The sequence below is a fragment of the Chelmon rostratus genome, chromosome 15, assembly GCF_017976325.1.
Source record: "Chelmon rostratus isolate fCheRos1 chromosome 15, fCheRos1.pri, whole genome shotgun sequence".
NCBI lineage: Eukaryota > Metazoa > Chordata > Actinopteri > Chaetodontiformes > Chaetodontidae > Chelmon > Chelmon rostratus.
The window spans coordinates 4245860-4306007 of NC_055672.1; the positions used below are offsets into that span (position 1 = coordinate 4245860).

Genomic DNA, 60148 nt, shown 5'->3' on the forward strand with positions numbered 1-60148 from the left:
TGTAGCATCAAATAGAAATACAGTGCAGGGTAGTGATGGAGGAATCAGTCGGTGAGCGGTTGATTGGACACTTAGTCGTATATTTACATTTGTCTCATCTGGAGTTTGTTGCATTTACATTGACGCTAGTTCAAACGGGTCATTAACACAGACTCAGTGGCGGCTGCATGACAGAGCGTTCAGGCTGTCACGTGGAAAGAGGAGACAGTTTTACCGCCACTAACTGATGACGCCACACTCTGGCTAATTAACATCTCAGGCTGCTCCCCAGAAAAATGTCCCAGAACTTCATTCTGCTGCAGCGTGTAATCACGTTTTCTCTGTGGCGCGATCACAGCCATTTATGACCTTCTAACTACCACAAGAGCAAGTTACTGTGACCATTATATCTCAGACTGATTGATCTGACTGCCTGAATCCGCTATCAGTGACATTCCTTGCACTTTGCCATGAATAGTGGAGTATTTTATTTTTTTGGTTTGTGCTTGACCTGTTAACAGGTGGGCACTTTTTGCAATAAATTCAGCTGAGTGGCATTTTTGCTGACATGTGACTTTTTTCTATTTGATTTTGTTATAATTTCTCTTTCTTATTGCAATGTAGTTTGAAGCTTTAGTAGCTTTAGTTAAACTAGATTTCTCCATAGTGTAGTTTTGCTGTAGTCATTGGCTGCAGAGCCGTGCTTTCAAAGCAGAGTGTCCCCTCAGGCTTCTTCCTCAGGACATCATTTTGAAAGGATAAAACACTATTTACCCTGCAAACAGGGACCAAACGTCATGCTTGTAAAGTCAATTACAACATTGCTAACCAGCAGACACAGACCTGCCTGTAACTAGTTCAACCAGACTACTAAAGTGGTCCAACCGACAGAACCAGACAAATGTCACCAGTAGTAAGACCTCAGAATTCCTCCTGCACAGTCGTCACTGTGTAATGCTGAATGTGCAGTCATGTGTTATTCAGAGTCTGATATCTTATCATGGAGGCAAGGCCCATTTCAACACAACAACAGTTGTAAGCTCTGGGGTGAACTGCATCAGTTTCCCAAGTTTAGCATCAAACTTTTCTGACATCCTGGGCAAAAAGTTGTCACATTTGCCCCGAGGTAATATTCATTTTCTCAATGTAGCGCTAACCTGTGCAACCCAGCATGAGCTCTGATGTTCACAAAGTAAAAGCACCAATAAACTCTGTGTTTCACACAGTGATCAAAGTTTAGCCCATAAAAGCAGCATCAATTTAGGCCCTCTGGTTTCATGTGGTAATTAAGTGAGTGAGTAATGAGATACTAATCTGTACAACACACTTTAACCACAGATAAAAGCTGTAAAATAAAGACGACCTGAAATAATATCAGAAGCAGTCTCGTCTAAACAAAGACATTTTGAAACACAGCTAAAAACTGTTTGCTTAAAATTTGGTCAGAACCACGCTGCCTGGTGGTCTCCATGCAAAGATAAGCTAAACACCAACTGGCTGTTTAGCTTAGCTTACAGACACGGGAGTGGCATCAATCTTCTCACCAACCTCCCAGCAGGAGGAATATGCTCTGAACTCTTCCTGACGCTAAATTGAAAAAAACTTTATTAAAACAGTGTCCCAGTGTTTTGAAATTCCTCATCACAGGATTTCTGGTTTCCCGCCAGCAGACTTTACAGATAAGAGGATTCTCAAGATAAGCTTTTGCAAACTGAGCCGATGCAGATACGTTGTCACAACATTGTGTTTCTTGCTGGTAGAGTAAAACAAAGGAGGATGTGGGCCGCCACTGCAGCACTGACGGCAGCTAATGTAGTCGAGCATCATCTTTGTCTGTTCTAGAGTCTTCTGATTGATCCTGCTTTGAGGGTCTGAGTTTCAGTCCAGTTTTTGTGGTGGATCTGGGTCAAGTTTGTAGTGCAAACAAACAAACCTTATGGATTTGAAAACATGCACAGATGATGACCAGAAATGATCATCTTCTCACGGATGTCCTGAAGCTGCGTTGTGCTTCTCTACACGTTTAATATGTAACCACACAGACTTTTCCTTCTAAATGTCTCCACACTCCTTTCACAGAGGACTGAAGGTACGTATGCATGGAGACGGTCAGGCAGCCCCCCCACCGCCTCCCTGGTGTTCATTCATACCATTGTTCCATCTAATTGTCTCCGCTAGTGTCAAAGCTGACTCTCCTTTGGTATAGGTCACCCCTCCACCGGTCAACCAACCCCCCGCCACACACACATACACACACACACACACACACACACACACACACCTCCAGGCTCAGGTCGAGGAAGAAGGAGTACACATCTGCTCGTGGAGGAGGCCCGGCAGTCGACAGATGGACAACAACACAGAGGGAGAAGGCTCGAGCCTCTGGCCAGGAATTCTGGAGGGAAAGACAGACAAAAGATGAGGAGGGGACGAAGACGGGAGGCCGTGGAGGATGAATGTGGGGGTTAGAGGAAGGAAGGAGGAGGTTTATAGAGTCCATGGTATATTTTATTGCTTTAGTATATTTTTATTGTCTGAGTATATTTTTATTTCTGATAGATTTTTATTGCATTTCCGCATATTTTTACTGCATGTTAGTTGATTTTATTCTATTATCTCTATTTTATTTTATTATCTTTCTTGTTTTCCCTGTCCCAAGTTGCAATGCAAATTTCGTTGACATGTCAATGCTCAATGACAATAAAGGCAATCTTGAATCTTGAATTTTGCAGTGACGCGTCCTGACAAGGCTTTGAGTACATTTTCATATCATATGGTGATGATTCAGAAGCATCAAGAACTACCATAGCTGGGTGCTCTAACCAACACGTGACACAGCACCAAGTCGGCTAGTGAAACCTGTCAGGTACCAAAAGCCGGCATGACAAAGTGCTTGTGTGCTTGCATTTTGACAACATTTAACATTTGAAAAGTGTCTTCTTCTATTAAATGACGTACTTTTGCAGAAAAAACGTCAATCTCTCAAAGTAAGACATCAAAAAAAGTATCTGTGCTGTAAATCTGCTGAAACTCTTCATACTCAGCCCTAAAAAGACTAAAGAAATGGTTGCTTACACGAGTTGCAATGATCTACTGCCTGTGTCTTATGAAGGAGTAATAGATATAGATCATCACTGGGGTCAAACAAGACAAAACAATTAAACTTTGTTGATTCCAGGAGAGAAATTCTGTGCAACCTGATTTAAACATTAAAAGTCAGTTTTAGTCACAGAGTCCAGGAACAACTATCATATTAATAATTTTTCATGCAAAAATGCAGAATATTTAATGGTTCTAGCTTCTCAAATATGAAGATTTGATGGGTTATTTTGTATTTATTTCAATAATTTTAACAGAAAAGCAGCACAAAGCTGTCACTTTGGGCTCTGTGTAGCTGTGGCAGTATTTCCTGTTGTTTTCTGCAGTTTAACAAACCAAACTTTATGTGAATTCATGGCGGACATAATCAGCAGATTAATCCATAAAGACATTATCAGTAGTTGCAGCATTATATAATATAGTTCAACCGACCACACTCACATTAACGCAGAGTAATAAAATAATAAAAAAGTAATAATAAATAGTAATAAAATAATAAAAATCTAGTAATAAAATCTAGTGATATAATATATAATAGTATAAAACTCACCTTTTGTTCTGCATTGAGTACTTTTATGTTTGATTCTTATGTAGTTTCCTGATTATACTTACATACTCGTCAGTGCAGGACTTGTGCTGATGGGGTATTTTTTCAGTGTGGTATTATTGGGCAACATAAGCATCATCAATTTGACTCGACATTTATTTTCTGAATCCAGAGGATTTCTAGTTTTTGTAGCACTCAGAAAATACTTTTGATCCAGTTTAGAGCAACAATGTCAGCGTGTACGCACATATCACATTATACCGAATAAGACAGTGTGCTTTAAGCTCTGCACATTGCCTCAGGGGTTGAGCTGTTAGCGAGAAGCTGTCACCTTTTCAAAGACGTCGACATCTCATCTCTCTGAATGTGCAGAAGACTCCCTGCTCTGCTCCCTTTGCTGCACATTTATGAACGTGAAACAGGGTTTGGTGTGTTTGTGCTGAGTAGCTTGTTAAGTGTCTGTCTGTTGATTCCTGCTCCAAACTAAAAAAAACACAACCTCTTCATGAGAATTTGTGTGTGAATACACTCGACCGGTTAGAGCCTTTAATGAGCTGATCTTTATCAATGCAGCCTGTGTGCTTAGATCGCCATCATTTACACCTTTGTGACCAGGAGCTCCTCAAACTTCAGCATATTTCTAAAGGTAAATAACTGTGATAGTTACATTTTTACTTTGAAACAATACAACAAACTTCCTCTTCTGGCAACTGTTTAGTTTAACACCATGAATATGGCATATAAACACATTATTATGTAACTGTCAGCCAATACAAGGACATTGTTACGGTGTTCATGGATTTGTCAGCAATTCTAACACTAAGGTTCAAGGTTCAAGGTAACTTTATTGATACCCATAGGTAGATTTGTTTTGCAGTCTGGAGAGGGCATCTCAAACATTATGCACAACATTTAAAAACACAGGACGCATACGGAAGACAGATTAACAGCAGACATTGACTGGTACTCCCAGCAGCTGATCATCACTGATCATGGTTAAAAGACTAAAATAAATAAATAAAATAAATAAAAGTCATTAGATATCACTAAAAATGCCAATATAAGACCTGTTAAGAGCATGCTAAGAAAACATAAGAGCATGATCCAAGGGACAGTAAAACAATAATAAATACATAAGTAAGCAAGTTAAGACCACACTATGAAGCATTTTCAACGGGTGCATGAATAGTTAATAAATGACTGATGCAGATATAATATATATATATATATTTGTAGATATAAGAGCTCATTTGAAAGTAACAAAAACACAACGATTCTCATTTTTAGGTGATTACAAACTAATGAAATCATAACTATGAAATGAAGATCCGCCTGTATACTACACATTGAGAAAAATCAAGAAAATTGAGCCTTTTGCCTGTTTGTTTGAAATATATTTGAACAATAGGGAAATATTTCCTGGTTAGTTTCGTGTTTGCTGTGCAGGGGTGCAGTTTAATGTGTCCTACACTGACTGATTCCTTCTCTCTCTATTAAACCTCCCTGCTTTTCTTATGTAAATGACTTTTGTGTCACCGTCTTGCTGATGAACTAATAGTAAAGATTGACTTCCTGTTCAGGGAAAAAACCCTGTAATGCAGTGAGACTCTCCCTTTGTGCGACTGCTAATAAGAGTGACGGGCACGTGTGTGTGTGTATGTGTGTGTGTGTGTGTGTGTCAGATCCATCTTTAATATTGCATGGAAAGCAGTTGGCAGCAGTTGGGCTGTCCATCTGTCAGACGCAGAGTTGGGGCCTCATTTGAAAAAGGATCAGACAGAGAGTTATTAATCATGGAAGAGGGCACGGATTAAAAGTTGATAAGTTCAACAAGTATCAAAGGTAACGTTATTAAGTGTTCATATACTCGACAATTAGCTGCACTCGACTTTAATGTGCCAACTGACTGAATCTTAATCAAAGCTGGAGTGAATGTGGAGCCTTTCCTCCCTGCAGGGGTTAAACATCCTGTTGAGGTATCATTTTATGTTTCCCAGCTACTTTGTAAAAGAGTCCCACAACAGAGTGTTTGAGATCCTAAGAGGACGTTTCCTGTGGGCATTACGCCTGCTCTCGTTCACTGAGTTAGCTAACATCAAAATACAACCTCATCGTTACGTATTTCACAGTGAGACCACAGTACAGCCATGTAAATACGGCACCACCTCATTGTCCTTTAAGCATCTTTAGAGGAGCTCAACAAAGGTAAAATAAATTCACTCAAAATCAGAATCATCTTCAAACACTTAATACGTCCGAAAGGAACATTTTCTTCACTGAAGGGTCTTTAATAACAGTCATTCTTTCCTTACATTAATTCATAAATTCATTTTGAGGCTTTTCACCAGTAATTCATCCAGATCACAGACTGTATACTATCCACACATGTGATTTATGTGATGGCAGCTTCATTAGAGACTTGATGGTTTATCTATAGCATGGTGCCACCTGCTGCAAGATTGTGGGACTGCGTTTTAGGTCGGACCAGAAATATTACTACAACTACCACAAATTCTGGACTACAAAAATGGTGGCAACAGCTGCCACTTTTTTTTTCTTCTTTTGTTTCTGGAGATAAGAACCCTGAGCTGGAGGGAAGAATCAGATTAGAGAGTAAGCTTATGCAAATGTAATTATTTGTAGTTATTAGACGAATAATGTAGCTCATTAGGAGCAAGCTGACGAAGCATTATAGACATACAGCAAGCGTGGAAATCAAGTACATTTATTCAAGAACTGTATTTAAGCAAACATTTGATGTACTTTTTGTGAGTATTTCTATTTTATCAGGGGCAAATATTGTACTTTTTGTATTTTGATTCTCATCCAGAAAGCCATGTATCTCCAAATGTGGTGAATGTTAGTGATAAACTGAATTCTCCTCCTTCTTAAGCTAAATAAACTCTTTAAAAAGCTGGAAAAAAAGCTGAAAAACAGGCAATTTTTCTGAGCTCGAGAAACTTTTTAGAGATACGTGGTCCTCACAGGACAGCCGCGCTATAAACATATGATGATCTTATAGAATATGATGCATCGCTCTAGATTAAACTAACCAACAGTAAGTAAGTAAAAAGTTGATGAAATGAGCTCAACCTGAAACATCTACAGCAGTAAAATGCAACATGCACATTAATGCAGCAGGAATATTAATCCACAAACATCAAATATAATAGAGAAACACTGACAGGAACATTTTACTGCACAGAGTACTTTTACTTTTCATACTTTAAGCACTTTTTGGTAATAATATTTACACACTTGTATTTAAGGTTTTAAATGCAGAACTTTTACTTGCAGTAGAGTTTTTTCACAGGTTTCTTTTACTCAGGTAAAGAATCCAAATATGTCTTCCACCACTGTGCAGCAATATACACTATTAATAATCTAAGTGTGGGAGTATAAAAATATAAACTATAAATGTAATACAGTCATAATTTAGAGGATTGTACAGACTTGGTTCAGGTAGTCACTGAAGGGCTGAAATGTGACAGGGTGGCACATTTCTTAATGTATAATGACCACATGGGGCAGTGCTGATGCTGTTCACACCTGTGCTGCACCTGGTCACTCACTGACACTCATTATTGTTTTTTGTCATCAAGTGTGCTTCAGTTCTCTGTTCTGCATATCTAACATACTGCTGTGCATGGTTATTCAATGGAGCTTTTTCCATACAGATCAGCAACAGAATAAATAGATTAATGACTTGACAAGTCCAACAGGTAGAATCCACATTAAACTCTGTGGCTAAAAAGTGATCACCTCAGGACAACCTTTATTTTAGGTTCAGAAAGAGGCATTTTTGTAGTTGTAGGTGTGGTAAATGAGTGTGCAGCTAAGTGCTTTATTTGACTATTTGGCAACTATTTCATTCATCATTGTTAATAATAATATAATAATAACAATATAATAGATTATAGTACAACAAATCTTTCTGAGTACTTTTCTTTTGATTAAGTGAGTACATTTTCCTGAATGTACTTTTTCACAAGTCCTGTGTTTTTTACTTTACATACTTTTACTTTAAAAAGGATCTGAGTACTTCCATCACTGCACTGAGTCAAAATGACCATAAGTTAGTTTGAGTAAATAACCCAGTCCATTGGTTTAAGTTAACCCAGTTTAAGAACGGTAAGAATTCAGAAACAATAAAACAATAGAAAATAATATGAATCAAAACAAATATGGCATCTTGTAACTGTATGTTATGGCATTTTTATAGTCGCTTGTGAAAAATCAGAGTGCAGGTAAAATTCTATTTCAGTGATTAAGAACAATCAATTTAAATCATGTGAGGAGCCTTCTGATACTGTCTGCCCCCTGAGCTGCTAGGCATTAAACCCCCTTCTTTAGTGTCATCTACTGGTCATATCAAGGACGACACTGTAGCAGACAGCCATGCACTCTGACCTGACAGCAGCAACATGCAACATGAAAGCAACAGATTAAAGCAGCACAATTTTGAAAGATGTCATAATAAAAATATAAACACAAAAAATCTACATGAGTCAGTCAGTCTGTACCCTGTGAAGGAAAAGTACTCGGATCATTTACTGAAGTAAAAGCAGGAATACTGTAGACTAAAAGAAATATTCAATTACAACTAAAAGTCCTGCATTCAGAGTGTTACTTAAGTACTCAATATGCTGAATGGCTCCTTTCACAGTGTTGTATTGTTATAAAATATTATATTTTTCTGTTTTTATCACCAACAAACACATGTAAGATAATGTTAATGTTGTGGTTCATCGATGTGGAGCCAATTAGGAAATACTGCACAGATTAGTGCTATAGTACTGCGTCATATCATATAAGCATACCATGTTTTTTATGTTAAAAGTAACCAGTAACTACAAGTGTCAAATAAATGCAGTGGAGTAAAAGCAAAAATCTTCCCTCTGACTTGTGGTAGAGTAAATGTAGAAAGTAACATAAAATGAAAGAACTCAGTTAAAGTACAAGTATCAAAATTATACTGAAGTACAGTACTGGAGTAAATGTACTTAGTTGCATTCCACCTCTGTCAGTACAAATATTGAGGAATTTTATGAAAATAATCCGATCTAGAACTGAACGTTTCTCATTGGTTTATGCTGAATGAAACATGAGCGCTACATTTTGAGCTCACACACAGAAAGACACAACACTGTCCTGTACTGAATACACGAGAAAGACGTGTTGATATTTAGGAGCTGACTGATGTGTTTGTTGACGAGTGTTGAGCATCCTTCCTAACCTGGATCTTTACAGGCTGCACGCATCAGGGAACTGATTGTCTATCCTTCCTAAATGAATCCAACCTTTTTCACAGCAGACGTCCTGACGTGTCTGGACGAGCACAGCAGTAACTGCCGACATTAATGATGGCTCCATTCCAGCTGTTAACAGCGCCTGACAGCTCAGAAAGTCTGCAGGTAAAAAGGTCTATTCAGGTTTTCACTTTCACTCCACAAACACCTGCTGATATCTTGTTCTTTAACACAAAATCTAGCAAAATATTGGTGTGTTAGCTAATATGTGCCAGTGTATATTCATATTTGTCAATATTTATGTGTACACACACTATATTAGTTTTCCGTATTCATATTTTGTTCAGTTGAATATTCTTGTTGTTTTCTAGCATTTTGTCTTTGTTTCTTGTAAAGCACTTTGTAAACATTAATTTCGTAAGTGCTATTAAGAAACTTTATTATTGTTATTGTTTTTGTCATTTATTAACACCATTTTGAGGTGTTTGTACTTTACTTGTGTATTTCCATTTTATGCCACTGTATACTTCTACTCCCTGACCAAAGCCATTATTGAACTTTTTATTCCATTTAATTTATTGACAGTGTTAATTACAAAAACTATTTTTTTTGTTTCTTTTTATGGATTAAGCTGTCAGCATTAGGTAAAGTAATCAAAATGAGCTCCACCTTTACCAGTTGCAACATTAATGCTAATTGAAATTCATTAACATCTAGAAAATGATTCTGAAATCCACATTTCTGCACAACAAATTCTCTCACTTCTGGTACTTTAAGTACATCTTTATGCAAATGTACTTTCACTGAAGTAAGATTTGGAATGTGGGACTTGTACTTGTAACAGAGTATTTCTAAAACAGTACTTCCTCAGGAGTGTCAGGAAGTGTCCTTGCTCAGGTTTTTCCTCACTTGAACCTCTTTTGTCCACCAGAGGGCAGCAGATGTTAAGCAGATCTGGTCTCTACCTGTCAGCCCATGTGTGTGTGGTCCTGTTTGAAGTGTTCAGCCAGCTCTTGTAAAAACACTAAATTAGCTGCAGTGTCCCTCGCTCTTTGCATGAGTTAAAAGACAGGGAAGTGAGGTGTAACGTGCCTTTAGGTGGGCTGTCTGCACTGATTATTGCTCCCAACCCTCAGCCTCCACATCACAGTCCACACAGTTGGAAAATCTGTCTTTGTTTGGTGTTTCTCCAGGGAGACCGCTGCTTTGATCTGCTGCCTTCTTCTGTTCAGCTCAAAGTTACATGGACAGACACAATCGACTGCAACCAAGGTGGGGCGACTGTAAACCTGAAGCGACATCAGTGCACAGAGGAGGCTAAAAACAGGCCTGTCTTTCTGGAGTCAATGCAAAGAAAACTTAGTAGCGATACTGTGCATACAAGACAAAAAATAAGGTAATTAGAAAACCATTAAAATAAAATAACAGCTTATAGACCAAACGCAAATGTAAATAAAAGCATCTTTTGATCAATTTTGAACACAGCAACAATCATATTTTGGTTTTCTGGTTCTTTAAAAGGCTTTCCACATGAATACTTCTGGCTGTTTGCTATATTTATCCTATTGTCAACAAATCAAAAAAACAAAATGAATTGATTTACAATTACTGTCTGTGTATCAAAAGCGTGATAGATCCTCTGTGCCATAAAGCTCCACTGTCGTCCAAAAACACACTGTTGCACTGGGTGACATGGTCCTTCATTACAAGAACACGCCTTTAAATGATAGTCTATGCATACTAGGATATAAATAACTCATCACATTAACACATTATGATTTGTATACTCAGCTGAGAGGCCTGCAGGTGTCTTGAAAGTGAAATCACAGCAGCAGAGCACATCATATGACTCTATATTGTGTTAGATGTAGCGTGTTATATATGTATCAAACAGTAAACTTTAAATGTAAATTTGACTTAGAATAGTATAAAATTTAATTATTAAATATTTTCATTTGTATTCATTTAAGATAAATTCATGCATTTTGAATAACTACATATTATAAACTATTAATATCCTGCATTTGTAAGATAGAGATCTGAAGTAACTGTAGTCATTATTTCTTTTTCAGGGATGTTCCTGTTTATTCCAGTAAGACACAAAAGCCACATTCGGCAGAGTTACAACAGCCTAGCTTCGCATCGAGAGTGTGGATACTAGACTGGCCTGCCTGCAGTCTAGACATCTCTCCCACTGAAAATGTGTGGCGCAGTATGAAGAACAAATTACGACAACAAAGATCACTTTTCTGTAATCAGGGTCATCCATGTTTCCTTTATTTTTGGTGCACTTGCGTCAGAACAATGCTCAGACGAGTCTTCGCTAATAAAAAGTGCATTCTGTTGAGGTGTGGGTTGTGGCTGGACAAAAAGGAGAAGGTTAAACTGGGTGCAGGTCCAACAACAATTAAAGGAAACTTTACAGTAACTTTGTGTTTTTGAGACAGATTTTCGAGACTGATGACGATTCGTCTGGCAAATATTACAAAGAAATAGAGCTGAATCGGTTTTTGATTTTACTTTTTTTTTTTACGGCCGCTGGTCAAGCAAGACAAGATATTTGAAGACATCCTGGGAAATTGTGATGGTAGGTTTCCACAGTTTTGTGACATTTTACAGATTAAATGGTTCATGGATTAATCAAGACAGTAATCACTCGTTGCAGCCGCACAACAAGTACAAGAGTCATAGTCATTTAAAAGAAACGACATTCTCCATTCCTGACTGAAAACAGCCATTAAATCCCCATTACAAGCCAGACTGAGAACAACAGTCAGGTTGAATATGCAGGTTTGTCATCATTTTCCTATAAAAGGCCTGAGGAGGCGTGTGGGGGGTCGAGGAAGTGTGGCAGTAATATAAGCAAACAGAGAATGTGAAGAGAGGAAATGGCCTGCCCTAATAATCACAGCCCAGGAGCAGCAGTGCATTCAGCCCTCAGCGCCGGGGTGCTCGACCGCTCTGTCTCCTTTCAATGCAGCAGAAGCCTGCAAGCAGCGCTTTATGGACAAGCCCTGACACCCACAGGAAGTGTAAACAGAGGTCAAGTGTTAAAGTCCAACCCGCCAATTCTCACCTCCATTAAAGGGGGAGGGGGGGGGGTCTCCACAGAGCCCTCAAAGCACCTGGGAAGGGGCCCCTGTAAAACGCTGCAATGATTGGTTTCATAAAGAAGCTTTACAAATCAGCAAAGACGTGAAATGTCTACAGCACATTTACATTTTATGCATTTATCTAGTAGCTGGTGGCAATGGTACCTGGACTCCAGCGGCAAAAAAGACTAAAAGACGGATTTCAAGATGAGATATTTACAACATGAGGAAGAGGAAACTTTCTACAAAAGGATGAATGAGCTGGCCTTTTACTTTTTCTGACACTAGATTGAAGGTTTTGGGTCTGACAGGCACCAAACTTTAGTTTAAAAACTCATGGTGAGAAGTCTAAGCTTCAGAATGCAGCTATTGATGCTGTGTCCAAAAAATGTTCATGTGTGTCCGAGGCAGAGGAGTGTAAAAAAAGAAGTGTAAAAGAAAAAACAAGCAGCATAAATACACTGGATGACACTGAACCTAAAGGAATGGTGCGAGATTTTGTGAAAAATGTGCTTATTTGCTCTCTTTCTTCAGAACTAAATGATAAGATAGAGACCACTCTCTTATCTGCATGGCAAATATGAAACTACATTCAGCACGTGGCTAGCGTAGCTTGGCAGAAGGGGTTAAACCAAACAGAGCAGTTATTTTCTCAGATTCTGCTGCTGTAATGCAAAGTCTAAAATCAACACAAACGACCAAAGAGAACATCTTCATGAGAGTCTGCTACAGTTCAGAAGAGTTTGTTGGATTCCAATAGAAGGAAACGAGGCGGCTGATACGGCACACCTGCTGTTTAGCTTCACATGGATGCAATGGAGCAAAGTGCAGAAAGGCTGAGTGAAGTGCAATGTAGATCAGAGGGTGTGGTGATTGATCAGTATACTCTCGGCCAGTCACATGGTCTCATCGCTCTGAAGCAGAAGAGTAAAAGTGACACATGATGACGACAGCTCAACAAATACGAACTGAAGAAGATGAAGAATCGGCTTCTGCCGGAAAACGTGTTTGGGTGGTGTAGAGCGGCATGATGTAAGCACGCAGCCACAACCACAAATCTCCAGGCAGAGGCAGGTGGTGTGGGGTTTTTTTAACAGTCAATTAACATGATCATGAATTAGAAAGAAATAATCAAATAATACACTGGTGATGCCATTTATATCATATCATCATAAGCAAAAAAGCATATTTCCCTAAGTGTTGAACTAATCCTTTAACAAGAAACACTTTGACTCTTCCTGCTCTTCATCAAGAACAAGGATCAATGCTCTTTATTTTTCCTTCACCTGACCTAAATCTAAACTTCACTGCACAGCCCTTCAGCATCTAAACTTTAAATAATCCACTCCATCATCTGAGGGACGGCATAGAATCAGGCTGAAATAAGGCAAATCTGCCTCGAACGTGCAGCATGAGTCAACAGCCACAGCTATGCTTACCCCCCAGTCAGGGTAAATCAGGGATGCATTGGAGGATGCGGGCATTGATCCCGCTACCTCTCGCATGCGAAGCGAGCGCTCTACCATTTGAGCTAATCCCCCATGATGCATCTGGATTCAGTGTAGTGCCATACTTTGCTTTGCTAATAAGCACTAAACAATAAATACAGCTGATGATAGTAATGTCATTGGTTTTGCAGGTATTTGGTCTTAAACTAAGAGAAGACAGAATGGATTTTGATGTGATGAAGATGCTCAGCAAAAAGCCAGGAGATCATTTAAGTCATTACAATTCGTCCTTAAGGGAACATGCATGTCTGAACCAAATCTCATGGCAATCCATCAAATTGTTGTTGAGATATTTAAGTTTAAAGTGATGGGCTGTATGACAGACCAATATTGTTACTGTGATTACTTAATAATTGTGGCTAATAAAGTTAAAATACCAAATTCAAATACTGTTATTGCTCAGTGTTGTCTCCCTGTATGCACTATACTGAAGATTTTCTCCACCAAATTCCTAAAATGTCCATTACGAGCCAAATAAAAGCTATTGTGCTGCCAAAAATGATCTTGTTGAATTATTTTCTTCCTGTATAAACCAGGACTTCACTGCAGGTCCTTCTCCTCAGCTCAGTGGTGCAGTGGCCTGTACGGAGTGTCAGACAGGTCGAATACACACTCGCTTCCCAGGACGGGACCATCATGACAGCCAACAGAAACCGTTCAGGGAGAGAGTTAATCCCTCATTAAGTTGGTAATGACATGGACGGTCATTTCTGTGAATAGATGGAGGTTTTTCTGGCCTGAATGGCCACTATTAGCCCAGAGGAGAGCAGCTCGTACAGTAGCGCTTCACAACGCTGGTGTCGATGCTAATGGTTATTAGGACCGAGCGGCAGTGAATGGAGGTCCACCCTTCTGCCACACGTGTAAATGAAAAACACACAGAATCTGCATAGCGACATGCAAAAGAGGCCGAATCAATGCTGGAATTAGGCAGTTCATTTCACATTTAACCATTTAGCTGATTGTGTGTTAATGTTGCCCATTTTATAGAGAGAGAGCAGGGCTGGAAAGCTCTGACAGGACAGAGGACTGGTAGAGGGACACAAAGTCTCCCAGTTTCAAGTTGTGGTCCTGTACAGTAAAATGACTCACATGCAGCCACAGCACATGACATTCCCGTCATATAAACTGCTTAAATCTTCATGTGTGGGCTGCTTTTAACAGAGCTGTAGAGTCAACTTGGATCCCAGTTAAAATGAGGACGTCTGACTGATTAAGGCTGAACTTGAGATTTTAAAGGAAAGATATTCAAGTCCCAGAAGACTTCAATGAAATGAGACAGTGTTTGTCCTGAAAGCTCAACACACTGCACATGCAGATAGATGAAACACAAGCAAACAAAGAGAACATCTTCACCGGTCTGACAACGCACAAATACGAAAAGGCTGCAAGTGAACAAACAACAGAGACAGTTTCCAGGGGGCACTAAAAAGTGATCGACGTGTCTGGACATGGATGGTCTGCAGACAAAGACCTGGCAAAGACTTGCTTTGACAAGACTTGGACTTGGCCCCAAAGACTAAGATTTTTTATTTTCTTTCATTATAATTAATTTAACTTTTTTAAATGACAAACTGTATTTTGTATGTCTGCGATCTAATGTCATAAACTGATCCTTATGAATAAAAATACTTGACATGCATTCATATTGAGCGACACATAAATGTTTAAAATTGGACTGGAAACAGGTGTGCATGTCCAGACATGTTTTTAGATTATTAGATTTAGTTTCCTTTTGTTGTACCATGAAGTGTTATGTAGACATTAGGATCACTTTGAGTTATCAAGGTAAGTCTAAGTTGGTGAGAATAGATGGCTGTGTTATTTCAACAAATGTCATTATTATGCATCTTTTTTTGCCACATATACTTTTACCTGCAGCTAACATCAAATGTACAGTTTTGGCTGTGTGTTTTTTTTTTTCAGCAGCATCAAATCCGGCTCCTCATGCTGCTGGAAAAAGACACAACGACACGTATATCAGCCCACAGCAGAGCCTGATGTGTATTGGAGCCAGACAGGGCATACCTGGCCTTTTACTGGACTCCCATTCATAGTCAAGGTAAGGGCCAAGGCCCAGCAGGTCCCGCTAATGGGCCCTCGGTCCCAGCAGCAAGGTGGCAGAGGCAGGTCATTTTGTAAATGACTTCATAAACTCATTAGCGATGGATGTGCGTGGACAGGAAAGGCCGAGATTACAGTGCCTGTTAAATGTGTCGGGCAGGTGAGAAAATGATCCCCCTTTCACCTCAATAATAATAATGATGACGATGTTTCTTCATGCTTTTGTTCCATTCAATCATGTGTGAACTGAGCTGTAAGGTGAGACAGAACAGGCTCTCTGTCGCTTTTATTTCTGTACATCTCACTTCTCTGTCATATGTCATAAAATGCAGTCTTTATAGAGGAATTAAAGCTTACAACTGTTGCACTGGCTCTAAATAAGAGCAGAAGAATGCTCTTTATATGGAGAAAAAACTGCATAGACGCTTTCTCACAGTAATCTCATACATTTACTGGGAAACTTTTGCTAGAGATGACCACTGCCAAATGAAAAAGTACAATTACTCAACTGCTTTACTTAAGTACACTTTTTAAAAACGTTTTACTTGATCTCCAGTAGACTTCAAAGGGAAATGTACTTTTGATTCCAACACATTTACACATCAGGTACAGTCACTAGCTAAAATATTCTTTCAGATGTTAATATATCCAAACATACATCAGTTTATCCTGTTTCAAAAAACAAACTCAGTGTGTTGCTAACTGAGATCTGAATCTAGAGTACATATGTGACATGTATACGTGTCATGACTGATTGATGTGTTGTCTATGAAAATGTTCAGTCTGAGTGTGAATCCCTTGAACTGAACTGCCTCAAGATACAACTATCTGCATTATCTGCAACATATTTCAGTGTAAACGTCCGTGTATGCTTGAATTAGCTAAAACTCTTCCATCTACAACAATAAAATGCTGAAAAACATCCATCTGATCCAATAATAGAACATTTATACTGTAACACTACAAATACAAGGGCCATCCCACTAAATGAATCTTTTACTCTTCAAACTGTAAGCACATTTTTCTTCAATATTTCTTTATTTCTATTCTAGTAAAAACTTGACATGTGATGAAATTGAGTATTTTTATAGCGTAGTACTGCTACTTTAACTTAAAATAAAATACCTCTTCCTCCACTGACTGTCTCACAGGTAAAATGAGATTATAAATGATGATCTGTTATTGACAGAGTACTTCATAAAAGGGAATACTGCTTGATAGTTGTACTACAGCAGGGCATTAAATGATGATTACTGTGCTGAATAAATGTACAGCTGCCATAAAACTATAAAGTTCAGCTGTTTTATAAACAAATATTGCAGTGTCTTTAACATCTAGCACATACAAAATGCCTACAGTGTGCCATAAACAACACATTTTAGTATGAATGAGAGTATATCACCAAGAGGCAACCATGTGACATAAATAATTTGATCTATTTTGCATGATTTTATAAGTGTAGCTTTGCTTGCACACTGAGTTGCTTCGGGAAAAATCACAGTTGCATATTTTGATCAACAAATCCTAAAGAGTAAAAAAAAAAAAAAAAAAAGAGCGACCTTTGCCTGTAACCAACAACAGATACTGCATAAATGAGTGCTGATGAGGAGTTTCAAGCTTTTGGTGAGAGCCTCATTTGGGGAAGACAGCCCATAGAGCTATTAGAGAGCAGCCCCTCAGCTTCTTTCTCCTCTCAGGCCATGACTATGAAAAGAGGGCCCTCTGGGACAATGGTCCGTGTATTCCTTGTCTGGCTCCAATACACAAGGAGGGTATGTTGCCTTCCCTGCAGTACCACAGCAGCTCCATCATTAGAGGAAGCAGAGGTGCAGTTGTTGGAGGTTTCACTCCTAATATCGTGAAAAAAGTTCTGTGTGGTAAAATAAAGGAGGCACACTTGGCTGAAAATGGCAGTAAGACTTCCCTTTCAGTCTTTACCACTTGTTTGTGGCAAGCAGGGTTTCATTTTCAGATAACCATTTAGCCTATTAAATGTCTAAAACATGTCCATCATGAGTTCCCAGAGTTCATGGTGCCTTCAAGTGTCTTGTTTTCTGCAACCAACAGTTCAAAAAGATATGTATTCAGCTTGATGCAACAGAAAACTAGCAAATATTCATATTTGACAACCTGGCACTGAATTTTATTATTTACTTGAAGGATTAATTGGTCATCAAAATAGTTGGTGATTAATTTTCTGTCGATTAAAAAAAAAAATTAATCGCTTCACACTGCAGCAGGTGTCCACAACAAGATAGTTTTAGTCGAATATTCAGTCTTTTCTTTGAAAATATATTAAAGTTAATTCCACTTATTTTGATAACGTATTGCAACAAACTGTATCTGTAAATTAAACCTATTTTCGAGCTCATTTGACTAAGAAACACCTGGAATTTATCATTCAACTTGCATCTTTCCATGCTTAGTACCGGTTTCGACTCTAAATGTGAATTAAATGATATTCAGACAGAGATTTTCTGCAGTGCACGCCAGTAAACAGTGGTCATGGGGTGGGTGGTCCGGTCGTAGACGAGAAGAAGAAGCGTCCTTATTGTTCAGGCCAGGTCGAGAAAGTCTGTGTTTGCCCTCTTCATTAGACATTCTAGTGTCAGTGAAAGAGAATAAATAAAACGCGACGAGGTCAAAGGGAAAAAGCGGTTCGCTTCAGTGTTTAAATGTGTTTTAACAGTTACTTAAGGCTCTGGAGAAACTCGCTGCCACCTCCAAATGATGGAAATGAGCCTCGAAAGTTTGCAGAGCTGGCAATAATCCAAGTTGAAAGAGAGCATGTCTTTGTCCTCGGGTGGTGTAAGAAAGCAAATCACTTCCTTTAAAGAAGCCGCAGAGCGCTTCATCTTCTAACCTTTAAAGAGGAAACCGATAAAACGAAGCAGTTTAAGGTTATTATTTCCTGTGCAAAAATGTATTTCAGAATAAAGGTCTCTCTTCCAATTGTGCACCGCTTTACGTGAGGCTTCCACTTTATTCGCATAACATTTTGTATTATTACGCAATAAGTGAATCCAGCCTCACATTTAAGGCTTTAGAACAACTTGGATTGTTTCAGGAATCATCCACAGCGGAGGCCTTTCCCAGCCTGAGCAGCGACATTCAAAGGATGGGGTGGATCAACCTGTGGATTAACGCGGTGGCTGAGATTAGTGGAGTTGCAGTTTGGTTAAACCAGCAGCACCACTCTGTCACCACACCCGACCCGCTGATTTTGACGCCTCAATTACGCGGGGCCGTTATTCAATTTTAAGAGCGACACCGCTGCTGTTAAAAGGCACACTTCGAAAAAAGAGCGCATTCATTTTATACAGGAAAAAGATTACGGACTGTTTACCCACAGGAGTGATTCTTGCTTTACAGCTGATTGAGAAAAACATAAATTACAGCCTGGAGTATTCATAAACTGGGAGGCTGAAAATGTGCGTCAAAAAGAATCAAAGAGGTTAAAAATAAGTGTAAATCAAGAAAACAGTGGATTCTGTGACAGCTGGACAGCTTGAAGTCGGCTTCCAATTGTGAAGCGACTTGTTACGCTGCTTAAAGCATCTGTCAGCCAGCCAGGACTTAAAAGGCTCCAAATAAGATGATTTGGCAACATCAAGGCTTTCCCAGCGGTAATGATTACATTTGGACTTAAGATCCATGCAAGAATTTGTAGCCCAGTAAATCTCCTGAGGTCCCTGCCCCCACGACTCTTCAAAAGCCTTGTCATTCAAAGGGTTAGGATGTTTGACAATCCCAGCTTGTACTACTCCACCAATTAATTGGATACGTTGTCGGGATGTTCGTTTCTCTCATCTGGTACTTAGAAAGACAAAGGACCGACGGGGGGCTGTTGACACCTCTGTGTCCGGCCGCACTATAAATGCGGCCTCTCCGCAGAGCACCAGCATTCATCATCCTCCTTCACTTGGAGCAACAACTTGTGTCCGCAAAGATTTTCGAGATCTTATTTTTTCCACTTTTTTAAACCAGCGACAGAATGCAGGTACCGAACAGAGCAGTTGGAGCTTATGGATACTCCGTGCGTAATTACGCACCAGCATCGCTGTACCCACAGTACCCGGGAAGCCAGTGCGCGTCGTCAACGAAGCCTCTCAGTGGAAAATCCTTCACTATTGATGCTTTGCTCGCCAAGCCAGAGGACACAAGCAGCTGCCGGGCGAGTCCTACTCTTTGCGGAGAGAAATATCAACCAGCAGCTCCAGCTCTGCCTCTCCCCGGACACGTTGGCTTACCGATAGCAACAGCGCCTTACGTCTACTCACCGAACATTTTGCACTCAGCTGTCCACACACAGCCTGGATATTCTCTCTACTGCTGCCCGCCTTTCACCTACCAGTCATCGTGTCGTGGAGCATTTTACGCACAAGGTAAATGGCGTGTTTTTCATTACTTAGTGAAACTATCTGAACAAGATGAGTCTAAATGTCAAGAATGAAACCACAATAATGCGACGGTGTGATTAAACGTTTCATCTCTTATTTGCAGCTCCAATGTCCAAAGTCAACGCAGGGCTGCATTCCTTCAAAACCAAAGGGGGCAAGTCGAAACGGATGCGCACCAGCTTCACCAGCGAGCAGCTCTCCCGGCTGGAGAAGGAGTTTGCACGGCAGCAGTACATGGTCGGGTCAGAGAGATTCCTGCTGGCATCGGCTCTACAGCTCACAGAGGCTCAGGTAAGAAAACATACTGAAAACCAGAATCTAGGCATTTCAGATGTGGCCTCAGAAATATATTTACACACTCTGCTTTTTATAGTTTATCTAATGTGCATGTTGCTTTCTGTCTCCAGGTCAAAGTCTGGTTCCAGAACAGACGCATCAAGTGGCGCAAACAAAGTCTGGAGCAGCAGCAGGCAAAGCTGGCCAAACTGGGCCTGGCAGCTCCGCCGAAAAGTCCCGGATCTCAAGGCCACGGAGATGAAGGGGATGAGGATGAGGAGTTCTCCGACTTGGACGTGGATATTGACGTGTCTGATGACTCCACTGACCACTGTTAAGCGAACACCACTGGACTTAAAAAAGACGTTCTGTACATACAGCTGAGAAAGGAGGCCTGTGTCTCCAACTATGAATATTTAATAGATGTATAGTTATATATTTAATTTTCTACATTTTGTTGCTCTTTGATGAGTTCACTTCACATGCTGTTTTTTTGTATATTTGAATCAAATATTCAGAAATATATTTTATGACATTAACGGAAACCTTGTCTTATTCATTCTTTCAATTCAGCCACATGTTAGAAAAGGGTTCAGAAGCTAAAGGTGACATTTTAAAAATCTGCATTCATTATTTGCACACGTGACACAGTTGAAGTGATCAAACCTGACAAAGGCCCTGAAACCCGTTTCAGCTTCTGCTGCGTAATTTTACCAAAGTTTTTTTTCTTGTCAGGGATCTGTGTCTGAGGATTTCTGATTCTCGCTGAAATCACACCCACACAGAAGCAGATCAACCTGTTAAAGTCTTAATAAATTATATGTCAGAATATATATAATGTTGTATTGAAATGTTGAAGAACTGAAAGCGTGTTTTCAGGGCTTTAAAAAAAAAAACAAATAAAGCACAGGTTTACATGAAATATCATTTGTCCAATTAGTAAAGAAAATGTGATGAGATTCTTAACACTGAACAAACAGGTGAGACTTTTCTCAACCCTGATTTTAAATCTAATAACTGACTGTTTGCCTGTTTGATGAGGAACTGATTTAACTTGAGAGAGAAAACCTGTCGCCTGTATCCCATCAAATCATCATCCTACCCTCTGACCTCTTCCCTCTGGGCCCAGTTTGGAGATGATGGAGACATTTCCTCCCTGGTTTGATCTAAGTCCGTTTATGCTTGAAGTCTGGGGTGGACTGGGTTCCCCTCTGATTTAAGCTAAGCAAATAAATAACCAGCTCGGGGATTAGCTGGGATATCTGTAACCCGGGGTGGTAGGGGTCAGTCTGTCTCGGGGCTAGAGAGCTGGGTCTCACTGTTTAATCTCTTTAAACGGTCAATACGCCTGTTCTCACTGCTTCTCAATGGACAGGGCTCCCACATGCCCACCCACTGCCGGCAGGTGTCCTGTCTCTGCTCTATTCAAAATCGTCGTCTTTCCTTCCAGGTGGAAAGGGACTCACGCTGTCCGCTGAAGCCTGCCTGGCAGACATGAGGGATAAAACTGTGGAGAAGACAGCGTGTAGAAAGGATTGGGATGTAGCAAAGTAGCAAGTCCATCAGAGCCGCTAATTGGGGTGGTCAAGCTGAAAGTCCTGTCCCGTGGATAACTCGGCCATATTAAACAAAGAAAGCTGACACAGAGTGGTGGTTTCCACCTCTTTAATCCTTACAGCGTTTTACATGAAATATTTTGTGCTAATAATGATGTCACCTGTTTTTGGCTTGCATCAAACAACTTTACAAAAGCGCAATTTACCAGAAGAGCTGATAAGGAATGAAGATGTGATGTTGCAGTAAGAATACAGACAAGGTCATTATAATATGTACATTTATATCTTAAGTCTATTTTCCTCTCACAATGCATGGACATTAAATTGATTGACAAAAAAACATATAAACTCAATGTCTAATATTCATAACTTTTGGAAAAAGAACATGAACAGGACAAAACTCCAAATGCCTGAAACACCCATAAAACCAGCTGCTAGATCGCATACTGATTCATTTATATCAGTGGCTCCCAACATTTTTTGCTTTTGAACCCTTAAAATGAAGTAATACCGACTAGTGACGCCTAACCACAGGTAATGGCCTTCAGTGTGGACAGGAGTTGTGAGCAGTTCAACCAAAAAAATTATTTGAAGAACAGGGAAAAAGTCAGAAAAACAAACTTCTAACAGAATTTCAAATTTATCCTAAAAAAAGGTTTGACATTTTAACCATATGAACATTATAATGCAAAATGTGTAATTTCCGGCTTTAAAATAATTAAAATTTGCAACAGAATAGAAACAAATCGATGGACTTTGGCAATTAAAATTGGATCAAATCAGGGGATCAGTGCCAATATCGAGCCCAATTAATTATCGCAGGCTTTTTCCTATTTTCACTGTCTCTGTAGTTACTGCTCTCTGCCTGTGCCATACATAACAGAGTTTAGCCTGTTGATTACATAACTATATAATAATGAAGAAATTAGAATTATCGAATTAACTACTGTAGTGGTACACCACCACAGAATGGCTCCATCTACACCCATGTGAGCAATGGTTCTGAAAAAATCCAGAAAATCTGAAAGAAACTGAGCAGAAAGATAAAATGCAGGTGGAGAACACAAAGAATTTTTACATTCTAAACTAGTAATAACAGATCTTAATGCTGGCGTATATTGGGACATTTATAGGCCTGTTCTGTTTTTGCACTCAATATGTAAATACGTGAAAGAGATATGACCTTCTTCCACTGCTGACAAATCTAAGAACCACCAAAACTATCGGCAGCAGAGGTGCCGCAAGAGGGAGAAGAAGGCTGGTGACAGTATCAAAGAGAGAAGTTTAATAAACAGTAACAGAGCTGATCTCTTTCTCTTGTCCGCCACCCCCTGCCTACTCTCTCCTGGCGTCCCCACTCGGTCTGATTAGAGCTGAAGCGCGGCTGAAGGAGCTGAATTTGTGTAAAAACCCCAGAGAGCCGTTTCTGATGTGATCAGCCGGGAGTCAGAGCTCCCCCTCCTCTCCTCTCTCCACAGCCCAACGTAATCCCATTGAGGGAAAGAAAGAAGCAGTCAGAGGCCTGGGAAAACCTGGAAAGTCCTGGGGAGGGGAGGGGCGGGGGTCACCGGGCTCATCGTCCCAATTAGCACAGGGCACCTTAACGGCTGGAAACATGCCAACGCTGGCTGGGTTTCTTAAGACTCTACAGGGTCTGAGCTGAAGCTTGTTATGGAAGGCAACTGTAACGTCTTCATTTGCTCTCATCAGCTCTGATTCCTTTTGACTTTAAACAGTTTGTCTTGGTGGCAGAGACAGCAGGTATTTTTTATTAGTCTACACAGATGAGTTAGACTCAAAAATTTATCTGAAATAATCCTGATAATTCGATTAATCACTTCAGACGTTGAAGTGAAAAGACGTAAAATGCTGGTTTCAGCCTTTAAAATCTGAACATTCCCACCTTTCCCACCCATCTTATATGATTAGAACTGTTGTTAGAGCAAAATTATCCTTTTGAAGACGTCACAAAACAGACATTTTTCACAATTTCATAACATTTTATAGATTAACAGACACTGAAAATAATGTAGAATTTTCAATTAAGTTGTTTCTTTTTTATCTAAATTCTGCTTCAGTTTTGTCAAAGTTTCTCTTCTGATTTCAAGAGACTATTCTGGTAAAGTAAAAGGTCAAAGAGATCAACTAAATAAATGACAAGTCAGCTCAGATGAGTCAGGTTCAAGCAAAATAACCCACACTAACACTGTGGACTAGCAGCTACCTGCTCACACCTGACTCACCACAGGGCAGGCTGTAAGACTTCATATTCAGACCATAAACATCCTAAATCAGATTCACTAAACATGCTGTTCATAGACTCTAATGCTAAGATGCACAAATACAGACGTCATGAAACTGCAGCTAATGATTATTGTCATGATCGATTATCTGTCATGTATTTTATTAATGGAATTGGACCTAATTTCTTTATGTTGGACTATTCAGAATGCTTGTTATGTCTGACCAACAGTGCAAAACCCAAAGATGTTCAGTTTACTATCACGTGACAAAGGAAAACAATAAATTCTCACATATGAATAAAAAAATAGGCGAATCTTTTAAATTCTTCTCTGTTGTGTACTTAATGGTAAAATAAGCAGCTCTTCTAAATGAAGGACGTACTTATTGAACATGAAGTTTCATAAGTGGGTGTTGATAAATCCCTTTAAGGTAAATGTACATGAAATTGTTGTATTATCTAGCCTATAATTATCATTACTGGGTGTGTCTTTGTGTTTACATCACTCAGCTGAATCTTTAAATACCTATAAACATGTGTCTGTGTTTTCTCCTCTCTAAATTTAGATGCCATTGGTCACATGACTCAGCTCAGACGTAACGTAGCTCCAAGAAGGTGTGAAAGTTCTCATGGAGAGCAATAACCTCCACCTCAAATAGGATGAAGAGTGCACTTCATTTGCCCAATGCGCGTTTTAGGGTAGGCGATTGTAAAAAAAAAAATCCTCCTTTGCATTTTATTTGCAGAGGCGAGGGCCCCTCTACTCCATCTAATAGTCATTAGCTTTCATTACCACCGTTTGAAGTAGAAGCTGCCCTTTGTCTCGCCGTGAAAGGGCCGCATTTGAGATGTACAATGACTTCTGACACGGGCACTGACAAGCGGTCCTCCTGATATCTGGAGAACAGAGTCTTTTTCTCCCAGGAAATAGCAGTTCCTGTTCACATCGTGTTCAGCCAGAACACAGAGAGCACCAGGAGGGAAGTTAAAGGCCAACAGAGACTCGCTGATAATGTGTCTAATGAGGAATCCGCTGCTCCCGAAATAACGCGTAATTTATCCAACGTGCGTCTTTTACGCACAACGAATAAAATGAACAAGGAAAAATATTTGATGTGTCTATAACATTAGAACCAGGACTAAAGTCTGTCTATGATACGCAATAGTCCCTTCTCTATATTTCAATGATTTCATCTCCTATAAATGGCTTCAAAACAAATTTACGGTACATTTATTAGCGGTCTTCGAGCACGTTTGCAATTTTTTAAATTATATGTGATCTCTTAAAACATCGCCAATATATTCCTGTAATATGACATAGGAAACTGTATATGTAAGTGTCTACAGCACCTTAAAAAATGACGCTTTTTATAAGGGCTCAGGTTTACATCACTGTTATAAAATGGTTAAAATCGACTTTTAGATACGACAAACATCCCAGATAAAGCTGACTACAGAGAGATAACTTTTCTTCACATGAACACTGATTTTTTTCTCCGGGCCGTGTTAAAAGTGGGATGTTTGTTTATGCTGATGAGGAGCGCAGCCCCGTACAGGTGGCTAAACGACCGCACTTCTCATGCAGGTGGCACAAACGCAGCGACGTGCTACTTTTCCCATCCCGTTATAATGGGGTGAAATTTTCCAAGTATTTAAGTGGAATAGATTAGCTGAACACACAACGCTAATGCGAAACAAAATGGCCAATTAGTTTATTAATGAACGGAGGAGGTGAGAGGGGAGCTTGGAGCTTCAGCTGGTCTCGGCAGTCCGGTTTTAATCTGATGGTTTTAATCGACATCAAGGAGGAAGATCAGAAGACAAAGACCAGAATTAGAGCTATGAGTCAGTTCATGAATAAATAAAAAAAAATATGCCCAATATCTTGCTGATCCCTGTCTATTGGTTTATCACATATTAAGAGAAAGGTCAGATCATATATCAGTATGAAATACAAACTGAGCAGACTATAATAGTATAAAGCAATCCTGATGCAGAATTATTTAATAATGATTACAAAGATACAAAATAAAATGAGATGTGTTTCAATCAATCAAAATTAACCTGGATTATTTGGTTTATTAAGGTCACCCTTTCCTTAACAGCAGCTCCTGATTTGTATTAACTTTTTCATTTCAGATTGACGTGGTGAATATGTTGACCACAGGATCCCACTTCAAGGCAACATAGCAGAGCAGATTTTGTGATTTCAAGGCATGATTGACCACTGAAACTGATATCCATCTGCAGGGAAACATCATTATGAACATATTGTGATGGATTATAACTTTGGCAGTTCTGATTTAGTTTGTTAGGGTGTAACGTGATGTTCATTAACAAGTCTTGTATTAACCTCCCAGTTTTGTACTAACGTCTGATCTGTGTCATATTTTTCATTTTCCACTGAAACAGCTGGGGGGTGGGACCTCTGGGACCAGGAGCTAAACTGAGGTCAAAACATCCAGTTGACCTCGGCAGGAAATTTTAGATCCTATAAACATGTTCTGCCTCCGGTCAACCACTGGATGGCAGCATCGGTCTAAAAACACACCAAACTTCTTTTCATCCTCAAAGAACAGAGAGAACATCACAGCTAAATAATCAGACACAAATATAAGATTTAGGAAATGAAAAATTGTAATACAGTACAGTCAAAACTCAGTCATGCTATAATTGTTCTATTAGAATTGTCTTCATTAATAGGAGCATTTTTCTCAATCATTAATCAGCAGTGAACACGCCAACATTAGAACGGTTTGTTTAGACAGTGACCACTAGAGGGCAGCACTTCTGTTAAACTGGGTCATCTGTCTCCAGAGCGTGCTCTCACTCTTTGCCCCTCGTTTCCTAGGAATACTGTCGGATTTACAAATTGACCATTAACCCTCAGCCTGTGAGTGCTGTTTTTATGTGCCAAAAGTTTGGACAATTATTGGTCAGTGATTTAAGAGTTAAGATGTGTAGAGGAAACTTAAATGATCAGAAAATCACCTTAGCCCCAGTTAATAATATGGTGAAGTCATCTGAGACACTTTTTGCATTTTCCCAAATTGTTAGAAGACAAAAATCAGTAGAAATATCAGATTTTTGATCTCACTGGTGTGTTTTAATTGTCTCGCTGCGTTGGTTTTATACATGTACCCGGGACTTCCTGCAGGTCAGTACTGATACTGACTAGATTATCTTGCTGAAACAGAGTGATTTTTAAAATAAGATATAGTTACACATATTTTATACTATGTGCAAAGGTGCACAAAATATGCACATTTTCATAATTTTTTATCAAAATTGTTTTACATTTCACCATTTGGCAAAAATCAGATGAGTTTTTACACTAAGCAGTAAAGTTGGGTAAAAGCAGTATTTTTCATTCTTTACTACATACACGAGGTGTGGCAGTTCAGTGGTTCTCTGTGGCTTTTTTCCCAGAATGATGCTAAAACACGCAACAGCTTGGGCAAATTACCAAGTCAAATAAACGTTTTTAATGTGTCTGTTAAAGAGATATAAGGGCATCGGCTTGTTATTCTAGCTGTGGAACAGCATGTCAGCTGTGTTCTGTTAAATCCCACAACTCAGACCTGCTCTTTACAGCCTTTTCTGGTAACTTCTCTCTCTTGGTTTACTTAATTGGTCAATGTGTAACTAAGGCTGTTCTCCCCTACTCCTATGATTAATATATAATCTGAAGACATTGTGATATGCAGTGTTAAGCACACAGGACATACAAATCGCAACAATTCAGATGGTATATTAAATGAAAATGAAGGTCAAAACTTTCCACTAATTGCAACGCATGCACCCTAAAATAGTGAATTAATTATTATGTTATGGTGAAAATAGAGGATTTTCACCATAACATATTTTCATTGAAGACTAACGCACTCCGGGGCTTTGAGGGGAGATCGGGAACAGCGCTGGACAGCACTGCTTTGTTTTTGTTAATGCGGAGCGGTTTGGCCATCTATTAACCAGCAGCGATCAGGGTCAGTGCGTAAAGGCCCGCAGGGTTTCAGCGTTTAAGTCAACCGGCTCGGCCAGCCCTCAAGTTCCTGCTGCTGCACTGTGGTGAAAAGTTCAGATACAAAATCTTGCGATGAAGACTGAATCTTGAAAATCGCTCTTTACTTTTACCACAAAGGCGTCATATCGTTATTTACTTGGTGCATGTATGTTTTTTCATAATTTCATATTCTCACATATGGTCACTAGGAAGGGTTTATAATGTGTCCACAAAACAAAACACAATTCTTTCAAACAGAAAATGGAGATTCGTGAAGTAGATTTGTACCCTGAAGCAAAATAACTCCGCAGAGCCCCATTCAGGGGTCATTTATTGGTAATCATTTCAATTCGGCGACCACAGGCCTGTTATATCCAACAGCTCTTACGCGTCACGCAACATATTTCTTGGGAAACTGGATCAAGAGGTTCAAAGCTCACCCAGTAAATAAATGCAGATTTTAATCTGTCCACACAATCCTTACAGCTATTATTGCGTTTAAAAAATAAAATCACAATAATAATAATAATAATACAGTGAGGAAGAAAAATCTGGAGATTTTCGGACACCGACTCATTCACGGGACCTACTGCCGTCTTTAGGAGCCTTTAGCTCTAAACGCCTAATCAACAACTTGTTTTACCTCATAATTTCCATCGGTAATGATTTTCTAATGCAACCTCAACGCAAACGAGCGTATTAAGAGGATAATTATTAACTTGGTTAGTGCACCGTGGAAGCTGAGAGCCGAGGGACGAAGCAGCCGCGTCGCTCCTAAGACAATTACAGTCTGCCTCTTAACTGCTGTTTTCTGCTGCAGGACTACATGCTGACAAACTGTCCTCACAGAGGACAAACACAGCCGAGTCACTGTGGGGGCCTCATTTAGTCTCCTTTCCAAGATGTTCGTGCATGAAATCCATTTAAAACAAGCCAATCTGACCCCATTCGTTTGATTTTAACTGATGCATCAGTGGAGCCTGTGCGTCCTTCACACTACTGCACAAGTACAACCTATATACCAGAACCTGACCTAATGTATTCATCAAGGTAACAAAACGTAAAGAAGTTCTTTTATATCGCACAAACAGGGCTATTTACAAGAGAAACTACAAACAGTGACAGACAAATATTTGTTTTCGTTATTTTCCTCATTCTAGTTTAACTTTACTGCACATCCACGCTAAGGAATTAAACTACAAATTAAGTGCTAAACTATAAATAAAGGCCTCTGAATATGCTATTTGATAGCAGAAATTGTTCGCGTTGGTGAATGAATAAAGACAAAAATGATATTTCCGTTTGCGCGTTTACCTGAACGCAGACTCAGCGGAGAAAAGGGAATTAATAAATATCGATGGTTTGGCAAACGTGTTGTTTTTGGCCATCAATTAAAATCAAATTAGAACTGTGTTAAATACGTTAAATGTCAAATTACAGCAGATGTTTAACAGTGTCTCTCAAAGCTCGTTTCTGAGAGGTCATGTTCAGCACTAATTTGCTCTCCGGTGCATTAAGAGTTTTAACGCAGAACATGAGGGTTAAACGCGTCTGGAGCGACATTAAAACAACATGTGGCACTGCGCTGTGAAAGGAGTGAAATCTCCACTCGTGTCCACGAGACGTCTTCCTGACACACGGGTTTCCATGTGTTAAATATGGTCACTTGTAGAAGTCCTGGATGACTGAAGCTGCACTGAAACAAGTTCCTCACCCCCACTGGCAGATTGTTCCCCTTCAGGTACAGGAACAGGACACACAATGAGCCATTAATTGGAGCACACATGTTTTCTCAGCGTGCCTCTGTAACTAAGCTGCCCGGCCTTGTGTGATCTATGGAGCAGGTACTTGAGGAGACCTATTGGCAGGTGCTCTGGTCCAATCAGCGCTCTCACTGCGCAGCGTCAAGCCACATTGAAGGTTGGAGGCGCTTTTACTTGGTGCGCACTTGTGCACAGAAACCCTCTGAGCGCGCACAGACTCCATGGATCGGGGCAATTTGCAGCACTGTTGAGTTTTGTAGCAGCGTCTCCCCTGGACAAGCTTGTGAAAGCAACCCCCCTCCAACACCCCTTCATCTTTGGTCATGACGCATCTCTGAGAGGGGGGTTTATTTCTTTTCCAGCAAGAGGAAGGAAAGGCTGATCACTTTCTTTTGGTGTTGGTTTCTATTTCTACCAAGAGATGATGTTTTCGTCTGCAGGAAAGCGCTGCTTCACGATAGAGTCTCTGGTCGCAAAAGAGAACCCTCTAACCGCTGAGGATCCCATCCGTCCGACGGCTTTAAGTTACTCCAACCCGACGACAGATGCCTTAATGAACAGTTACCAGGCTCCGCCGACCAGGTCCCTCTATCAGACCCCGGACCTGGTGTTCCCAGAGACGGTGAGCCACCCATCCCTCACCGTGGCTCCTCACCAGCTCGGAGGCTCCCACCTACAGCATCCGCACTTCTTCGGGACGCAACACCGAGACCCGCTCAACTTCTACCCCTGGGTCCTACGGAACAGGTTTTTTGGACACCGATTTCAAGGTAAGCGAAGAGGTGGTGATGCTAAGTAGAGGCATAGGGCGCTGAAATATGATGCTGAAACAGATTTTTATTTCACTTAAACCTCATACTCCTACACTAACTATTTCGACGTGTGCAGTTATTTATGTCTGAATGACCAGACGACACAAAACGCTGTTCTGCACATGGATAAACAAGATTTAGGTGCATGGGTTTACTGCCTGACAAAATTTAGAAGGTGTTTACATAATTCAAAATAAACCTGATTCAGGGAGGCAATAAAAGCGTGCTTTTATGTCTGCTATTGAGAGGTCTCCACACATGACTTTTGGCTCGATATGATGTCAACACTGAGAATATTTCTTCGTTAAACAATAAATTGCAGCCACAGATAGCATAAACGACAAGGCCACCGAGTTTGCAGCAGGCTGCTCTCATATTTCCACTCTCATTCGCCCTGCAGCTATACTCTCACAAAGCCACAGCCAGGAGAAGATAAGCTCTGATGCTGATTTTATTCCATACAAGAAAACCCGCCTTAGGTCAGGCTACAGCGTTTTTCATTTCATTCGGAAAATCTCGCACAACAGTCAGGCTGCAGTGGCAAAATAGATCAAATCCAGGATAATAAATTTAGTATAATGGGAATGGAGAGGCAAATCAGAGGGAAATCCTGCCCAGGTATTAGCAGCAAAGGATTTGAACACAGCCTGCAGTCATTTATTTACCTCAGCGCGATTGTGCACGAACTGTTATCCAATAAATGCGCAACGACCTGTTATGGCACACTTATACTGTGAGATTAATTGAACTTTTATTATTACAGTATATTTTCCAATAAAGACAGAATGATGCCCATCATTTAAAATACAACAACCTATTTTCACACTGGCAGTTTGACGTATCCTATTAGGCTGATTTGTTAATATCCTATAGAGGAGGACAAAAACGAAGGAAAACGTTTGCATAATTATCTTAAAATAAAAATATAGAAAAAACGAACGCTCGAAATAACTTTGTTATATCATAAAATCACAATAGCTTTTTGGGATGTTTTACCACAAAATAAACGTCTCATCTTCTCAGAACATTTTCAGTTTCATTTCTGGCAATAAATTGGGAAGAATATCGGGGTGAAAATAAGATGTCAGTTAATTAATCACAATTAACTGGAAAAAAACTGAATAAGGCTGCTCACACACAATATCTAGAAAATTTATTTTTTTACTGTAAATCAAACTGGTAGAATATAATTGCTTATCCGACTATGTGTATATTATAGGTAATAAGTCAAATAAGTATGATGTCATTTTCCTTTTTATGTTAATATAATTGATTTAGTCTGAGTAAACTGTCAATTTAGACCATAATACTCATAACTACATAATGTTTGTCAGGCTTTTAAACTGCTTATGATGGAGATGTGGGGTTAAAGGCCTAATGTGCGTTAAAGAAGCCTATTAAAATACATGATTTTGCATGTCAGGTATTAAAAATGAGGAATTTGATAAAAAAAAATAGACAAACATTTATTTACCAGCAAATATTTAAATTTTGGTAAATGGTTTTATTACCACATTATTATTATTATTATTATTATTATTATTATAAATAATAATAATTATTATTAATTATCATTATCCTCAAATATCATCATAAGCAGTTTAAAAGCCTTACAAACATTATGTAGACCTAACTGTAACTGGTTATTTTTCTCCAAGTATTTTGGTATATTATTATTAATAATAATATTAGGCTGTTACCAAATACAATTACTAATACTAGGAATGACAATAATTCTAGGAATAATAATAATTTTATAAACAGGCCTAAATTCAAAATTTTGCTTGACCTTTGTTTCTCCTTACCATGACCACAACTCCAGCATCACTTTGCAGTAGAGGGCCCATTAACACTGTTCACACTTTTTCTGATTACGGAGCCATAATACAGGTTCAACACACTGACAGCACTGTCCACTTCAAATGAGGTGTTATGATAACCTTACCTTTGCCAGCCCCAACTGACGGCCCTTGCTGCTTCTTTAAATTGGGTGTCAGGTAATGATGTGTCCCAGGACAGCCTGCTCCTCCACGGTCCTTTTGCCAGAAAACCCAAACGCATCCGGACAGCCTTCTCTCCCTCTCAGCTCCTCCGCCTGGAAAGAGCCTTCGAGAAGAACCACTACGTCGTCGGAGCCGAGAGGAAGCAGCTGGCAAACAGCTTGAGTTTATCTGAAACGCAGGTAAGCTAATGTTATGCTAGCGAATGTTGGTTTGATGTTGACTGGGTTTGGATTCCTCTGTCAAACACGGCTAATTCACGCTTACTAATTGTTCAGGTTCACAGTTGAGCCTTGAATCGCTAAAATTGTCTATTTGTTGATAATTCTTCCTTCTAAATTTATTGTTTTTGATTAATGAGGGTAGCCTTTCTTAGCTAAGGCTATATTTCCGTTACATTATGAATGAACGGTTGGCGTTCTCTGCCTTCAAATATCGCGATAAGTCAAACAAAAAAAAACGTTGTTATTTGTGAAGTAACACCAAAACGGTGGGAATATTTCTACTATGAGAGTTGTAAGATAATTTTTTCTTCCTTTTCTCCAGTTAATGTAAACCACCTGGTTGAACTGAAAATTAGTTGGATGTTTTAAACATTAAATACTGAGTTCAACAAATGTTACAAATATAAATATATCCCAACTGAATCCTGAGCAGCTACATCCCCAAAGCTACCATCTAATCTACATGGAAATATCACTAAAAATGTAATTGTTAACATGAGGTTAAATCATAATGCTGTCATGTCAATAGTAACAATAATAATCATATCACTTCAATTTAAAGCAGCAAAATATTAAACTGGAAACAATTTAAGTCAGTAGTTTTAATATTTCTGGACATTTTGAACTGTTGTTAGTGCTGTTAATATTTGTAGCACCTGTCTTATATTCTTTATTTTGGTGTTACATAGACTACAGTGGTTTGAATTATAGGTTAGTTGTTATTTAGAAATAGGGAATCATCTTAATATGGGCTTTTATGTAGCATAATATGAGTGTACTATAATGTTAATGACAGAGGAAAATATAAATTAACAGTGTGAAATAGTTTGCTTTGGCTATAATGAGCACTTTGCATCATATCATATAACATTTGTTAGGCTCACAGTTTGCAACACAGTACCAAGAATTGCTAATATATACAGTTGTACTAAAGACAGAAATGAAAACTTATATTCGACACACATAAATGAGTGCAGTTCAGTTTTAATAATTCCCATCCCCCAGCCAGACATGGCTGCAGCTCTGCCATTTAAAGTGTGTCTTAAAGGTGTTCAATTCATGCGTGCTAGAGGATAAAGCAGTGTAAATATTATCGATGGTTAAGTTTAATGAGTCCACATTATCTGGGTGTCAATTAGGCCTAATAGGCAATAAAAGGAGAGGTTTCCTGAGTCAGCAGTATGGATAAATGTTGCTTGTAAGCTAAGGTTTTGTGTCAGTCAGTAGGTGTCCTGCAGTTAAGCACCAATTGCATTATGCTAATTATAATGCCAGTGAACTGAATATTAATTAACACACTCAAAGTTTATTTAGTCTTCGGTGAAATGTGTACTGTAAAAACATAAAAACAAAAACAGTGAGGTGCACAGAGCAGAGACAGAGTACCATATTATCCAACTGGATGATAACATTATTGATCTGATACAACTATCTGTTCTCTGCTTTTGGACAAGTAGACTGATCAAGTCACTGAGGTTAGAAAATGGACATTACTACTCAATATCACCCTCAGCAGGCGAATGAATGGTCAAACTGTGAGAAAACAAGTATGGATGCTGAAGTGAAATGCTGCATAAATACTGCTACACCTTTTCTGTGTCTGCTAAATTAGCCCACGACACTTCAGCAAGTTTCTAGTCATCATTTGAATTCAGTTAAAGTCTTCGTATCTGGCCCCACTTTAGACATCTTCCTCCAACTTTGGAAACTATTGTACAGTAAATTGTGACACTTTGAGAGTTTGGAGTTTCAGAGAAACTGTTTTTACTACATAGGATGAGCCTGAAGCCGAGGAAGAGTCAAGAAGACAGACAGGATTAAACTAATATGAGTGTGAGTGTTGCTATTTAAAAAATGTACCCCAGCCACATATAGGTTAGTCAGCCAAGCTCATATTCCAAGGTCATACATAGCAACATGAGTCGGCCAGGAAGCTGTTTAGCTTGTTGAACTTTTGCATGAATTAATGCCATGCTCAGCAATGAAGGCAAACAGTATATAGTTTTAGTTTTAAATCAGAATATTTTTAAGTAAACCTTAAAGCAGATGCTGAGGGGACATATGGTGCAGGGGCAGACAATTCAAAGGTGTAAACCACTGCTGGATCAGTTAGGAGGAGAAAAGCAGTCTTTTTGATTGATGGGTTGAGAGTGTCTGGGGTTTTAATTTGTTGCAGTTTATATGTAACTACACTGGTTTCCAGTTGGTGAATATATTCAAATACTGAGAGCAAATGAGAATTGTATACATTCTTTTTATTTTGGAAACAGATTAGAAACTGTGGTATGGAAGGCGAAAGTCATATTCCATGTTATTGTGATTTTGAGTGTTTTCCTCACCAGCAGAGGACATTTGAACTTCTCATTGGAAAATCACAGGTAGAGCTGAAACAATTAGCTGATTAACTGAGGTCAAATACCAGAAAATTGATAAGTCTTTTGATAATCAATAAATTATTTAAATCATTTTTTCAACAAAACATTTCTAACATTTTAATGTTTCGTCTTCTCAGATGTGAAGATTTGCTGCCTTTTTCTGCTATAATATAATATATTTTTCTGCTCTGAATATCTTTGGGTTTTGGACAGTTGAAGAAAACATTTGAAGACGTCACCATGGACTGAAATTGTGCATTTAAAAAAATATTCTTTCATTTTATAGCCCAAGCGATTCATCGATTATCTGGAAATACTCAGCAGACTAATAGACAATGAAAATAATGGTTTATTATCAAACACATTAATGGTGGCCTCATTACATTTAGTCAGCTAGCATGCACAACACCAGGGCCCTAAAACTAAAACACAATGTTTATGCTATTAGTTACATCTGTGGCCCACAAGTCAGTATTGCGTACTGATAATATTTAAATCAGTGAAACTATTTTGACCTCCTGAGCCTCACACTGCAGTCTGCTTACCAGTGTGCATCCTCATTGTTAAACTTGTGCACCTTTCTATCCAGGTGAAGGTGTGGTTCCAGAACAGGCGGACCAAGTACAAGCGACAGAAGCTGGAGGAGGAGGGACCGGAGAGCCAGCAGAAGAAGAAGGGAAACCACCACATCAACAGATGGCGCATCGCCACCAAGCAGGCCAGCTCCGAGGACATAGACGTGACCTCAGAGGACTAAAACTGCGGTCCAACCTCCGACAATGCTGCCCAAACCCTGCGTCCCCTTCTGACGCAACAGAGGACCAACACTATTTATTATGTAATATTATTAAGTATAATTAGACACATTAGAGGAAGACACAAGGACTAAATATGTGATCATTGCACATCTCTTCATCAAGGTGCTATACTGTCACACTGGAAAAAACTCCATCTTATTTAATGACATCCATCATGAATGTCTCTGGATGAGGAGAGATCCTTCAATCGTTTAATGATCTTTGGTGTGTGATGACCAAAGATGAAGAGGAACAACGTCAGCCTCTATCATAGCATTTTGGGTTTTTTTTAACTGTACATAGGCCACTCATAAAGGTTGTTTTTAAAATAGGCTATTTGTTTCATTAAAGCTGTTTTTACCACCTGCTTAGGTCATTAACACCTCATTGCTCACCCCACCCACTCCGCCACCTGTGAGCCATGTTAATTTAGATTTCTCCTCAGTCACCAGAACATGTTGTCGCACACTTTTAATCCACCCAGTGAGTCAGAGAACAGTGTGGTGACTGGCAAGAGGAACAAAGCAGGAAATGAACCATGTGTTGAAGAAGATCTTCATCTGTCCCTCCCTGCAAGATTTGATTTTCACTGGTGACTTGGGAGCCATTCCAGCGCTCTGTTATGCTTCCTACTGAAGATTCACCACAGAGAGGCGATTCACGACCAGCTGTGCATGACTCTGGGACAGATGAGAAGCTGCAGAGACCTCTGGTGTTAGGGGCGAGTTGTGCCACATAATGAAAGCAGGTTCACAGCTTTGTGTTTCGTCTGCCATGCCACATTTGTCAGTGTGGGGTGACGGATGACGTCTCCATTTGTCGAGCGTCTGCAGATTTCATTAAGCGCTGTGTGTAGTATGAAGCATATATAAGAACATACTTTTCAAGCAGAACATGTAATTACAAAAAGATGTTTTAGAAATAAAAACAGAAGCTATTTCTCTGAAGAGGAATGTAATGTTTTGTGTAATTCAGTTGCTTACTTTGGACACCATGTCACACAGGCTGGAGAGTCTGCAGGCTATCCTTAAAACCAGCCATTACAGCAGCAGATTTCACTCATTAGGTCCTCTTCTGCAGCTTAACATGCATGTGCAAATCAGTGTGAAACATGCTGTGTTTGACTGGAATGGAAACCTGCAGACACTCCATGGCACATGAAGTGGTGAACAGTCCAACCAAAGAAGGATTCTCCATTTTCAGGTTGTTTTAGGCTTCAAGCTAAACATATCCCTTCCCCCAAAAAGTAAAAATTTAAGGAGAGGTGGATGGATTTGAATGGTATTAATATATTTTATGACACCCCAGAAATTATCCAACAATCTCTTTGGAGGATCCTCTTAGGTTGGGAACCACTGATGGAGACTTTAGGTGACAGGAATGTTGCAGGACCGTTGCACAGGTGTCAGGTGTGTTACCTATCGGCTGGTATTTCCTCCAAATTCCAGCAGAAGGCGGACACAGAAATAATTCCCATCCAGAGGGTGCAACCTCTGGAAAAAAAGAGGGAAAGTAGTTACTATTGTGCGGTGGTCCTTTCACCAAACTGCCTCAGTAATCACCTGTCAAAAGAAACGGAAGGAATCTCCTCCTAATGACCCCGAGGCTTTAGAGAAGAGCCCTGACGTCTGACCCTGATGTCTTGTTTTGTAAGCTAAGAAACAGAAAGACAGCCAGGAACAGGGGGGGAGGCAGGAAAGTAAAATACACTGCAGTAGTTTTTACAAAGGTGCACAATACGTCAGACATCTGCAGTTGCAAAAGGGGCCACATGCCTTGTTTTGAGTTTCCAGGTTATCCTATACTCACTGCAGGTGCATATACATGTTTAAAGAAATTTAGCATTCCTTATTGTCCAAATAAACACCATCAAAGGTGTGTTTAAACGTGTACAGTAGCTCACTCTGACACTATAACCCGTCTGTGGTCGAGGCCAATCACATGGTGGTTAGATAAAAGGTCAGCACGAGTAACGAGAGCCGCACCTCTCATTTGTCTGTTAGGAAAACAATTAAGGGGAAAATCACGGCCGTCTCCCTAAACGCAGCGCCTCCTGTCGCCTGAGTCAGCAGAGAGGAGAGTTCAGGATCAGAGCAGGAATCCACCGTGAAAAACAAGAGTCTCTCCAGAGCAGAGCGCTGCCAGGTGGGGGAAGGAGCCACCAGATCCCTGCTGCTGCAAAGGTGCTGGAAACACGACTGCTTCAATCATCACTGGTTGACTACTTGTTGTCTGTGGGAAGACTGGAGCCTTCTATTTTCTCACCTAACACTGCAAATTGCATGTGTTTTATTGTTGGTTATGAAGTTGCGTGTTGAGTGTTAAATCATGCGGTGTAGAAACACATTCACATTGCATCAGTTCAGTTGAGTCGAAGTAAACACTGAATTACAAATCACAACCTAATTATCAATCTAAATAATCTTCCAAATAAGTCCCGAAACACACTCTGCTCACTATGGACTGACTGAAATTACTACGCTATAGATCAGATATTTTTTCCAAGAAATATAAAATTATATATATTTTAAAAAGTGTCTGAATGAGTGATGACAGAAAACACAAACGTATCTGTAAATTTAAGATATCCATAAATTAAAAAATGTAAAAACTGTTATAAAAACTATTAATTAAATTGACTCACTTTGTACTAGTATTTGAAGTTATAAGCTAAGTTGTTGAAATACAGTTCAGTGAGGTAACATCTGTGGAAAACTCAACATTACAGAGTGACATTCAGCCAAACGTGATGCAAATATCTGATTGTGTGAGATACAACAGTAAAAACCAGAGTGACAACAGAAAAAAAAACCAGAAGAACAATATGTTAAATCAGTTTTGTTTTCATTTGTCTCACCCGGGTCGTGCCACATCTTCCACCCAGCATCCTCCACTGATCCTGCATGTGGCTTCTTGTCGAATTACGTCGCATCGCAGCCTACCGTGCTGCGTTCCCTCGGCAACCGTGCAAACATATTAATCACAGATGGTGACACAAGATAATACTTGAAAACAGAAAGTTTATATAAATCAAGTGCAAATACATAGAAAAAGACAGCATCTTAACAACAATGCTTTCAGAAATCATGTACAGAATAAAAATCTTATTGATCGTTGGAATTGTGTTTCTACATTAACTTACACAATACATAGTTCATAAAGAGTAAATGCAAGTTTCAGTTTCTAATCTCTTCAATTGTGCAACAGATAGTAAAGTCATGGTCTGCTAAATTATCTGAGATCTCTATTAAAATATTTTACAAAAAACAATTTCTATTCAGTGGTTTCCAACCTGGGGGTCAGGACTATCAAAAGGGGTCGCAAGATGATCGTCCAGGTAGGACAAACAAAATTCTGTTTATTCTTCTGACTTTTCTCTGACCTTTGCTTCTCTTTGGCACGAACTTACTGACATACAAGCTGTGACACTGGGTTGGAGGGAGCTTTACATTAAGGGGTAACAAGCGAAGGCTGGGAACTGCTGTATTAAATTAGAAATAAGGGGGAAAAAACTCTTAATGTTCACAAAAATATACGTCAGCCATTTATCTTGATTTGATTCACAGTATATTCACATACAATCCAGACCACAACTGCAATCATGTCGAGCTTCATCCACCCATTGTGATGGAATAGAGAAAGAAGAGACACAAGAAACCAGGCGAGCTAATAAATGAGCTAAATGAGCTAGCCAGCGTAACCAGGCTGTTGCCTCTCTCAGCTGAAGGCAGCACATGAGCACTATGGACAGTCTTTATTTGGTATTACTTCTTTGGTAAGTGTCTTTGGTAATGTTGTAGCAGTAATAATATTTTCTGAGGTGTTCTAATTTTTTTTTGTTTTTTTGCTTTGTTTTGATTTTCCCTGATTTTCTATTGCTTATTTACCAGTCATTGTCCTGCCATAACAACATGTTCTCTCGCTGCCTCTCTCTGTAAACGTGCTAAAAGCTCACTGGGTAACACGGACATATTCACCATAATTCCCTGTTTGGCAGCTTCAGGGCGTTTGAACCACGATGATGTTTTCATGCGTCGGGCGGTCGAGATCACTCACAGGCCTTTATTGTATGTCACGATCTTACAATCTGTTGCCATGGCGATCTCCGGCTCCAGCTGATTCACGCTGATCTGTGGGAATCACAGCAGAACAAAAAGGTCAACGGTGAAAAATGGAAACACTTGGCACGAGCTGTCAGACATGACATGTTCACATGTGTACGCCGTAATCGCATCTATAATCCTCTACATGAGCCGCTTCTTAAAGAAAGTTTTGCTGTAACTTTGTATTTGTAATTTGTAACTAAATAATTCTTAAAAGCTTTAAATGTTCTGTATTTACTGCTAATGTGCAAAAAGAGCCAATTTGGCAGATTAAAGTCTAATTTGAGGTTTGCATCTCCTAATATTTGAACCAGAGACAGATGGCTGTTGGAGTTGGAGGCAGAATCCTAATCAGACATCTTGGTAGGTGTGAAATGGGGAAGTGGGACAAATTGAGTAGGCGGGGGTCCAGGGGAACAGGGCATTCATGTTGCTTTTTGGGGAGTTCTTTTTTTTTTTCATCTGCTATTCTTGCGAAAGTGCAAAAAGGACTTGTGAGAGAAAAACAGGCCCCTGCGTGGAACTGGAGGCAGCTTTTTCACAGGACTGTTGGCGGCACATATGTCTGAAGTTTTTTGCCATATGGCTGTCTGAGTTATTTCCAGTGGTAATTAAATCCTAAACATTTTAAAGCCAGAGCTGGTTGGCTTGTGTCAGCACATCGCTTGGCAGAAAGAAGACAAAGAGAGAGAGAGTGAAAAAACATAATCATGGGCATTTAATGAGCAGAATGGCACATATTGAGGTAATAAGGCTAAAGTTAGATCTCAGCCTGCCATGGATGGCATCAGTGAATGAAGACAATAGACGCTGTGGGCAGAACACAACAGAGCAGGTTAAGTCTAGAGGGCTACGGCTCATTAGCAGCGAGCCTCTGTAAAGCTCAATGGGGAACGTTAAAGAGGTCAGAAGACTCCGATCATCAACATCAGTCACGGAAACTGAGTCACAACAGACCTGAGCAAAGCAGGTATTTAATGCAGACAGGAAAGAAAAAACAGGATTGATTGTGATGTTGATTCTGGTTAAATACTTTTTTTTATTTGATTGATTCTTCTCTGAGCATTTTAACAACCACATGAGCTTTGAAACTAATTCCTCCACTACATTCAGTATAATTTCTGTAGTGATGCTCTTATTTCTAAATGATACGACACATTCCTGGTCAAAGCTAAACCCAGTTCATGAAAGCTTTTACATTTACGATTGTCTGGCAGATCTTTCATAGAAAAACAAACACAAAGCTTTGGTTTGACAGTTGATTACTGCAGCCTAGAAACACCAAAGCAAAGATCATTTATGACCAAAGATGGAGACAAAAACCAGAATATCATTGTATCAGCTTCAGACACAGCAGCACATGTAATATATATTCCTTAAAAGAGAGGAAAGTTCTGTTTAAATGATGTAGGTACCTGGGACATCTGAGGGAAGAGACTGATGGCGAGAGGCAGAGCCAGGCCGAAGGCAGCGAGGCACACCAGACTGTGGACGGGCAGGACGAGTCTCCGCCGTCTCTGCAGCAGAGGGAGTCTGGTGGGACAAAGACGAGACAGACGCAAGCCCTGTTAATTCACCTTACAGGTAATGTACATGCAGGTGTTGTGGTGGTGGCCACAAACCTACACTGTACCCACATGCTAAAGTGACAGCAGCAGAATCCAAAAACTGTGTCTTACACATAACAATCATTTTAACCATTTTTGACAACAATCTCTTATATTTGGTCACAGAAGACATTTTACAGTTGACAGTGTGATATCAGCACTGCATCTAAATGACCTCAAACATATGTTTAACATTTCTGTTTTGAAATTTCTTGTTAATACAGCCAGAGTCTAGCTTTGGACATCAGAACTTCAGTCAACACAATTCAATCATACAGTGAACTGCATGTAGAGTAAACCAATACACAATGACTATTCAATCAATATGCAAATTCAGGAGATTTTAACATTTTCAAAGCATTCAGGAGTTTTAAATGGTAAAATGCAATCCAGTTAAAATGAGTAAACCCTGGCAAGTCGTCCTATTTACCAAAACCACTTTCAGGTACCAGGTGTGGTCACTTCCTGGCAGAACACATCCTGAACAGAACGTAGTATTTCTAAGTAAAGTATGCCCTCCATTTCAGGCACAATGCAGACAGTAGTGATTTCATGCAGGATCTCCTCTGCTTGAGGTGATTTTGCACCGAAGAGCAACATGACATACTGTATGTCAGACAGGTAGGGATACACAACCCATAATGTCTTCTCTACATTATGAGGGCTGCAGATTAGTGGGTGAACAGATCAAAGCTTTATTTAGAAATGTCTTTGACTAACTTGAAAAAACACAAAGACAAATTGGCTGTTCAATTACAGATTCTTTGAGCTAAATGTTCCTAAAGTGGAACCAACAGGAAACTACAGACTTTCAATGAAAGTCATCATTACACTCTATTACCAAACTCTTTAAAAAAACAAGTGATTTTTCAGTTGATGCAAAGTTTGATTCAATAACCAACAGCTGAAGCAGCTGTAAAGGCTTTTGTAACCATTTCAAACTACTCAAATCCATTAAATTCCTGTTTGCAGTTCACTCTTTCGTGGCCATTTGTTTGTTGTGTTAATTTAAACAACTCTTACAGGTATAATCCCTTACAAATGTACTGTAAGCATCAAAAGCAGATAGCCATGAATTGTATTTTCTCTATGTGAAACAAACAGACTGCAAGAACGTTTCATAAAGACCATCCATCTCCAGAAATATATTTTCTCGTCTCAGCCCATATTTCTCCTCCCTCCTCACTGCCCTCCGTAGGATAATCCCCTCTTCAGTGTGTGGGACAGCGAACTCAGCAGGAGTTTGAGAAAGAGCCGCTCCGTCTCTCCTCCACCAGCAACGCCTCTCCCCCTAACGAGGAGAGCTACTGCCTAATGAGGGAGCTCATTAACACATATGGCTGCCATGCTTTAATTAGGCTACACACACATGCACACACACAAATGTGCAGATACACGTCTTAGAACTGGATTCCATGGAGGAAAGTCAATGGGAGAAAAGTTGGGAGGTATGTGCGATGCGAGTGATGAGGGAAGGTTTGGGCACACATGTAAATTTGAAAATCTCCAAATCAGGTGAAAAACTTGATATTACCCAAAACTAATGACACAGTTTCATGCAGTACTGGCTGTGTTTACATGCACTGAATAAGTTTAGGTTTACCCAGGTCTACGTGCACGAGCCTCTGACACCATGACTCCCTGCCGCCATGAGAAGACAAATTAATAGAAGATCACTACAGACTTGTGTCAGATACAACACTACACCACTGAATGACAAATGGCTGAATGACAAAACACTACGTTTGTAGTAGCAGTAGTACGGTTTACTTGCTGTAATGAGTTGTCCTGACCTAAAAATGTATAACAGTAATATATAGTTGCTTGATGGGAGTCAATGTGGACATGAAAATTTATGCTTTTCAAGCTTTTGTTGAGTTATTTTCTAGTCTGGCAGAGGCTGCTGTACTGTGTATACAGAGGTATGTGTAATGAGCAATTAAACTGCAAAGCAGGTTTCTAATGCCTGCACTAAACAAACACCTCATGAAGGAGGAGGGGGTGATTATGAACATACAATAAGAGCCAGAAGGCGTTTCTTGTGAGCAGCAGAAGAAGCTTTTGTTTAAATACTGAAGCTGTCCTAGAGATTAATTAATTTTCAATGATTAATAAGAGTTTCCCATTATTTGCTGCAAGGCTAAAGGTACCCTGTGGAATTTCACTATGGAGCAATGTTTTTATAAGTGGGTGCCGTTTCATTTGGATGTCCTGCAGAGCATCGAGGATATGCTGTTCCACTACTCTGTTTAGGTCAGGCATCTCAAACCGGTTCCATAAAGGGCCGCGTGGCTGCAGGTTTTCATTCCAACCCAGGAGGAGCACATCAGGCCAACCAATCAACATCAAGGGATCACTTAGTTATCAGCTGAAGACTGAGATCAGCTGATTAATTGATTCCAGCCAGGTGTGTTCCTCCTTGGTTGGAATGAAAACTTGCAGCCACGCGGCCCTTTATGGAACCGGTTTGAGATGCCTGGTTTAGGTGAAATGTCATGAAAGGAAACATGGACGTAAACAATATAGGATTCAAAACACAAAAAACTCAATAATAATAATAATATTACAAAATATCAGCTTTTCCAATGTTTTACGAGGTGGTAAATGCACACATTTGTTAGACCCCAATGATACACACATTGACTTTGGTTGGAATACAGGTAGTATTTTAAGGAAAGTACTGCCCTGGATTGAGCTCATGGTTGATAAACTTCTGTCCCCCCACTTAAAAAAATCCTGCCCACAAACACCACCATAGTGCTAACCAAAACAGGACCTCCCACTCTTTCTTCTGTATCTACAGTAATATGAACAGTATGGTTTTCTGAGGACCTCTGACTTACTTGTGGCCCCACAATCATGTGCCTCCAGCTCATTTTCAGAACGGATTCTTCTCCATAAGTTATTCCTTAGACATCAGGGTGTATTAGTGTATTTTGAACAGTGTTGCAAATGGGGTTTACTTTTGGGTAATTATTGTCTTTGCAGGAGTTTTGGATGCGATGAAGTACCTTGATTTGTCAGATGTTTATTTGCTGGATTGGACAAGACATTCCCATGTTGCTGTTTTATCTATCAACAGTTTCTATTTATCGTTATTTCCTGACAATAAAATGATATAATGTGATCCTGACATAAAATAGCATACGGCTACTTTCAAATAATTCAAACATGAAGCCTGAAACATCAACTGCAACTGACAGTAGCTGTTATATCACCTTATGAGCAAATCAGGTCACCTATGTATTTGGGCTGAAATGGAGGTTCTTGCTGCAGGTAGATGTAGCTTTACACACACAAAAATAAAGAAGATCTTCTGAATACACTTACGCGTCTTTAATCTCTCATGGTTACTGAAGCACATGGAGGACAGAACCTGCTGTCACTGCCCTAAATCTGCTCTCAGCAGTGTAATCCATCATTGGGGGGCCGCCCTGGGACCCGTCTCTGTCCCCTTGTTCTCGCTCCATTGAGAGCCAGTGAAGGCAAGCTGACATAGAAGATAGTTGAACACCACTCACCTGCAACCAGCCCAGCTCACAGCCCTGTGCTCACACTGACGTACACTCCCTCCCTCTCTCATTCAGTCATTCAGCCGCCAGGAATCCCAAACACACCTGGGCAGCCGGCCCCGCTGTCTGAGCCCGCCTGCTCGGAGCGGCCGGGACAAGTGCCGTCAGGGATTTACAAAGATGGCTGCATTCCTCGGCACACCGCGGGCACCGTCAGGCCATCGATCAGACGACGGCCGTATAAACACTTTGCATCATTAAGACATAATTATGGTTATATCACACAACACTGAATCTCAGTGGAGGAAAGGGTTCAATAACTACAACAGCAGTTCTGAGGATGACAGATTATGAGACTAAATTTTAAAGTTGATGACAATTTTGTAATTCATTTGTGAAATGCCATTTAATTAGGGGTCATTTGGATTTATAATTAATCTAATTATACCAGAGCACTAAAACCTTTACTATTGTCATTAGTGCATTAATTAACTTTTTCTTCCTAGTGTTTTAACATGTATAGAGTATCGCTCTCTTTCTCTTCCTGTAAAAAATGCTTTTACCCACATTAAGTGATGCATTTAGTGGGTGCAGCAGCAGCAACGTCAGTATTTGAAACAGGCACAAAAAGAAGTTAGTCCGAGCAGAAAGTCTCAATGGCTGAAAGGACAAAGAAAATGACACCACCTATAGAAACTCCACCAGCAGCAAATCCAGGTACAATAAACAGGTAAAGGAAGAAAACTGTCTCCGTGCTGTATTGCCTTTCCAAGACAAAAAGCCACAGCAGATTGAAACAGATGCGGTTCTGCTTCTGTATTTTTTATTGTTTATTAGCTACAGTCAAAACTGAGTGTCTCTATTTTATTTGTTGCTGTGCTAAGAGATGGTGTAAAACTCAACAGCAATGACCACACTCTCAATAAGTGATGACAAAACCACACACATATGTAGACATAGATTATTTATCTAGGCCAAAGAGCTCCATTGTTGTCAAAAACCCATTTAACCCTTATTGTTATGCTGCGCCCTCTTGTGGTCGTAGTAATTAGGGCGGGAGCAAAGGAGAAAGTCCAGGGACGTTGTATAAATAGCAAGAAAGCTCACACATGGAAGTGGTGGGGTGGGTGGATGGGTCAAACAAACACAGGACTTTCACTCAGGAGACCGCTGTTCACATCTTGTATGAAACCAAACGTCAACTTGCGAAACATACGAAAGTCATGTAACATACATACGACTTTTTAACACAAACTGTGATCTTTTCCTACACCTGATGAAGTAGTTTTGGTGCCTAAACCGAAGGAGATCGTGACCGTCTCACATTAACCATGTGATGATGAAGGTGCAAGTTGCCCATCGCTGGTATTCCCCAAGGGTCATATTGTTGTTGTTTTGGGAGTCAATGACAAACGACCTATTCAGTCATTAAGGCATGAGGACGTGCTGATATCTCTGAGTTGAAGCCAAACAAGCTCAGTAAATCTGACATGTGTTTTCATGAAAGATGAAAATAATGTAGCCTCTTACCTCTCCAGTGCAGCCATGATCATGGGTGGGAGCACCAGAATCGGCATCGGCAAGACCACTCTGGTCACAGCTGTTTCTAAAAGTGCCTGTGGCAAAAAAAAAAAGAAGAATCAATCAAGCAAGAAAAAGTTTTCTAATTATGTTCACATTGAGAGGAAAACCCCATAATTTACAATTAACACTACATTCCGTTCATCACATCAATTAATAAACCAACAAAGCTACACCTGAAGGATTAACATCAGATAAAACGTGAGCAACATACATGCCTGGCAGCCACTTTTGATGTTCCCACCACGTTCCCATTGTCGTCGAGGACATTGATGCCCTCCGACAGCTCAGAGTGTCTCATGAGCACCACGTTGCAGACGTTTGCACTCGCTGTAGAGGTGAGAGGTGAGAAGGTTTTTAAAAACTCAAGTGAACTTTCTCACCTCTACGAATCTGAGATACTTAATTATTTTTTTTAAACAAATGACCAAATTGTCCCTAAGGCACTGAACCCCTGCTTTACTCTCTGAAACTGCCCACATGCAGTACATCACTGCCACGTTCATGTGTGTCATAATCCATAAAACTGAAGGCCGTGCCTCTGTGTGAGCGACTTCCACTCCAGCAGCAGTCAAACAGCAATGGACACCGTAACCAAGGTGACTGATAGGTCAACAAACAGCAGTGTTGTAACCCTGTGATTTATTCACGAAAGCCAAAATGAACACAAATGTATGTTAATATAGATGGACCTTTCTCCTTGACTCTAATAGGGAATAAGAAAAACTCATTTTAGAGAGTTTAGTGGTGGCGCCGCAAGCCTTTTTAATTTAAGACAACAGCGTTCAGAGTTATCTTTTCTAAGGGCTGCAGGGCTGGCAGGTCGCTTTGTGAGGGGAATTCAATTGACTGGCAAATAGCTCTTTTTACCTACAAGGGATTTTTTTTTTAATCCAGACCAATTAGTAGAGGGACAGATACCAGCAAGGAATAACAGAAACTACAGCAGACAGATGAAATGATCAAAAAGCTGTTTGCAATAATCAATTAAATGTTATAATTACTTTGATGCTTTTATTCACTTAATTCTAAGTCTCTACAGCTCAATGCTAAAATATTTGGCTGTAATTTGTAATTATTTGAAATAATTACATTTATGTACATTCTAATTGTCATCTAATAACTCGTGACACAGCCATGGAAATGAATCCAATAACATTTCACGTAATTACTTCCTAAACATCACAAATAGTGACAAATATTTTCAAAACACAACAAATTAATTATCCCCATAAATTTCTGGCGGCACGTCTTTCCCTCCAGTTAAGGTCTTCACGATCTAATTGAATGACAGGCCTCTGCTTGATTAGGTTATTACAAATAAATCTAGCCTTAAGTAAGCAAACAAAATCAAGCGGGTGAAAATTCAAACAGCACTTTGCTTTTGCTCGCTTCAATTAGTCATTTTAATTACCTTTTATAAGGGCCAACCAAAACAACAACAGCAACCACAATGAACAAACAGAAATCAGGTAAATGAGGCCATGACATAGACGCCACTTTGGGGGTAATTATCCAATTTGTTTGCGGCAGCAGAGTTCTAACAAGCAGCCAATTACCAGGCAAAGGCTGCGCTGTAGAAACCTGTTGATTTAATTGAAAGAACTGCCATGGTGAAAGAGGGGGCAGGCAAACAATTTAATTATGAGCGAGCTGCCCGGGGCATTCTGGGACACGGGTCTATACCCCTGGGTGTGACTGTGTGTTTGTGGGAGAGAGGCACAAAAATCAGCTTTGTGGCTCCACACATGTCTGACAAAGCGAGCTCAGAAAACGGACCGTGAGGAACAGAACGACACAAATCAGCTCAGCTGTGTTCGGCTCTCCTATGGCGATTTCACAGAACAGCTCCGGAAAGCTCGGCGCTACATTTACCAACCCTAAGGATGTGCTTATACTGTGTGTGAAGATTTATATTACAGTACTTGCCTGTTATTTGTCAGAATTATTTCTTTAATTCTATGTATCATGAAATAGAACAAGCAAAGAGGAAAACAACAAATCCAACATTATTTATTTATGGCTACTTGCCAATGTTTTAATGTTTTCCATGTTTGGTCCATATGCTGACAACCTGGATGCATACCAATAATATTTGGGATCATCCCAGAGGACATCCCAAAAAATGATGATGCCCTGACATTTCATCTACCACCACCAATCCTTCTTCAACACCTTAGTTTATGACAAGACACCTCAAAGATTAATGGCCTAAATTCTTGACAGCCGCGTGTAGTTTGAAAACTATGAACACAGCATGCTAAACATATTAGCATGCTAACAAGCAGGCACTGCATCATAAAAGTTCATTCCAAACATTGAAAACAATCTTAAGTCAAGGGCCCCTTACTGAACTAGCTTCTTCAGGGCTTTCTATCACATCATTTGTCATCATCACTGCTCTGTTGAAGGCTGTTTGGGATGTGACTGAAAACTCCTCAAAAAGTTTGTAAATGGATGTTTGTGTGATCTCATGCTAACCGTGAGCTTAATACAATGCTAACTTTAGCATCTGAACATACTGCCATGCTAAATTTTTCATACCAAATCATTCTCACAAACAAACTACGCAACATGCTTTCTGCATGTCCACACAGTAACTGTAAGCGTGTTACTGTACTATCAACATTAGCAAGTTATGCTAAGTGATACAATCCAAAAACACGCCAACTACATATTAGCATTCCAACTTTAGCATGCTAGTGCAGTTAAGGCTCCAGCACTGACCTGTTTTCCACATCATTTCTGCATACATGGATAATCTAAAATGTACATAATTAAATTATTAAATAATATATGAACAGACAGCTTCAATTTTCACTTAAATCTGCCACCTTGGAGGTTCATATTAAGTCTGGAGAAACTCATCCTACTCTGGTCAGCTATTTTAAGACAAGAGCGAAACTACTGTGAGCTAATTTAGTTTAAAAGGCCATTTTAGTTGAGACCGGGGTTTAATCCCTGCCCGTCCCTTGAAGTGTTTGGCTGAGCTTTTTGAACTTACCCACTGCTGGGAAGGGGATGAACCTCTGCACCAAAAGCCTGGTAGTTGGGCTGAAGCGGCTGGCTTTCTGGATAAACACGTTTAGGCCAACCTGAAGGAAAACCAGTCGCACACCACACAGACAATCAGCCACTGACTCTGTTTAAAAAAGGACACTGCATATTTTGAATGGATATTTGAATAAACAGTTTTGGTCTTTCTTTGCCTTGACACACACGTTCAGCACAGAAAAGCACAGACACAAACAACAAGCAAACTTTTATGTGTCAGAAACGGTTTGATTGGGAGAAAAGTGGCTAAAATTCCTGGCTCTGTCTGTGCATAAACAATTAAATACTGTACTGTATTTAACACACTAGAGGGCTGTAGTCAAAAGGCTATGTGCTCTCCGATAACACACCATCACTCCACTTCAGCCTCCAGCTCTCTGCAGCCCGGCGGGGGGTCGTCACCAGAGCGGATGTTTAATTGGAGAGCTCCCGCCCCCCTCCCTGCCATCGTTCCGCCCTCCAGGCACCCCGCAATCTTTTTCTGTGCCTGCTGCCGTTGTCATCCTGCGGGCAGCAGCCGGATGAGCGCCCAGCGGGACCAGTAATTGGCTCGGTTTGATCCCTGTGTCCACACTAAGGGCTGTGTCGGGCAGGTGTGTGAACGTGTATTATACTCTTTTGACGTTTGAGTCTTTGATGACATGAAGGTGAGAAAAGAGGTTTGATTGATTGATTGATTGAAGAGTATTGTGGAGGCTGGTATTTAAAGGTTTATGATGATATTCAGCTTCACTGAATTTGGCCATTTTCCTGTCAAAATAATTAAAAGTATTTGGTGTTTTGCTTAATAATTTGTTCCGGTCAGGGTGGAAAAGCATCTGAAACCGTAGTTATACCTTCAAACTCTGCACCAAAGATTAATGACTTGCACTGAGTTAGCACGGTGACTCAGGGAATGAGGCAAACACGCCAGAGAAAACACAATTTAAGGTCAGGTTGTTGTTTTTTTTAAACCTCCAGCTCTGTCTGATATCTAGACACTTGAGTCACAGGGCCTGTTGGTCAGAGCAGGGGCATTATGGGAACTCACAGCAATGGAGACTGCGCTGGTCACCGCTCCAGCGTATCCCTGGACGAATTTGGAAACCGGAGCCGGCTAAAGTGAAAAGTAAGCGATTAAAATCTGAAAATCTAGCTGTTTATACACAGAACCTGCCCGCTTTACTGCTATGACAGTACCTTGGAGGCGTTGCGGTTGCAGTAGTTAACACAGGCATTGTGACTCTGGTTTAACCACTGTAAAAAGAGAGGAGCTCATTAGTAAATGTGCTGATACATACTCCTAATTGCTACATTTAGCATTTTCAAATTGCTATGTCTTTGTCTGATGAATTTGTGTAAACAAATTAGACTATGGAGCCTCTTGAACCTGGAAAAAACATACCTGTGATAAACTTTTTAAACATTTTTTATTACTTTTTTTGCCAATCCAAGCATCTACAGACATAATATATGCAGATGTTAAAGTAAAAAAGCTCATACAGCAGTTGTGCTACAAACCATTTAGGTACTATATGATTTCCTCAGCTCTCCCACAACATGCCCACCACCACCACTAATCAGCTACCTCCGAAATATTCCAGTGAGTCCACATGAGGATACATTTTTTAAAGTTCAACCTTTACTACTAGCTGCTGCATTTGGATCTCAAACTATATCTCAATCATCTCTCATCATTGCCAGAATTTCAGTTTCTTCCAAATAAAACCAGATTTTTCAAAGGAAATTGGGTTAATTTTATCATTGCTTCAGTGTTAATCAATAGCTTCTTCTTGTGGCACTATCTTCAGGATGCTAATTTTGTTGCTACTGCTGTCAAGCGTTTGTATTTCTCACTTCAACAACATCGTGCCAGGACTGCAGCTGAAAACTGGCTGACTGGCAAACACTGCAAAACGTTTAGAGAAACGTTGATTAACGGGTGTTTATCTTGTCTTTATAAATTGATTCATTAAACAAAATTGAAAAGAGATCTTGATAGTATTATGTCAGTCTGAGCTTTACAGATCAAGATGTAGGTGTTTACCTGCCAGAAGATAGTTGACACCAATGTTTGATTTGGGAGAAGGAGGCCAACGACCTGCACAAAGATAAATCCCTTTAGAGTAGATTATCAAAAAATAAAAAAGCAAAGCCTAAACAATATACTGAAGGGCATCTTCAATTAAAACATGCACTTATGTAGCCTTGGTCTAAAATTTGGACAAATAACAATAAATATGAGAGACTTTGCATTACTGAAATATATGTAAAAAAAAAAAAAAAAAGTCTTACCACTGGTGTGCCAAATGGGATAAAACCTGTGAAAAGACAGTCAGTATTATCACTGTTAAACACTAAGAATAGTTTACTTTTACGTTATTTTGATTTAAAGTTCTTTAAAAACACATTTGATCGGTTTCCTTTGATCAGTGCTTGAATTTGCAGCTTGTTCCCATTTGTCTGGTCTGAACGTAATAATGGCCGATGACTCCTTTTCCCGCTCTCCTCCCACAATTCAAACTCGCCTTATAAAAAAGGTGCTTTGTGACCGGACCATAATACTTGTGTTTGCCTCTTTAGAGGCCTCGAAATCTTCTCTGTCACCGTGGGAGAGAGGTTTTAATCAGCGCCCAGCTGAGTGTGACCTTTTCCAGACAACCTGAAGAGCCCCGTTGAGCCGTGACAGTTCCCAGGATGAACGACGCCTCCATGTTGGACCCCATAACAAGCCCCTAGATCCCACTTCACCCATGGTTTCCACACCAAGCTACTGTACCTGACATCCGAAAGGGCATGAGGATCTTCTCCCCCGTGTCAGGGTGGATGATGGCCTGTAATAAGAACGTAATGATTAGAATCAGAAGATAACGAGCACTGAATGATTCGGATTAGTTCAGTTCAAATGAATTAAGAAGAAATTTTTGCAGTGGGGTTAAAAATGAAGATTTACTAGAAACAAATGAATTTCACCTTAAATACAGTGAAACTCCTAAAAACAAGCTGTCAGATTTACATCGAGTGAACTGCTTTCAGTTCACACTTAAACGTGTGCATTTGTATACTGAACATCCGGTTCCTTGAGAGGGGGTGCCTTTAGTTAGGGTCGTGTTTATCTCGTTCGTTAAGTCATTTAAAACAACTCATTGATGTAGTTTCTCTGCAGCAGCTTATCAAGTAAAAATGTTCTGAAGGGCTTAGTTAATAAGTTGCCACGCATGCTAAGAGTCTTCAGCCAAGAAACCCTAAATCAACTGAACACTGATGAAGGTCTGAAGCTTTGCATTAACATAAAACCTCACATTTTGGAAACCTGAACACTTTTGCATAATGCATTTAAGTTACAAAACTTTTGATCTTAGCTACATTACTTTTTTGTGTGTGGATAAGTCTTCTCATTTGTATGCACCAAAGACAGAAGATGGGAATCTGTTTCCCGTCCTGCTTCAATGCTGATGACACCTGCTGATTGAGGAGGAACAGAATGCATCTATCTCACTTCTTCTTGGCGTTCATGGGGCTGATCTTGAACTTGGGAAGTACAGAGTATGAGGGCACTACAACACGGCTATGCAGCCTTTAAAACTAAAGACCAGTCAACATGTTTAACAGCTGGCAGCTGGACTGCTTGGAAGATTCTCCTGCTAAATACAAACAACAAACCCAGTGGCTCCTCATTGTACAAGGACATGATGGTCCACAACAACCCAGACTGAGCCTGAATGTGGTTTAAACAATCAGCTTCATATGCTAGATTTGGATTTCAGATTACCCAGATGTGTTTCAGTGCAGAATTCAGTACGAACAAAACACAAGAAAACACACACAAATAAAACTTAAAGTATAGCTGGTGCTTATGCTGTTCCTACATTAATCTAAATCATTTTCTGTTGGTTTGACCTGCTGCACCTGCAGTTCAGTGACGGTCAGACAACTTTAGAAGCTGCCTGTCGTTATAGTTTCAGTGTAGCTGAAAGCCTTTTCTAGTGTTGCATTTGTTTTGTCCACTTTGCTGCACATCTGTTGTGTAAACATGCACATGTTGAGCTAAAGTGTAAAGTTTGGTGTACTATGCCACAACAACCAGAGATGATAAGATAGTGATCTTAGCCTGTGTGTGTGTGTGTTAAGATAAGATCAACTACATTATCCCCAAGGGTAAATTTGACTGCAAACAACTTAAATAAAAAACGTAGGTCACAAAACAGTACAGTGGTAGAACAAAGATGAATGAAAACAGATATGTGTGCCTTGTAAGATAGGAGATATAAACATTAAGACAGTGAGGAAAGAAATCATAAGACGCATGAAAGCTTTATTCATAATACACAGAGCTAAATTCAACAGTGTCTCCTTATTTATGAGACACTGCATCAGAAAAGACTGAGCTGGTTGTTTGTTGAGCAGTGTTATAGAAATCAGGAGGAAATAAAGCTTAAATGTGAAAGAAGTTTAGTCTAAAACATTCAAAAATAACCTAAAAACATCAACAGAATGTGAAGGAAATAGATATTGAGATATAGACTGAAGTTCAGTACTGGTGCTCATTCAGGTGCCACTCCCTGTCTGGATTGGGCACTGGGTCCCCTCTGGCCTGAAAACCTCCTCCTCCCGGTGGTTCAAAGCGCTTGGGCTAGCAGCATAAACACCGGCACTCACCTGGTGCCGTGCAGGGTAGTCTACCGCTAACAGGACCGTAAGGGTGTTGGACCATGATGCCATACCATATCTAATGTGACATAGCATTGCAGGATGTTTACCTGATCTCAAATGTCCACACCGGACCATCTCTGAGACACAGATAATCACATAGACACTCTGTGATAAGTTTATTGTCCATTTTTCTAGGATCACACCTGCTAAATCCCTCTGTCACCACTGATCACAGGGTCATGGACTCCCACCCTCGTGGGGTCAAACATTCACGGAGAGACAAAAAGTGAATGAGAGACAGAAACATCTTACCTGCTTTATTTTTTGCGCTTGCCAAAGCTGTAGAGACAAATAAAAAAACATCATCAATGGGAAAACACTTTAGTTTTTAAGTCTTTTGATTATAAAGGTCAGTTAATGTCTTAATGTCTGTTTTTCACATAATTAATTCTTATTATTTATTGGTTTATTTATCAGGGACAATGCACTTGTAAACCGCTACATCAAAAGTAAAAGTCTGGCTGTTTTTACATACACCTCCATAGCCATTCTTGCTCTGAATGCTTCACATACACCCGGTTCTTTCACCTTTCTGTGGACTAATCAACGAACCCTGAAGAGTGTCGCTTTGTCGCACTGTGCTGAGAAAGACAGACTGGAGCACTGACACTCGTCAAAGCTCAGGTTTATGTGTGTTTACCTGAGCATCAGTCACTCCCGGAGGCAGAGTTCCTTGTCTGAAACGGTTGAGCAGCTCCACACTCTCCTGCAGCCGTTTCTAATTCGACAACATGGATAAGAGTCAATGAAATGTCAAGTTAGGTCAGAGCTCTTTTCCCTGGAGAGTCTTCAGTCAGCTCAGAGATGTTTCCTCCTCTTTCACTATGTAAGCCACATGGTTGAAAGTGTGCTAATTGTGTTTCATTAAAACTTTCATGCTGATTTTCAGTGGACAAGTGAGTTTCCTAAAAGGTAATGAGCAGCTTTCTGTGGCGTGATCATTGTCTAATGCTGAGCAAAATACAAGGTCATGAGGCCCAATTTGCTCTAATGAGCCTGCCATCTGTGTGCATGTCCATAGGTGTGCACTTTTGCCTATGCACACATGAGGTTGTGTGTGTGCGATCGTACATGAAATCACGGCTGTCCCTGTTCCACTTTCGTCATTAGGGGCAAGTTGAGGCTACGCCTGGCACAGCAGGATGCAAGGTGTGTGTGTGTGTGTGAGCATACACACACTCCACCCCTCACAGCTGCCCCACATGTCCACACCTCATCACATCCCAAGAGCAACTGCCGCTATTGCTGTCACCAAAGAGTCTGCTAACAGCTTCATTACCCAGAGCACCAGAGCACTGATGACTCCATGAACAAAATTACACACAACACAACTAAAACCTGAGGAAATGATACAAAGGCTGGATCTCCGAAGGCTAGACGAAGGCTAGACCTTCATATCACCCCTACGTTGTCTTCTTTATGTAAAATGTTGTTTCATGTAACATTATTGTGCGGTTTTGACCTCAAGAGACTTGGTTAACTCTTGGTTAAAGGAAAGTCAAATTAAAAAGAGAAAATGAGCCTGAACAACTGAAACTGAACTGTTAACTCACTAGAACACCAGCCAATGTGTGGATGCCAACAAGCATGAGGCCATCAAAACTGCCTTTCCTCCCATCACAACCAATTGAGTTTCATTTCATCACCAACATTTTTGTCCTGCAAGTGCAAAAGTTGAACACAGATTCGCTGCTCTCTGCAAGTTTCACCAGTATGGAAGAAACCCTTTGGCACAGATTTATGACCTTTCTTAGGACTGTCTGTATCAGTGTGTTTCAGGCTTCTGTCAGACTCTGATCTGGGTCTTCATCATGGTCCTGGGGTCGGTGTCTGCTCTGTCTTGCCACCCACTCTCAGCACTTTGACTCCTCTTCCTGTGTTGTGCTTGAGTTTCACCTCCAGTGTAAATGTCTAGTTTTATTTCTTTTTCCAGACCTCTGTGTTACAGGGCTGGCTCTGTCTCGACTTTTTGCGACACGTTTGCAGTCTGCTAGCAACTCTTAATGGCATCCTTATAAGCTTAATTTCATCTGTGTGAATAAATTTGACAATATTAAAATGATACTCCCAAAGATTTTAGATTTTTGCTATATACAGTGAGTGAATGAGCAGCTCTATTCCTTAACTAACACACTAGCAGTGAGGTCCCATTAAGCCAGGCACGCAGTCAGGTAGGAACTGTTGTGTACCTCTGTCACGAAGAGTGTGCTGGGGTCAATCACATCCAGGAAGTGCCTGAACCGACCAAAAAATGTGTTCTAAGAGAAGAAGAAAATACATCACTCAAACATTATCTCAAATGTCACATTAACTGGAAAAAAAAAACACTACCAATGAGACCCATACATGTGATGTTAAAGGACCAGTGTGTAGGATTTAGCGGCATCTAGCTGTGAGGTTGCAGATTGCATCCAACTGAATAACCCTCGACTCACTCCTCCCTTTCCAAGTGTGTGGCAGAACCTGCGGTGGCTGCAAAATAGTGTTTGGTTTGTCCATTCTGGGCTACTGTAGAAACATGGAGATGCAATGTGGATTGTAAGGAAGAGGACCTCTTCCGTCTGTAGATATAAAGAGTGACAATTCTTATTTTCAAGTGATTACACACTAAAGACATCATTAATATTTTATCTAATTTCTGCCATATTCTGCTAATAGAGCCCCCTAAAGCCCCCTCTTACATACTGGTCCTTTAAATGCAACTTGTGAACATGACCTGAGTCAGGCTGCAAAAGTTCAGAAAATGTAATCTACAGTTAAAATAGATCAAATTTCTTGTTGAAATATAGGCAGCCAAATCTGGATTTTGGGTTGTTTCTTCAAGCAGAGAGAGGCAGAGAGACTTCAGCTGTCATCCAGTAAACAGTGATATTACAGCTTGCCAGCTGTTTTAACACACCAGGTGGAGTCTCCTCATTAATACCTCTGACAAACTGTTTCCTATCTGCATCTTTTAGCGACCCGAATCCACTCACACCATTTGCAATTACTTTCTATAATGACTGTGCCAGAAATACCTTTCGATCATTTATTCATTACTGAGCATAAGGAATCATTTTGGAAATACAGCAACACACCACGCAGCCTTGAGAGCCACCCATCCCTCCCTAACTTGAGTTTAATTACGCTAACTGCTAATTTGGATGAAAATCTGGTATCTGACTCACTGCTGCGCCTTGTGACTTCCTGAACATATGGATGGTTGGTGAAAACACAGCGTGGAGGAATAGTTTTTAAAATCTGTTAATTTCAATTATTCACCAGTGTTACTCCAGCTTGACCAGTTTGGGCTGACACTGGCTGAGTACTGGAAGAGAGCAGACTCATTTTACCTGTACTTCAAGGCTCTGTGACCTGATTTGGACTTGATTTTGAGATTAAAAATAACTGTCTTTGGCCACATTGATTGATATAATGTACATGACAATATGCATTATATCATAATTCTGAATTCAAAGCAAGGAAAAGTGGAGAACTTGGATTCAGGTGAGGTTGTGATGATAGTTGGCCTCTAACATCCTCGAGCATCATGTCACATAGAAAGGATGAAACTTTTCGCAGTGCTAAGGTCATTTTCAAGATCGAGAACACATGCGTATGTGTTCTCGATTAATCCCTGAAGTCGCTGATGATGAAACTAGATAAAATGTATTCACTAAATGAATCCGGAGGCAGCTGTTAGAAATTCAAAACCTCAAAACACCATCACCTTGATTGCTGTCCATGTTTCTTTTGAATTACCTTCAATTTAAGTAGCAGTTCCTTTCTACTGATTGGTATAAGTGGCTGCCTAAAAACTGATAAGACGATTAATGGATAATCTTTGATCTAACTTGTTAAATAGAATTATGATGAAGTACTTGTTTGTCTAACCATTATTTGAAATATTCATCGTACTTCAATGGGCGAATATTTAACAGGATTTAAAGGCTGGATTTATGATTTGTTTGGACAAAATATTGTAATTTCTTTCTTTGTTGAGAACCATGGCGAACAACACTCACATCATTCTCTGGATAAATAAACTGGACAATTGATTGCAACTCTTGTTTGTGGCTCCAGTTAGAACCTAAAGATAAGATAAAACTTTATTAATCCCCAGACGGGCAAATTTGGGTATTACAGTAGCATGTAATAGCAATTGGGCCACAAGTACAGTAGTAAAGTTCATAACAATAACAGACATTAGCACAAGTGCACCATGCCCCCATAGCATTTAGGTTCATAAGGTGTTAGCTGTGATGTTAGCAAGCAAAACTGGTAGCCATCAGTTTAGCTAACTGTAGCTGTAAAAAAAACTCATCTGTCAAGGTGGTCAACCAATTTAGTGACACCTGTTTTATTCTTTTAATATTTGACCCCATGAAGCCACATTATTGGACATAATGTGTGGCACAAATATGAGAAATCAGCAGAATCCCTGTTTGGGCAGTTTACGTCTCGCGCTGCAGTAGTTCAAAGGTCAACTGATGTGAACTTTAACCCCAAACACTGCTGCACTTTCAGGTTACAGCAGACCAAGAAGGTTAAATAGGGACAAAGTGTACGTTTCGAAAGTTAAAGTGCAAGACTAACATCTTTTCTCACGCTCGATTTCAGACAACTTGTCACGGGACACGACTTGCGTATTTATGCTAATGCTGACACGGCGCGTGGGTGCAGTTCTTTGTACAGTGGAGAGAAACTACCGCCAAAAGTTTAGCTTTATCACCTCAACTGCGGTTTTACACTCAAATACAGGAAGGTCTGTTAGTGAAGAGACAACACAGAGAATCTCTTATCACAAATACCAGCTGTAACTGGTCACATGTGTACAGCTGCCTGGTGCTTCAGTGAGCAGATGAAGCTCGGTTCCTGTAGGAGTCGACTGAAAAGCAAAAGTACCTGGTCGAAACGAGACTTGCCATGCTGGAATGTCGGATATTCAGACATCCTGCGAAAAAAAAAACGCACACAAATCCACACCTGCCTTCTCCTCTACGAAGATAAAGCTGAGTTCAACTGCACTTCAATGTAACTGCAGCTGCAGGGTTGCGCAGTCAGCTGTCAGCGGTTCACCCACCGGGTTGCATGATGGGTAATGTAGTGTTTTCCGGACAGTTTAGCTCTGTTGAGTCTGTGGGACGCTGACTACACTTCCCAGGAGAACATGCTTTGTTTTCACTGTTTTAAAAGGGAAGGTAACGGAGGAACATATTGTGCATCATTTTGGAGAAGAAAAGCTAAAACTTAGACTGTCTGAGTTACGGTTTGGCTCCTCTTTCCACTGAATGACGACGTTCGGGTTTAAAGAGTAAACTATAGCCCCCTAGTGGTGGTTTTGAATTAAAGTCAGTAAAATGTGCAGTGCCTGGACAAAATAACATGAACCTCTCACATTCATTACAACACAAACTATACCCTGGAATATTATGACACAAATGAATTAACGCTTCAGAAATACTTTTTTTTTTATGTAAATGTAAGTTAATTGCTTAAAACCAGTGGGAGTTAAACAGGCTGGTTCCAGTATTTTATTTAAAATTAACTTAGACTTAAAAAGCTCATGTGAATTTATAGTGTCAAACACAAGTGGAGCACCTTTCCAGGTATGCGCCACTCACATATTGACAG

The 60148-nt window shown here is 40.0% G+C and overlaps 3 protein-coding genes and 1 non-coding gene across 4 annotated transcripts; 2 read left to right on the top strand and 2 right to left on the bottom strand.

The window, feature by feature from the left end:
* Nucleotides 1-13434: 13434 nt before the first annotated feature.
* Nucleotides 13435-13507, bottom strand: trnaa-cgc. The gene has a single exon. It is a non-coding gene; the product is annotated as a tRNA-Ala (tRNA).
* Nucleotides 13508-19532: 6025 nt separating this feature from the next.
* On the top strand, nucleotides 19533-20552 carry noto (notochord homeobox). The gene is made up of 3 exons (XM_041953300.1): nucleotides 19533-19923; nucleotides 20042-20229; nucleotides 20346-20552. Exons 1-3 carry the CDS (start codon nucleotides 19533-19535, stop codon nucleotides 20550-20552), a joined length of 786 nt encoding a protein of 261 aa, XP_041809234.1.
* Nucleotides 20553-30199: 9647 nt separating this feature from the next.
* On the top strand, nucleotides 30200-36314 carry emx1 (empty spiracles homeobox 1). The gene is made up of 3 exons (XM_041953301.1): nucleotides 30200-30548; nucleotides 32588-32772; nucleotides 35779-36314. The coding sequence occupies exons 1-3, from the start codon at nucleotides 30200-30202 to the stop codon at nucleotides 35944-35946; spliced, it is 702 nt and encodes a 233-aa protein (XP_041809235.1). The 3' UTR covers nucleotides 35947-36314.
* Nucleotides 36315-38989: 2675 nt separating this feature from the next.
* On the bottom strand, nucleotides 38990-59467 carry sfxn5a (sideroflexin 5a). The gene is made up of 14 exons (XM_041953299.1): nucleotides 59420-59467; nucleotides 56725-56793; nucleotides 55176-55253; nucleotides 54788-54814; nucleotides 52602-52656; nucleotides 52118-52143; nucleotides 51870-51923; nucleotides 51023-51079; nucleotides 50874-50939; nucleotides 49794-49884; nucleotides 47004-47119; nucleotides 46739-46824; nucleotides 41505-41622; nucleotides 38990-40116 (listed from the first exon to the last, which is right to left on the bottom strand). Exons 1-14 carry the CDS (start codon nucleotides 59465-59467, stop codon nucleotides 40039-40041), a joined length of 969 nt encoding a protein of 322 aa, XP_041809233.1. The 3' UTR covers nucleotides 38990-40038.
* Between the last annotated feature and the right edge of the window lie 681 nt (nucleotides 59468-60148).

What these genes read in the sequence shown, in the direction of transcription:
- noto (XM_041953300.1), top strand. Translation starts at nt 19,533, where the DNA reads ATGCAGGTACCGAACAGAGCAGTTGGAGCTTATGGATACTCCGTGCGT. An exon ending in TGGAGCATTTTACGCACAAG is followed by an intron (nt 19,924 to 20,041) that starts GTAAATGGCGTG and finishes TCTTATTTGCAG; the next exon opens with CTCCAATGTCCAAAGTCAAC. An exon ending in TACAGCTCACAGAGGCTCAG is followed by an intron (nt 20,230 to 20,345) that starts GTAAGAAAACAT and finishes TTCTGTCTCCAG; the next exon opens with GTCAAAGTCTGGTTCCAGAA.
- emx1 (XM_041953301.1), top strand. Translation starts at nt 30,200, where the DNA reads ATGATGTTTTCGTCTGCAGGAAAGCGCTGCTTCACGATAGAGTCTCTG. An exon ending in TTTTGGACACCGATTTCAAG is followed by an intron (nt 30,549 to 32,587) that starts GTAAGCGAAGAG and finishes ATTGGGTGTCAG; the next exon opens with GTAATGATGTGTCCCAGGAC. An exon ending in TGAGTTTATCTGAAACGCAG is followed by an intron (nt 32,773 to 35,778) that starts GTAAGCTAATGT and finishes CTTTCTATCCAG; the next exon opens with GTGAAGGTGTGGTTCCAGAA.
- sfxn5a (XM_041953299.1), bottom strand. Translation starts at nt 59,467, where the DNA reads ATGTCTGAATATCCGACATTCCAGCATGGCAAGTCTCGTTTCGACCAG. An exon ending in GCACACTCTTCGTGACAGAG is followed by an intron (nt 55,254 to 56,724) that starts GTACACAACAGT and finishes TTGTCGAATTAG; the next exon opens with AAACGGCTGCAGGAGAGTGT. An exon ending in TCCCATTTGGCACACCAGTG is followed by an intron (nt 51,924 to 52,117) that starts GTAAGACTTTTT and finishes ATCTTTGTGCAG; the next exon opens with GTCGTTGGCCTCCTTCTCCC.